Source organism: Macaca thibetana, chromosome 10 (assembly GCF_024542745.1).
Source record: "Macaca thibetana thibetana isolate TM-01 chromosome 10, ASM2454274v1, whole genome shotgun sequence".
NCBI lineage: Eukaryota > Metazoa > Chordata > Mammalia > Primates > Cercopithecidae > Macaca > Macaca thibetana.
Window position 1 is genome coordinate 48,920,217 of NC_065587.1, and position 51,830 is coordinate 48,972,046.

Consider the following 51,830-nt stretch of genomic DNA (forward strand, 5'->3'; position numbering starts at 1 on the left):
TGGAAGCATGAGAAGAATACAGCCTTTTCTCAGGTCTTCACATGCCTGCCTGTTTCTCATTCTTCCTCAACTCAAATGTCACCTCCGTGGTAGGTTTTACCCTGGCCACCTTTTTAAAGAAGCCACTATCCGCTACCAACCCAGTCCCTCCTTACCACATCACCAGGACTGACTTCATTCGTAGCTAAAATTATTGTTTATGTATTTTTTACCTGTTCATCTCCTATTGACCCCAATAGAAAGTAAGCATCCTTCTATTTTTGGTCTCGTCAGATCCTCACTACCACGCTCCAGGACTAGTATCATCGTTCCAAATACCCGCTTTGCAATGTAAAGGAAATGATTTCTTATGGCAGAAAATTGAGAGTATGAAATACGAACCATGAAAATAGCGCGGTTTTTTAGGTCAAAATAACCTGCAATTCCACCACCAAAAGAATAACGTTTATTGATGGGGACGCTTTTAAACTTATAAAACATCACTTGTAAAACAAGAATGCAGTAAAAACCTGCCAGTGAAAGACAATTTTTCACCTATCAGAATGGCAGAATACAAAAAGCTTTATACTTCATTGTCACAAGGGAGTAGAGAAAGAGGTTCTCTCCTGCACAACTGACACAAACTTTTTGGAACAATTTGGCAAACTTGATCCAAACGTAACATGCATATGATCTTTACCCCAGTAATTACATTTCCAGAAAAATTATCCTATAGAAACAAGTGGATATATGTACAAAAATGTTTGTTGCAGCAGTTTACAGTAGAAAAAAGCCTAGAAACCGTTGGGATTCTTTATTTCAGGGCCACAGACTCTCAGAGGATTCATGGATAGAACTGTATTTCCGCACAGCGGTTGGTTTCCCTTGCATTGTTATATATTTTACTTTATGGATTTAAAAACATCTTCCTGCCAGTCACAGTGGCTCACAGCACTTTGGGAGGCTGAGGCGTGAGGATCACTTGAGCCCAGGAGTTTGAGACCAGCCTGGGCAACATAGCGAGATGCTCATCTCTAAAAAATTTAAAAATTAGCCTGCTGTGGTGGTGTGCACCTGTGGTCCCAGCTAACGGGAGGCTGACGTGGGAGGATCAATTGAGCCCAGGAGTTCAAGGCTATGGCGAGCTATGATCCGGTCATTTCACTCCAGCCTGAGCAACAGAGTGAAACTCCATCTTTAAAAGAAAAAAAAATTGTTTTAATACAATAAAATAATAAAAAATAAAAATATCTGTGTCTGGGCGTGGTGGCTCACACCTGTAATCCCAGCACTTTTGGAGGCTGAGGCAGGCAGATCACCTGAGGTCAGGGGTTCAAGACCAGCCTGGCCAATACGGTGGAACCCCATCTCTACTAAAAACACAAAAGTTAGGCAGGCATGGTGGCGGGTGCCTGTAGTCCCAGATACTCGAGAGGCTGAGGCAGGAGAATCGCTTGAACCCAGGAGGCAGAGATTGCAGTGAGCTGAGATTGTGCTCCTGCACTCCAGCCTGGGCGACTGACCAAGACTCCATCTCAAAAAAAACAAAACAAAACAAAACAAAAAACCTTTTCTGAGCAAAGCTCCATAGGTTTCACCAGACTGCCAAAAGGAACTGGCCACAAAACCAGATGAAGAGCCCCTTTATGAAAAGGCACTGGTTAATCTGGTTACGGTGTATGCAGACGGTGGGAGGTTAACTGAGCTGTTAAAAATGAATTTGTTTTATCTACATGTTACTGATCTGGACAATCTCAAAAGTACATTGTTAGCAGTGGCTCATGGCTGTAATCCCAACACTTTGGGAGTCTGAGGCAGGCAGATCACTTGAGGCCAGGAGTTCGAGACCAGCCGGGCCAACATGATGAAACCTTGTCTCTACTAAAAATATTTTTAAAATAAGCTGAGAGTGGTGGCACATGCCTGTAATCCCAGCTACTTGGGAGACTGAGGCACGAGAATTGCTTGAACCTTGGAGGCGAAGGTTGCAGTCTAGCTTGGTTGACAGAGTGAGACCCTGTCTCAAAAAAAAAAAAAAAAAAAAAAAAAAAGAGTACACTGTTAAGGGAAAAAAGCAAGGCGTAGAAGGGTGTGTGGAACAGTGTGCAATGTATGCTCATATTCGTATTGAAGAGAGGGATATTTGCATATTTCTGCTTGTGTAGGCACACACCATCTCAGAAAGGAGACGCAGGACTCTAGTAACCATGGCTGCTCTGGGGAAGCAAGCTGGGGGTCTAGGAGTTGGAGCAGGAGGGATACTTACTTTTTATTTGTTTGTTTCTCACCTTACCTTATGGTACTGAGATACTTACTTTTTACTTGTGTTTGGATTTTTTTAACATGTACAAACATTTCTTTAAAGTTCAACTTGGCATGTCTCGAAAAACCAAAAAATAGAAAGAATAAAGTTCAACTTGGAAAGTTTAAATAAATCTGAAGTGTAATCCTTGAAGCCACAACATTTAGTAGACTCTCATTACATTTGTTAAAGAAAAAATAAATGCATGACAAATAAAGTGACTACATAATTGCTTTTTAAAAAAAAGTTATACTAGGTCAAGTTCAGAGTCCCCCCTGCTCAGAATTCCCTCCAAGGTAGACAGAGCACTGCCAGTCTCTGCGCTGTCCTGTGGACATCCACTGTGGATTCCACGACACACGCCTTCTTCCTGTCAGCCTTGAACCTTTCTGTTGCACTATCTAAATAGCTGGACCTCTACTAAGAAAAAATGTAACCCTGTCTACTTTTTTTTAAAAAAAGTTAGCCTGATGTGGTGCACACCTATAATCCCAGCTACTCGAGCCTGGCTGGCGTGGGAAGATCACTTAAGCCCAGGAGTTTGAAGCTGCAGTGAGCTATAATCAGGTCACTGCACTCCAGCCTGGGCAACAGGCTGTCTCTAAAAAAAAAAAACGTGGCAGGGAGTATTTGCCAGGCACAATGGCTCACACCTGTAATCCCAGCACTTTGGGAGGCCAAGGCAGGCGGATCACTTGAGGTCAGGAGTTCAAGACCAGCCTGGCCAACATGGTGAAAACCTATCTCTACTAAAAATACAAAAATTAGCCAGGCATCGGCCGCCACACTGTCTGGGAAGTGAGGAGTGCTTCTGCCCGGCTGCCCCGCTGTCTGGGAAATAAGGAGCGCCTCTGCCCTGCCCCCACCTCCCACCCAACTATTTGGGAAGTAAGGAGTGCCTCTGCCCGGCTGTGCAACCCTCCAAGTGTGAACTGTGTGTGATCTTTGTGCCCTCCTCAAGTTTGCATTTTTTACATTAAAGTTTACTTTTTAATTTTAAAAAAAGTTAGCCGGGAGTGGTGGTGAGCGCCTGTAATCCCAGCTACTTGGGAGGCTGAGGCAAGAGAATCAGTTGAACTCGGGAGGCAGAGGTTGCAGTGAGCCGAGATTGCACCATTGCACTCCAGCCTGGGCAACAAGAGTGAAACTCCATTGAAAAAAAAAAAAGTTTTTATCTATGGTTTAAAAAAATGACCAAAAAATTTACCATCTTAACCATTCTTAAGTGTTCAGTTCAGTAGTGTTCATATACTCACACTGCTCTGCCATCCATCTCCAGGACTCTTCTTCTTGTGTAACTGAAACTCCGTATCCATTAAACGCTAACTCCCTCCTCTTCCCCTAATCCCTGCAACCACCATTGCACTTTCTATCTCTGTGAATTTGACTGCTCTAGGTGCCTTATGTAAGTGGAATCATTCAGTGTTTGTCCTTCTGTGACTGGATTATTTCACTTAGCATAATGTCCTCGGGGTTCATCCATGTTGTAGCCTGTGTCAGAATTTCCTTTAAGGCTGAACAATATTCCATTATGCATATATTATACATTTTGTTTATCTATTCATCTGTCAATGGATACCCAGGTTGTTCCACTTTTTGGAAATTGCAAGTAATACTTCTATAAACATGAGTGTGCAAATATCTCTCCATAATCCTATTTTCAGTGATTTTGATATATACCCAGAAGTGGACTTGCTGGATCATATGGCAATTTTATTTTGAATTTGCTGGGGAACCGCCATGCTGTTTTCCATAGCAGCTACACATTTTACATTCCCACCAGCAACGCAGCCACGCATTTTACATTCCCACCAGCAACGCAGCCACGCATTTTACGTTCCCACCAGCAACGCAGCCGCGCATTTTACGTTCCCACCAGCAACGCAGCCGCGCATTTTACGTTCCCACCAGCAATGCAGCCGCGCATTTTACGTTCCCATCAGTAATTGCAGCCACGCATTTTACATTCCCACCAGCAGTGTACATGGGTTCCAGTTCCTCCACATCCTCACCTGTTATTTTCTGTTGCTTTGATAGTATCTGTCCTCATGAGTGTATAATCCTGTCTACTTTTGATAGATGGGGGCATCTGAAATCTCCAAGCCTGTGGCAGCCAAATTTCGAGAAAGCATCAATAATTCAGGCTCCTCTATGAGAAAAAGAGAAGTGAATCCCTTGTGAGGATAACTCAAAAAATAATAATATCAAAGCTGGGAGAGAACTTGCAGGTCTTCCAATTCAAGCCCTTCATTTTACAGATGGGAAAACTAAGGCCAGAGAGAAGGGGTGTTTAGCTCTGAGCACAATTTGAGCTAGAAACAAAGTGACAGCTTTCATTCCACCTCACCACACTGTGGCGCCGGTCCAAAATAAATTTGCCTCAGTATTTGACAAGAAGGTTGTTCTTTCTGTCTGAAGGCAGAGTGCCCATGCGACTAGAGACAGTATTTACAGTTGTCAGGGCAGCAGCAAAGATGCAGCTGACGCCTCCAGGGCTGGGTGGGGCTCCATGGTTACAGTCAGGGTGGGGCTCTTGCTCACCCTGGTCTCTGGCTGGGGCAACACTGGGGTGGGGATGGGTGGGGGTCTCTGCCTGAAAGTTGCTGGCACATTCAGAGCCCTGAGCAAGGACTGGTTCCAGATCCCACCTCCCTGGTGTCTGTGCACTCTGTATAGAGATCCACCTTCTTCCCCCAGACCCGATGCCCCTCTGCAGAGAGAGGGCTACCAGGTCTTACTTATCTAAGAATCCCCGGCCCCTTGCCCTAGTCCCAGCCCCAGCTCCAGGCTCTAGACATGACAGCACCTAAGAGCTGCCAGGCACCTGATAAGCCTCAGCATACAGCTGAGCTTAGAAAAGGCTGACTGCACACACCTGGGAACCACAAGCCCCTCTGCTCTTCAATCCCTAGAGAGGCAACAGAGCCGAACCCTGATTCCAGAGCCTGGGTTCCAATCCCACCTCTGACACCTGCCACAGCAGGGACCCAGGGCAAGCCCAGTAACCTCTGCCTTAGTTTCTTCATCTGTAAAGCAGGGATAATAATAGTACTCGCCTCATAAGCTGATCTTGTGAGTTAAATGAGTTAATATTTATGCAGCTGTTAGAACTGGCTCACAGTTCACAACAATTGCTACGGTTGTGGTAGTTGGGATGTATTTATTTTAATGTCCATTAAGGGAAAAACTAAACCAGCACAGAAAATCTAAGATTTCATAGACAGTATTGCTATAAAACAAAAGAGATTAAAGTTTTTTAACAACAACAAGAAAATGGATTTAAAGAACGTGTCTTTTTAAAGCATAAGTGTGTGCAGAATGACAAATGTTTTAAAGTGATCTAGCGCCCCCTCCTGGTAACAGAACGCAGCTGTCCTGCCAATCCTCCCATTCTGAAGCTGCTGAGGTCAGCACTGTCACTCACTTCCCTCTGGGGACTGACTTAGGAGAAGAGTTGGTCCCATGGGAAGACAGGATGCTCCACATGGCCAGACCTGAGAAACGCATCCCTGCAGTGCTGAAGGAGCTCACCGGTGAGCCCACCCACCTCGCCGCTGCTGTTCAATAGTTAAGGAAGTGCTCAAAGCTGGAAGGCGACTCAAACTTGGTTGGCCCCCACTGTGCCCACCCTGTGATCCCTCTCCGATTTCCCAGCCCTGCACAGTCCTGCCACAGGCTGGTTTTCTCCTAGGAACGTCTGCAGGCTTCAGGAAGCCACAGGGGAAACCCCTCCAAGGAGGCCCTCCTGCTCCGGCAGGGGTGTCCTGCTGAGCCCTGCTGGCCCAGTCGCAACAGAAGGAAGGAGTCTCCTTGACTGGACCCCTGGGCTTTACACACCACGCCACCCAGTCCTCGGGAAGTCCGCAGAACACAGCCCACACTTCTCACAGTGGCCTGGCCCTGCGTCCTCTAACCCTGACTTTAGCCTGTCCCCTCTCTCTCCCTCCCTGACTCCAGCCACACTCGCCTTGCCTCTTCCTCAAACACACAGAGCTCTGTCCCACCTCAGAGCCTTTGCCTTCGCCGGTGCCTCCACCTGGGCTGTCTCCACCCAGACCGCTCAGGACTTGCTCCCACCCGCAGGTCTGCACCTGCTCCCATCTCCCTCGAGGGTCCTGCTGGTGTCAGCCCCCACCTCCCCATGCCACTGTCCTGTCTCATTTCCTTCACGCCAGTCCCAACAGTGCAGTTGCTGTCTCTTTCCCCAAGTCTCGTCTATTGCTCCCACCAGCTGTGAGCTCCCAGGAAACAGGTGCCACTCCTGCCCGGCTCGCTCCACATCGCCAGCCCACATTGTTCCGCAAACGTGTGTTGGAGAGATGAACACTAGCCTCACTTTGCACACAAGGGAACTCAGAAAAGTGGAGTGACTTGCTTAAGGACAGACAGAAGTGTCTCCAAAGGTCACGCCCTTGACCTGTGCCACACAGCCCAAGTTCAGCATGGCCTCTGAGTAGGGTAGGTCATCCCCCAATGAATTAAATTTTCCTATTTGAGGGGGTCGTCGCTGGCCTATGAACCCTCCCACATCACTGACTCTGGTGACGTCACACAGGCGAGATTTAGTCATCGGGTCAGCTGCATATGGTGCAATCCCTGAGCCTGTGATTCATTCATTCCGACTGACATTTGCAAAGAATGTGTAGACACAATATAAGTGGAACGTTTCACTCACAGGGAAGAGGAACGGGTTACTCATTCCTTTAGCCACTAAATTGGCAAGTGAATTTTTACTGCCTCTGAGAGCTGGAGACAAAGGAGGGGCCTATTCTAGATGTGCTTCTAGGCATACTCAAAGACTCAGACACATCACACAGGGTTTTTTTTAAAAGAGTCATCGAATATTCCAAACTCTATTCAGACCATAAGATGGTTGCCAGAGTGATTCAATCAATCATTCCACAAATAAACAAGGAAAGCATATAGTAAGTCAGATGGTGATGAAGCCATGGAGAGAAACAAAGCGGGGAAGCCCGAGAGGAGATGCAATTGTAATTGGCATGTTTTGATTTTAAATTATTTAAGTTGGCCTGGCACAGTGGCTCACGCCTGTAATCCTAGCACTGTGGGAGGCCAAGGCGAGAGAATTGCTTGAGGCCAGTTCAAGACCAACTTGGCCCACACAGTGAGCCCCGTCTCAAATTTAATAATAATAAAAAATAAAATAAATAAATATGTGATTTAAGTAATGAAGGAAGGTCTCCCTGAGAAAGCGACATTTGGGCAAAGTGGAAGGAACAGCCCATGCAAAGGCCCTGAGGACCACGCCTGATGCGTTGGAGGCACAGACATAAGGCAGCGTGATGGGGGCAGGGCAAGCAGGGTGGTGAGGCTGGAGAGGAAGAAGGCAGATTGGAGTCCTCTGGGCAACGTGACTTTTACCCTGAGTGAGATGACAGCCAGCGTAGGCTGGTTTCCTGTTTGATTTTTTTCTAGAGACAAGGTCTTGCTCTGTTTTTCAGGGAGAGTACAGTGACATGCTCAGAGATCAAGGCAGCCTCCAACTCCCGGGCTCAAGCAATCCTCTGGTGTCAGCCTCCTGAGTGACTGAGGCCACAGGCGTGCACCACCTTGCCTAGGTAATCGTGTGTGTGTGTGTGTCTGTGTGTGTGTGTATGTGTATGTGTGTAGAGATGGGGTCTTGCTATGTTGCTCAGGCTGGTCTCAAATTCCTGGCCTCAAGCGGGAGTCACAGGCATGCGCCACTGCAGCAGGCCAGAAGGGGGGTGTTTTGAGCACAGGTGTAAAAAGACACCCCTGAGGTGTTAACACATTCCTTCTGGGAACGAGAGACCAGAGAGGAGGTGACTTTAACAGTTCAGCTGAGAGGGGATGGTATGTGGACCTGGTGGGTGATGAGAAGCGGGAAGATTCTGCATGTTTTGAAGGTAGAGCGCATAGGGTGTTGATGACAAATGGAATGTGGGAATAAGAAAAAGAGAGGGGCCAGGAGCAGTGTCTTGTGCCTGTAATCCCAGCACTTTGGGAGGCTGAGGTGGGCGGATCACCTGAGGTCAGAAGTTCAAGACCAGCCTGGCCAACATGGTGAAACCCTGTCTCTACCAAAAATATAAAAAATTAGCCAGCTGTGGTGGTGGGTGCCTGTAATCCCAGCTACTCAGGAGGCTGAGACAGGAGAATTGCTTGAACCTGTGAGACAGAGGTTGCAGTGAGCCGAGATCACACTACTGCACACCAGCCTGGGCAACAGACCAAGAGTCTAGAAGAAGGAAGAAGGAAGAAGGAAGAAGGAAGAAGAAGAAGAAGAAGAAGGAAGAAGAAGAAGAAGAAGAAGAAGAAGAAGAAGAAGAAGAAGAAGAAGAAGAAGAAGAAGAAGAAGAAGGAGGAGGAGGAGAGGAGGAGGAGGAGGAGGAGGAGGGAGGAGGAGGAGGAGGAGGAGGAGGAGGAGGAGGAGGAGGGAGGAGGAGGAGGAGGAGGAGGAAAAGAAGGAGGAGGAGGAGAGGAAAAGGGGAAGGAGGAAGAGGAGGAGGAGGAAAAGGAAGAGGAGGGGAGAAAGAGGAGAAGGAGGAAGAGGAGAAGGAGGAGGAAAAAGAAAAGAAAAGAAGAAAGAAAAAGAGGGGTCAAGAACAATTCCAAGATTTGTGGCCTCAGCACCTGAGAGGATGGAGGTGCCACTTTCAGAGCAGGGGATGGCCGTAGGAAGAGCGGGTTTGGGAAGGTGGGCTCAGGGGAAGTTTAATGTATCAAACCAAAATTCTTTGGACTCCTAAAGATCAAGATGATCCCAAAATGATTATTCACAGAAACCCAAACATCAGCCCAGCACCAGGGGAAACTGCTCAAGTGGGCCGGGCGCGGTGGCTCAAGCCTGTAATCCCAGCACTTTGGGAGGCCGAGACGGGCGGATCACGAGGTCAGGAGATCAAGACCATCCTGGCTAACACGGTGAAACCCCGTCTCTACTAAAAAAAAAAAAAAAAATACAAAAAACTAGCCAGGCGAGGTGGCGGGCGCCTGTAGTCCCAACTACTCCAGAGGCTGAGGCAGGAGAATGGCGTGAACCCGGAAGGCGGAGCTTGCAGTGAGCTGAGATCCGGCCACTGCACTCCAGCCTGGGCGACAGAGCGAGACTCCGTCTCAAAAAAAAAAAAAAAAAAGAAAGAAAGAAAGAAAGAAAGAAAGAAACTGCTCAAGTGGTCTGCAAGCAGAAAGGGCAAAATTTTAAATGGGTGTGCAGAAACTCATGCCGGAATGAAAGAAGAGATAAAAAGCAAAGCTGCTAGAGAAGAGAAAAGAATGTGCCCCAAGGACAAGAGTATTGCTGGAGGAAGGTAGCGCAGGGAGCCCTCCCCGCACAGAGTCCGGGACGAGCACAAAACCTCCTTGCTTAATCAGCTCCCACTTCTGGTGCCATTAAACCACAAAACCAGAAAGGAGGCGTCTTCTACTCCGCAGCTTCTAATGAATGCCCTTGGGAAGGATCCCAATCAATAAGGAGTTGGGAACAAAAAGGGCAAAGTCCCTTAAACAGCCCAGAGTGTCTCAAAGCCTGACAGTCTCCTCTCGGCAGAAACAGTCTCAATGGCAGCTGCCTTGAACGGATGTCTGTCACATCGCACAGCGCCCGCCCTCAGAGGTGACTAACGGTCCCCTTAAAGCCTGAAGACAAGCATCTTACATTGTTCAGATTAGCCCCCGCTCCTAGCGACAGCAGGAACAGTTTCTGGACAGTTTTAAATAAAAACAAGAGGGCCTGGTGCCAGGGGAAGTGAGAACTGCAATCCCTGTCAACTGTCACTTTTCCCGACAGTGATGTGGAATGAATGGGTGGCAGCAGATGCGGCTCCTCAGACCCACTGACCTGGGGCAGAGAAGCCCAGAGGGGAGCTGGACATATCGTCAGAGGTTCCAAGATGGGACTGACCAGGAGGTGTGTGGGTGCCACAAATCCCAGGGACAAAGAAAGATGGTCCTTCTGGGAGTGTGAGGATAAATATGGGCAAAGTTAGCAGAGTCCTCCCTTGGGGCCAGAAGCCTCTAGAACTGCATTTCTGTATGGGGACATCTTTTGTTTCCAGCTGCGCACAGTCTGCCTTGACTTCTTCTGCACATACAACCTGGACTTTAGTGTGGAGAACTATGTTAATCATGTCTTTTTATTATGTATTTTTGCTGCTTTGACATCTTAGGACCTTGTTGACCCAGAAAGGACATTTCCTCCCATGATTAGCCAGTTCCTAGAGATAGTACACAATTGGACTGTGAGCATGTATTTCAAATACAAACCAACCAATCCAGAGTCCGCACCTGAAGCACCTCCTCTACTGGGCTGTCACACTCCTAGCACTGTCTGCCTGCCCTAAGGTCACTAACACCCTGAGCCACTGGACAACAAGGGACCAACCCAACACCCCCAGAGCTCACTGAAATTATTCAGATGAGCTGATCCTAAGCCTGCCTACCCTGCGTCATCTATTCCTTCCCACAACCACAGCAGGAAGCTTTCTGCCCCTGTTTTTCCCTGGAAACCTCTGCCTCCTGACCAACCATGATACTTCCAGGTGTGACTTCTCCATGGTGTATCATGCCCCATCCCCTTGGGATCTGTGTATACAACACTCTTTTCTTTCTTTCTTTCTTTCTTTTTTTTTTGAAGACAGGGCCTCACTTTGTTGCCCAGGCTGGAGTGCAGTGCAGTGGTGCAATCACAGCTCACTGCAGCCTCAACCTCCCAGGCTTAAGTGATCCTCCTACCTCGGCCTCCCGAGTATCTCGGATTCCAGGTGTGCACCACCACGCTTGGCTGATTTTTTTTTTTTTCAAGAGGCAGGGTCTTGCTATATTGTCCAGGCTGCTCTCAAACTCCTGGTTTCAAGCAATCTTCCCACCTTGGCCACAATATTTTCAGTAACAGGCATCTCCTGATCTGTTGGTCTCCTAATTTCTAAATAATAATAAAACCTACATTTTAAAACAAGAACCCCCTCTCCCCAACTTGCAGTCCATAGGACTGGATCGTGCTGACCCCATTTACCCAACCCCCAGTCCAGATCCAGGGGTGGGCATGTGGCTGAGGCCTGGCCAATCAGAATACCCCAGCCCCGCTGGCTAGTTTGCCCAGTGAGAACCCATCCTGGGCCCATAGTTAGACCAGCTGGGAAAGGGTGGCTGCCAGGATGGGCTCCACTCTGCCCCGCTCTCAGCTTCATTCTCAAGCAGGCGCTCCCGGGGGGGCAGCCCACAGGCCCACTTGACTGAACAGCAACATAGTCAACTGTTGTTGTTTCTCCTGCTGTGCTGAGCTGCTCAGGTGCAGGAATAGACTGGGAAGTTGGGTTTCATCAAGTCTGGGGTTTTACCAAGAAGCAAGGGCACAGAGTGAGCAAGGAAGGGATCCCAGCGGTGGGTGATGAAATCTCAGCTGGAATAGAGGAAAGTGAAAGCATGAGCAGGGTGCGGTGTGCAGGAAGTGGGATCAGGGATTGTAATTGGAATGGGCAGGGTGCAGTGTGCGGGAGGTGGGATTGGGGATTGTAATGGGCAGGGTGCAGTGTGCAGGTGGTGGGATTGGGGATTGTAATGGGAACGGGCAGGGTGCAGTGTGCAGGTGGTGGGATGGAGGATTGTAATGGGCAGGGCGCAGTGTGCAGGAGGTGGGATGGGGGATTGTAATGGGCAGGGTGCAGTGTGCAGGAGGTGGGATGGGGGATTGTAATGGCAATGGGCAGGGTGCAGTGTGCAGGAGGTGGGATTGGGGATTGTAATGGGCAGGGTGCAGTGTGCGGGAGGTGGGATTGGGGATTGTAATGGGCAGGGTGCAGTGTGCAGGTGGTGGGATTGGGGACTGTAATGGGAATGGGCAGGGTGCAGTGTGCGGGAGGTGGGATCGGGGATTGTAATGGGAATGGGCAGGGTGCAGTGTGCGGGAGGTGGGATGGGGGATTGTAATGGGCAGGGTGCAGTGTGCGGGAGGTGGGATTGGGGATTGTAATGGGAATGGGAATGGGCAGGGTGCAGGTGGTGCAATGGGGGATTGTAATGGACAGGGTGCAGTGTGCAGGAGGTGGGATTGGGGATTGTAATGGGAATGGGCAGGGTGCAGTGTGCGGGAGGTGGGATGGGGGATTGTAATGGGCAGGGTGCAGTGTGCGGGAGGTGGGATTGGGGATTGTAATGGGCAGGGTGCAGTGTGCAGGTGGTGGGATTGGGGACTGTAATGGGAATGGGCAGGGTGCAGTGTGCGGGAGGTGGGATCGGGGATTGTAATGGGAATGGGCAGGGTGCAGTGTGCAGGAGGTGGGATGGGGGATTGTAATGGGCAGGGTGCAGTGTGCAGGAGGTGGGATTGGAGATTGTAATGGGAATGGGCAGGGTGCAGTGTGCAGGAGGTGGGATGGGGGATTGTAATGGGAATGGGCAGGGTGCAGTGTGCAGGAGGTGGGATGGGGGATTGTAATGGGAATGGGCAGGGTGCAGTGTGCAGGAGGTGGGATGGGGGATTGTAATGGGAATGGGCAGGGTGCAGTGTGCAGGAGGTGGGATGGGGGATTGTAATGGGAATGGGCAGGGTGCAGTGTGCAGGAGGTGGGATGGGGGATTGTAATGGGAATGGGCAGGGTGCAGTGTGCAGGAGGTGGGATGGGGGATTGTAATGGGAATGGGCAGGGTGCAGTGTGCAGGAGGTGGGATGGGGGATTGTAATGGGAATGGGCAGGGTGCAGTGTGCAGGAGGTGGGATCGGGGATTGTATTGGGCAGGGTGCAGTGTGCAGGAGGTGGGATCGGGGATTGTAATGGGCAGGGTGCAGTGTGCAGGAGGTGGGATCGGGGATTGTAATGGGCAGGGTGCAGTGTGCAGGCAGTAGGGTGGGGGATTGTAATGGGCAGGTGGTGGGATCAGGGATTGTAATGGGCAGGGAATTACAATGGGAAGGGAAAGTCTAGTGTGCAGGTGGTGGGATCGGGGATTGTAATGGGAATGGGCAGGGTGCAGTGTGCAGGCGGTGGGATCAGGGATTGTAATGGGCAGGGTGCAGTGTGCAGGCAGTGGGATTGGGGCAGCAACGTCTTAGGTCAAGACGTTGCTGGAATGAACGCTATGGAGGGAATTCATTGAAAGGCTACGGGGTGGGCACAGTGGCTCACACCTGTAATCCCAGCACTTTGGGAAACCAAGGTGGGTGGACCACCTGAAGCCAGACATTCAAGACCAGCCTGACCACCACGGTGAAACCCTGTCTCTACTAAAAATACACAAATTAGCCAGACACGGTGGCGGGCACTTGTAATCCCAGCTACTCGGGAGGCTGAGGCAGAAGAATCACTTGAACCCAGGAGGCGGGGGTTGCAGTGAGGAGAGATTGGGCTATTGCACTCCAGCCTGGGAGACAAGAGCAAAACTCTAGTTCAAATAAAAAGAAAAAAAAAAAAGGCTAGAGACGGGTAGATCCAGGCTTGAGGACCCTGAAGCTTAATACTGCAAAGACCCCCTCTGGGAAAAAGATTACAAAATTATGAATATAAGATTGAGGGAGGCTAAGGCAGGAAGATCATTTGAGCCAGGAGTTAGAGGCTCCAGCCTGGATGACAGAGCAAGATCCTGTCTTAAGAAAAAAAAACTCAGTTCTGAATGTGATCCTGCTGCTAGATCTAATTACCAGTTTATAGGAAATACAGAGGACAGAAGAACATGTTAAGCTACACAATGGAGCTGCAAAATCCAGACTATGGGAAACGCTACAGGACAAACAGCCACATTTCTTCAATAAACATACTGTCAAGGGAAAAGAAAAAATAGAAGGGAAAGTCTAGAGATTAAAAGATACATAAAAGACAAAAAAAGTTTAAAAAATAAAGATATACAGAAGATGTATCAATCAATTGGAATGTGTGGACTTTAAATACTCATTCAAACAAACAAGGGTTTTTTGGGTTTTTTTAATCTTAATATGGAGTCAATTGGAAATTTGAGCACTGACAGGATATTTAATGTCATTAAAAAATTATTGTAGGCCAGGCTCAGTGGCTCACACCTGTAATTCCAGCACTTTGGGAGGCCAAAATGGGAGGACTACTTTAGCCCAGGAGTCTGAGACCAGCCTGGGGAACATGGCAAGACCCCTTCTCTATGAGAAATACAAAAATTAGCCAGGCATGATGGCATTTACCAGCTACTTAGCAGGCTGAGGCAGGAGGATCTCTTGAGCTGGAGAGGTTGGCTGGAGAGGTTGAGGTTGCAGTGAGCCGTGTTCACACCACTGCACTCCAGAGTGAGAAACAGAAGGAGAAGCTGTCTCAAAAAATAATAAGTATTATTCTTCATTTTTAAGGTAGGTGCAGGAATTGTATTGTGATAGTTGCTTTTTTTTTTTTTTTTTTTTTTTTAACAGAGTCTTGCTCTGTAGCCCAGTGTGGAATGCAGTGGTGTGATCATGGCTCACTGCAGCCTTGGCATCCTGGACTCAAGCAATTCTCCTGCCTCAGCCTCCAAAGTAACTGGGACCACAGGTGTGCACCACCATGCTCAGTTAATTTTTAAAATTTTTTGTAGGGGGAGGATCTTGCTGTGTTGCCCACGCTGGTCTCCAACTCCTGGGCTCAAGCAGTCCTCCCACCTCAGCTTCCTAATGTGCTGGGATTATAGATGTAAGCCATGGCACCCATAGATAGTTGCTTTTAAAAAAAAAAAAAAATCCTGGCCAGGTGCAGTGGCTCATCCCTGTAATCCCAGCACTTTGGGAGGCCAAGGTGAGCAAATCACCTCAGTTCAGGAGTTCAAGACCAGCCTGGCCAACATGGTGAAACTTCGTCTCTACTAAAAATACAAAAAATTAGCCTGGCGTGGTGCCAGACGCCTGTAATCCCAGTTACTCGGGAGGCTGAAGCAGGAGAATCACCTGAACCTGGGAGGCGGAGGTTGCAGTGAGTTGAGACTGCGCCACTGCACTCCAACCTGGGCAAAAAGAGCGAAACTGCATCTCAAAAGAACAAAAAATCCTTATGTTTTAGAAATATTTATGGGTAAAATTATGTGGCAGTCAGAATTTTAAGATGATTTACAATTGCCCGTGCCCTTGTGTGGGTGAGAATAAATAAATAAATAAATAAATAAATAAAAGCAGGGCAGTAGAAAGGCTCATTAAGCCAAAGATGAATTAAGATCTTTCCCTAGGAAAAATATCAGCATCTTAGAAGATAGCTGGACCAATATGAAGAGGCAAATAAGCCAAAAGACCAAAATCTTAAAGGACAACAGACTACACCCAGGTCTCTTGGCTCCTACAGAGTTATCTGAAAAATGGAGAACACCTGACTGCTACTGGGACCCAGGGAAATCTACCAGAGGAGAAAAGGTCAGATCTTGACAGACTGGAGCAGCCTCTGAAGATGGAGGCGAGATATGGAAAACTCTAAAAGCTGCAGAGAGAGCTCAGATAAAGAGCCAGAAGAGAGCTGTACCCTGGAGCTAGCTCGGTTCTGATTGGGGAGGAGAATATCACAGTAAAATATCAAAATTATTATTGGATGATTTCCAAGTGACGATTTTTCAGATGAGGACACAGGACTTGCCTGTGTCCAAAGAGAACAGGCTTGAAAACCTTATGCAATCCCAGCTCTAATAATAGGTTCGGTAAAGATAAGACAAATCAAAGAGGAACCACAGACTGAGTCGAAGCGTAGTTCAGAAGCGGGTCTGATGGGCCAGGCACAGTGGCTCGTGTCTGTAATCCCAGCACTTTAGGAGGTCAAGGCGAACAGACCACTTGAGCTCAAGAGTTCAAGACAAGTCTGAGCAACATGGCAAAAGCCCATCTCTACAAAAACTACAAAAATTAGTCGAGTGTGTTGACACAAGCCTGTGGTCCCAGCTACTCAGGAGACTGAGGCAGGAGGTTAAGGCAGGAGATTGAGCCTGGGAGGTTGAGGCTGCAGCGAGCTGTGATTATGCCATTGCACTGCAACCTGCAAGACAGAATGAGACCTTGTCTCTAAAGACATTTATTTATTTATTTATTTATTTTTCAGACGGAGTCTCACTCTGTTGCCCAGACTGCAGTGCAGTGGCATGATCTCGGCTCACTGCAAGCTCTGCCTTCTGGGTTCACACCATTCTCCTGCCTCAGCCTCCAGAGCAGCTGAGACTACAGGCACCCGCCACCACACCCGGCTAATTTTTTGCATTTTTAGTAGAGACAGGGTTTCACCATGTTAGCCAGGATGGTCTTGATCTCCTGACCTCGTGATCCGCCCACCTCAGCCTCCCAAAGTGCTGGGATTACAGGCGTGAGCCACTGTGCCCAGCCAAGAAATTACAAAAATTTAAAAAGTAACCTGTTCGTGGGAGATTTCTCCCAATTCAGGGGTCAGGCAATTACAGGCCCCCACCCATTTTTTAAAATAAAGTTTTATTGGAACACAGCCATGCCCATTTGTCTAAGTATTGTCTATGGCCATTTTCACAGTGTAGCCGTTGAGTTGTGTCGTTGCAGCAGAGATCATATGGCTCACAAAGTTGAAAATATTTTTTTTCTGGCCCTTTACAGAACAAGCACCCTGACCCCTGTTCCAACTGGATTTACATTCATGGATTGTGGATGTGTGGACACGCAACACAGGCTGCCTTGCATCCTGATGAAGCTGGAACCAGTATTATTTTCTGCTTTTATCTTTAGCAATCATAACATGGGCCTGGATTATACCAGGAGGTGGGTTGTGGGTGTATCATTTTGCCTGTGTTTGGGGAACAGGGTCTGCTTAGGGCTGAAACTGGCTTATTTAGAAAAAGCCGTGGGTACTGGGCTGGGGCTGCTATTTCCTCCTTGCATGATCTCTCTTTCAACCTTTAAGAAGGCTCCTGGAAACTCATTCGGCCTTTGAGATCCTAAAGGAATCACACCTGTTTAGGGTAAACAGATCAGGTTGCTGCTACTGATGGATCCTCTACCTGGCATCATAATGAGACTCCACATGGCTAAGACTGAACAGACAAGAAATTAGGGAAGATGAATTTGGACTCTAATTGTATTGGTCTTACAGCTCATAAGGGTAAGGGGGGCCGGGTATGGTGGCTCACGCCTGTAATCCCAGCACTTCGGGAGGCCAAGGCGTGCAGATCACGTGAGGTCAGGAGTTCGAGACCAGCCTCCCACCATGGTGAAACCCCGTGTCTACCAAAAATACAAAAAAAAAATAAGCCAGTCGTGGTGGCACATGCCTGTAATCCCAACACTTGGGAGGCTGAGGTAGGAGAATCGCTTGAACCCAGGGGGCAGAGGTTGCAGTGAGCTGAAATCACGCCATTGCACTCCAGCCTGGGCAAGAAGAGCAGAACTCTGTCTCAAAAAAAAGAGAGGGGGGCAAGGGGATTTTAGTTCAGCCTTTAACTCCTTTGGAGTACCTTCAGTTACAAGGAATCTGGATATTAATTTGTCCCAGGGAATATAATGAAGACTTTATATTCAAATATGAAATATACTGTTGGTTTTTATTATGAGAGTATATTTAATCTCATTACTAAACCTCTGATGAGTCACACTGGAAAACAAAGCTGCACATAATTTGAGATGAGAAAGAAATAGGGAATTAATTGTCAGTGAAGAGCAGCCTTCGGGTTGAATGAATAAGCATGCCTTTCCAAGCCCACGGCTGGGCCACTCCATCTAGGAGCTTCTGCAAGGAGCACTGACTGGTATTGGAGTTCAAGAAGGCAAGGCCAGGAATGGCTTCAGAGACCACTATTACCCCATGGAGGCAACCCACCCTTGGGTGTCCATAGGCCTAATAGCTATACCTAATGGGTCAAGAGAACCAAAGCTGGAAGGGAGAGTGTGGAAGGAGGACACCTATTTCCCATTCTTCCTGTTTCCTTGGAGAGGCACTTCCATTAAAACAGCAGCACTCAACTCCAATATGGCTGCACGCTGGGCTCATCTGGAATCATGGGGCCACCTGATTTAGCAGCAATAAATATAAGACACCCAGTAAAATGTGCATTTCAGGTAAACAGCAAATAAATTTTTAATATAAGTATCTCCCATGCAAGTTTTGGGACATACTTGCATCGAGGGAAAAAAAAAGGTGTTGTTTATCTGAAATGCACATTTAACTGGGCATTCTACAGTTTATCTCACAACCTTGGGAGGGGGGACTCTTTAGAAAAAAAAATACCAATGTGGCCAGGTACAGTGGCTCATACCTGTTATCCCACTACTTTGGGAGGCCAAGGCAGGAGGGTGGCTTGAGCCTAGGAGTTCGAGACCAGCTTGGGCAGTATAGTGAGACCTCATCTCTACAAAAAACAATTTTTTTAAATTAGCTGAGCATGGTAGGAGGTGCCTGTAGTCTCAGGTACTCAGGAGGCTGCTGTGGGAGAACTGCTTGAACCCAGGAGGTCGAGGCTGCAATGAGCTATGATTGTGCCACTGCACTCTAGCATGGGCAACCAAGGGAGACAGTGTCTCAAAGAATAAAAAATAAATAAATAAATTTTTAAATACCAATGTTTGACCCCTGAGATTCTGGCTTCATTGGGCTGGAATGCTGCCTGAGCAACAGGACTATTCAAAGCGCCCCCAAGTGGCGGGGCGCGGTGGCTCATGCCTGTAATCCCAGCAGGCTGAGGTGGGTGGATCACCAGAGGTCAGGAGTTTGAGACCAGCCTGGCCAACATGGTGAAGCCCCGTCTCTACTAAAAAGACAAAAATTAGCCGAGGATGGTGGCACAGGCCTGTAATCCCAGCTACTTGGGGGGCTGAGGCAGGAGAATTGCTTGAACCCGGGAGGTGGAGGTTACAGTCAGCCCAGATAGCATTACTGCACTCCAGCCTGGGCGACAAAAGTGAAACTCTATCTCAAAACAAAACAAACAAACAAAAAAAAAAGCGCCCCAAGCCATTTTGCTCTGCAGCTGAGGTGGAGTGGAGAGCGCTGCCCCAGAGTAAGTCCTGGCGTCTCTCTGCTTTGCTCCACCTTCCCACGCCCATCCAGGAAGAACGACTATGTGGCCAGCTGGTGAGTTTGAAGGAACTGGGCATGTGTGCTCTGCCTTGCCTCTTTCCTCTTTTTAAGATTGGCCTGGGGGTGGGGGGTTGTCTGCTGAGCAGCCGGGCAGCTCTGTCCCTCTGGTGGTCCTGCAGGCTGGGACAGTATGTGTGTGGGAAAGGGTGGGACAGCATGTTAGCAAGACTGGCCATACCTAAGCATAGTCCCCAAATATTAGGTTGGTGCCAAAGTAATCGTGGTTCTTTCCATTACTTGTTTTTTTGTTTTGTTTTGTTTTGTTTTTGACAGAGTCTCATTCTGTCACCTAGGCCAGAATGCAGTGGTGCCATCTCAGCTCACTGCAACCTCCGCCTCCTGGGTTGAAGAGATTCTCGTGCTTCAGCCTCCTGAGTATCTGAGATTATAGGCGCCTACCACTACGCCCCAGCTAATTTTTGTATTTTTAGTAGAGACAGGGTTTCACCATGTTGGCTAGGCAGGTCTTGAACTCCTGGCCTCAAGTGATCCACCCGCCTTGGCCTCCCAAAGTGCTGGGATTACAGGCATGTGCTACCACACCTGGCCCATGTTTTTGCCATTACTTTTAATGACAAAACCACAATTACTTTTGCACCAACCTAATAGCTTTCTTACTCATAAAGGTAGAATTTTCATCATTGTCTTCCTAACTCAAGCATCTTTCTCACTTGGTTCTGAACCCTCAGTATGAAAGAAACGGATGCGAAGCAGTGGCCCTCGAAAACCCCAACTTCTGCTACCTCCTTTCCCTTTTTGTGGCTTGGCTAATTCGCTCACATTCTTCACGTCTCAGCTCAAAGGTCCCTTTCTCCAAGAGGCCTTCCCCAGACAAAGAAAGTCCCCTGGCAGTACGTACGCTTTCATAAAACCCTCAGAATTTTTTTTTTCTTTCTGGCCTACATTGAAACTGTCATTGACAAAAGAAGAATATCTCAACCTCAACACAATTGACGTTGGGGGTCCAGATAATTCCTTGTGGTGGGGGCTGTCCTGGACATTGTAGGATGTTTAGCAGCATCCCTGGCCTCTCCCTGCTGGATGCCAGTAGCACCTCCCCTCCCCCACCCCAGTTGTGACAATCAAAATGTCTCCAGACATGGCGGAGTGCCCCACACTATATTATTGTGTTCAAGGTCAGCTGCATGAGTGCATGGCGTGTGCAGTCACAGGGCCCCGTGCTCAGAGGGCCTTGTGCTTGGTTGAATGCTCTGCTGTTGTTGTGATATTCTTTTTGTTTGGTTGTTTTTGGTGCAAATCTAATTTTAGTAAAGCAGCCTCGATGACACCTTGATTTTAGGACTTCCGACTTCCAGAACCGTGAGACAATAAATGAGTGTTGTGGCATATCATTTTCAATTGCGTGACACTTTATTAGCTGGCAATGAAATTATTAATAGTTTTTGAACAGGGAACCTACAAATTATCTTGCTAGTTCTCACTGTATACCTCATTTTTTTAACGCTACTCTCCTCATTTCAAAGCAACGATGGCGGCTTTGGAAGAGCAAAGAATGTGTCTACCTTATTCACAGTGCTGTCTTCCAGGTGCTGGCGAAGGGAGGGTGCTCAAAAATATTTGAGGAAGGCAGGGAGTGATGGAGAAATTCAATTTAGGCCCTGCAGCTACCCCTGGCTGAGAAACAGAAGGAAAGAATCACCTCGGTCCACTGGCGTAAGCTGCTCTATTCATCAGCTAAGGCTGCAGGAACATTCTTCCAAACTCCTCAAGCGTGTCAAATGGTAAGTGTCCCCTGTGTGGTCTGTGGGTCTCTCCTTCAGCTCTCCATATGCCATGTCAGCTGGGCCGAGCAGAAATCCCCAGATGTAATAAGATAAGACCGGGTGAGAGCCTTAACACTGAATTTCTGAGCTTGGCTCATTCAAGGCAGCCTTTCACTTTGCATTAATTCTGGCCAATTTAGCTTGTCCTCTCATCTGAAAATCAGTCTACCAAGATGCAATTCTCATAGCCAGGGGAGCTAAGGTCAGCTAGGCAAGTATCTCTAACAGCAGGAAAATGCCATTTATAGTAAAGCCATTTACAGTGGGGACCCAAATTTCAAACTAAATAATGAAGGGGAAAAAAATGTTTGATTGGGGCTGCATCTTGAAAACTGACACTAAAATTTCTAAGAACAAGCTTATTTCCTTTCACGGCTTTCTTCTGTAGGTTCACAGTTTGTAGGGCTTCCCGGGGGAAGGGGTGGGGGATGGGAAAGAGCATGAGGAAGGCTCTGAGTTCCCCTATCATTATGTTTCTTGGTCTGGGAGGGCGATGGTGACAAAAGTGTGTTCAAGTTATGAAAATTTATCAAGCAGTACATTTAGAATTTGTGCATTTTTCTTTTTTAAAAATAGAGGCAGGGTCTCAGTATGTTGCTCAGGCTAGTCTCCAACTCCTGGGCTCAAGTGATCCCCTCATCTTGGCCTCCCAAAGTGCTGGGATTACAGGTGTGAGTCACCACAGCCAGCCAGGATTTGTGCATTTTTCTATATATAATTTCTTCAATTAAAGATTTTTTATAATGGTTCCAAATTTCAGGAACCTTGAATTACTCGCTTAATTCAAGAAGAAAGAAAAAGAAGAAGAAGAAGAGGGAGACAGGAGAATGACAGAGTTTGTGACGGAGAGTTGGACTGACGGCATCACGAGGGAGTTAGGGGTTGAAATTGACATACCATTGGCTTCGATAATGGAGGAAGGGTCGAGAGCCGATGAAGGCAGGCAGCCTCTAGAAGCTGGAAAAGGCCAGGAACGAATCCTCTCCCAGAGCCTCCAGAAAAAAAGCAGCCCTGATCACACCTTGATTTTGGGACTTCTGACTTCCAGGACGGTAACAGGATAAACCTGGGTCAAGCCACTTCGTTTGTGGTAACTTGTTACGGCAGCAATACGAAACTGACATACTTAGGTGCCATCACTTTTCATCTGTGCCTAACTGATCCCCTGCCTTTGTCCTTGCCCCATAATCTCCCTTTTTCACAGAGGGGCTGTAAGAATCTTGGTAATATAGAAACAGGGTCCCAGCACATTCTCCTCTTTTTTTGTTATTTTTATTTTTTTTGAGATGGAGTTTCGATCTTTTGACCAGGCTGGAGTGAAGTGGTGCAATCTTGGCTCACTGCAACCCCTGCTCCCCGGGTTCAAGCAATTCTCCTGCCTCAGCCTCTTGAGTAGCTGGGATTACAGGCGTGCACCACTACTGCCCGGCTAATTTTTGTACTTTTAGTAGAGATGGAGTTTCACCATGTTGGCCAGGCTGGTCCCAAACTCTTGACCGCAGGTGATCCACCCACCTCGGCCTCCCAAAGTACTAGGATTACAGGTGTGAGCCATCGTGCCTAGCCACATCCTTCTTCTTAAAACCTCCCATGGGTTTCCATGATCCTTAGAATAAGATCCAGACTCCTCAACATAGCCCACGATGCTTTGCACCATCTGGCCCCGGCCTCCCTCTTCCCATTCATTGTGCTCTGGCCTTAGCTGGCTTCTATGTGTCTTCCAACTCGAGATGCTCTTTCCAGCCTCAGAACCTTGCACTTGCTGTTCCCCTTGCCTGAATGCTCTTCCCAGCTCATCTCGTGGCTCCTGCCATCTCCTTCAAGCTTCTTGGCTGAAATGGCCCCTTGCCAGCGGTCTTCTCTGGCTACCATCCCAGCCCCCAGCCATTATTCCTTCTTGCAAATCACAATGTGTGATTGTATAACTGGTTATCTGTCCTCTTTCTCTTCTACTAGGATGTAAGGTTGTGTGGACAGATTCCCAGTCTGTCTTGTTCATGGTTGTGTCCCTCTGTGGCAGGCATCGGTACCTGACCATTTGTAATAAGCACTAAATATTTCTTAAATGAACCCGTTGTGTTTCCTTGGCATGACCGAAATGACTTCCCCATTGCATGTCCTCTACTTATAATAAGCACTCAGGTTCTAGTTCTGATAGAACAGAAGCAAATAAATGGGAAACTTGGGCCTCTGTGCAAGGTCAGGGTTGTCAAGCCGACAGACATGGGCAGACATTTCTCTAAAGAGCAACGGGCATGAGGATAAAATAAATAGCAGCTGTTGATTAATTAAATAGTCCTAAGCTGAGGCTGCAGTGAGCCAAGATCACACCAATGCACTCCAGCCTGGGAGAGAGAGAGAGAGAGAGACTCTGTCACCAAAAAAAAAAGCAGCAGAAACACAACACCTAGATAACTCACAACTTGCTGTTTTTTAAATTGTGAATAATTGAACTAAAGATTGGAAACCAGAGTCAGTGTCAATCTACAGTACTTCATAATAAACTATCCTATTTTTCACCCAAATTCTGGGCTTGCTTTTTGTTTGCTTGTTTGAGACGGAATTTCACTCTTGTTGCCCAGGCTGGAGGGCAATGGCACAATCTCAGCTCACTGCAACCTCCGCCTCCTAGGTTCAAATGATTCTCCTGTGTCAGCTTCCTGGGTAGCTGGGATTACAGGCGTGCACCACCACACTCGGCTAATTTTCTATTTTTAGTAGAAATGTGGTTTCTCCATGTTGGCCAGGCTGGTCTCGAACTCCTGACCTCAGGTGATCCACCCACCTCGGAACACTGCCTGTGTAATACACCAGTGTCACACAGAGGATTCCCCAAGATTTCACTCTGGAGTTCCACACCTAGAAAGAAGGAGGAATACCAAATGTCTCAGAGTACATTTCTATTGTATCTGGAATACACTTCTGCGATTGTCAGAACATAGATTGCTTTCTATGCCCTGACAGGGCATGAACACATATGAAGCAATTACAAAGTTTTGCTTAGAGTCAGTAAAGGATGACACTTAGGGAATGGGCTCTTCAACCAGAGCATCTGGATTCGAATCCCAAATAACACAGTACATGCTCAAAATATTAGCTATTATTGTATTTAGAATAAAAACCAAACTATTATGGTCTACAATGTTTATGATGTTCCCTGCTTCTCAAACCTCACCCTGTCCCACTCTCCCTAATTGTTCGCAACCCAACTTGCCTCTGCAGTTTCTTGAATGGAACACTCCAAGTTTATTTGCCTTGGGGTCTTTACAGTTATTTTTCTCCCAGTATAGAATCGTTTCTTCAGATCTTTTGTAACTGGCTCTCTCTCACCTTTCAGGTTTTGGGTTTAATGTCATCTCTGAGGCCTTCCATAATTAAGCTATTCAAAACAGATCCCCTCCCCCACCCTAACGTGTCACTGTTTCATTTCTTTTATGGCACTTATCAGTAATTTACTTGATTTATCTCTATTTAAATATAAACTCCTCTACAACAGGAAACCTTTTGCTCATTTTTATTCCAGAACCTAGAATAACAAGTACACTGAAGGCATCTGATGTTTGTTATGAAAAAGAAAAAAAAAATCAAGTTCAGGCTGGGCATAGTGCCTCACACCCGTAATCCCAAACACTTTGGGAGGCTGAGGCAGGAGGGCTGCTCGAGCCCAGGAGTTTGAGATCTGCCTCGGCAACATACTGAGACCCCCATTGCTACAAAATTTTTTTTTTTTTTTTTGAGACGGAGTCTCGCTCTGTCACCCAGGCTGGAGTGCAGTGGCCGGATCTCAGCTCACTGCAAGCTCCGCCTCCCGGGTTTATGCCATTCTCCTTCCTCAGCCTCCGGAGTAGCTGGGACTACAGGCGCCCGCCACCTCGCCCGGCTAGTTTTTTTGTATTTTTTAGTAGAGACGGGGTTTCACCGTATTAGCCAGGATAGTCTCGATCTCCTGACCTCGTGATCCGCCCGTCTCGGCCTCCCAAAGTGCTGGGATTACAGGCTTGAGCCACCGTGCCCCGCAGCTACAAAAAATTTTAAATTAAGAAATGGCTAGGCATGGTGGCACACACCTGTAATCCAAGCTACTTGAGAGGCAGAGGTGGGAGGATCACTTGAACCCAGGAGGTTGAGGCTGCAGTGAGCCGTGATCACGACACTACACTCCAGCTTGGGCGACGAAGCAAGACTTTGTCTCAAAAAAAATTGCGTTCAAATCCTATCTCACCATAAAAACCTAGCTACAATCCCCAGAGAAAACCAAATTTCAAATACTAACATATGCCAGGCGCAGTGACTCACGACTGTAATCCTAGCACTTTGGGAGGCTAAGGTGCACAGATCACCTGAGGTCAGGAGTTCAAGACCAGCCAGGCCAACATGGCGAAACCCCATCTCTACTAAAAATAGAAAAATTAGCTGGGTGTGGTGGCAGGTGCCTGTAATCCCAGCTACTCAGGAGGCTGAGGCATGAGAATCGCTTGAACACGGGAGGTGGAGGCTTCAGCAAGCCGAGATTGTGACACTGCACTCCGGCCTGGGGGATAGAGCAAGACTCTGTCTCAAAAAAAAAAAAAAAAAAAAAAAAAAAACCCTGAAATATGTCTGGGTTGTGTACTGGGTAGTTGTTATATTCTTAACAGCCCATCTTTTGAAAAATATTTCACTATTTGGGAAAATCCCACATCAGGAGTTCTATCTTCCTATTGTAGATATCAAAACACAAATTCCCAGCCTCTCTTGCAGCTAAGATGTAGGCATGTAATTAGATTCTGCCTACCAGACACCGTCATAAGGTTTCACTCAGAAAATAATATAGTGACTCTGCTTCTTGACACATGGACTGTGGCTGAAGTGTTGGGCTTTCTGGGACAGCAGGGGGGCCACGTCAAGTGAAACTGGTGAGACTGTAGTGGCAGTTTCCTCTGGTACTTGATAGAGTAGTACAACATAGACACTATTCTCCTAAGGCCAGTTTTGTGCATGATTTCGGGCATCATTCCTAGAAGTATAGGCTTGAATCTATCCCCAAAATTCTCAAAGCACCTCCTATCACTTTAGTAAATCCTTTTCCCACTTAGTCAATCAGCTCTTGCCTGTCCCCAGTAACAACCAGGTTTATAGGAACTACAACTGTCTATAACTTTAGGACATCAGTCTTTAGAATATGAAATCATTTCTGTGTCTCGCTATTTGTTTCCTGATATGTATCAGAATCAGTTGTCCCTGGAAGGAAATGAAAAACACAGGCCAGCCATCTTCGTTCTCCACTCCAGGTCTCAGTCATTTACTTCCATAAGTTGTTGGGAGGAACAGTCATAAGAGACCTGCTTCATCTTTATAAAAGAAGGGCATACCATACTTTAGGTATACCTGTTCAAAGAATTAGTTACAATGTTTCACAGTTAAAAAGTGATCACTAATTTTGAATTTGTTAAATACCACCCTCTTAAAACAAGATTCTATATCACAAATTGCAAACTGGTAAGTAAATCTGGTCCGCAGAGGGTTTTTCTGGCCTATGATGCATTTAAGCTTTAAAAAAAAAAAAAAAAAGGTTAACAGAGATACAAAGATTTTGTAGTTATATCTGTGATTTCTGCCATTCTTTAAAAACAACAACAGCAGCAACTGATTATGAGCCTGCACGCAGCAAGCAGTGAAGGAACAGGCCCCCTTTTGACAGGCCATCAGTTCAACCGGCCACTGATAGGCACTCACAAATCAAATTTTTACTTATAATGTTGTTGTCTATATTGGAAGTTGGGGAGACTACCTACTATTTTATGAAAATGTTAAGTAAACAAACACAAAAACACATTTTACATTAGTATAAAATGGTGGATAAAAAAAGATTAAATCAAAAGAGAAAAGGCAAATTAAAGGGGGAGAGGCAAAGGGTTGGGACTTCGACTTGAAGATTCCAAAGCAAGTCAAACCATAGTATGCAATTTACACAATGTTATATGTGTGCAACATAAGGTGGACCGTGAAACCAACTTTAAGAAAACAGTAGCAATTTATAAGAGGCACTGACAGACTACAAAGGTGGTTTCCTTTATTTTGGTAAACTTTAAAGATCTATGGTGGGCGTGGTGCTTCACGCCTGTAATCCCAGCACTTTGGGAGGCCAAGGCAGGCGGATCACAAGATCAGGGGTTCGAGACCAGCCTGACAAACTTGGTGAAACCCCTCTGTACTAAAAATACAAAAATTAGCCAGGCGTGGTGGCGTGCGCCTGTAATCACAGCTACTCAGGAGGCTGAGGCAGGAGAATCGCTTGAACCTGGGAGGCAGAGGTTGCAGTGAGCCGAGATCGCACCACTGCACTCCAGCCTGGGCAATAGAGCAAGACTCTGTCTCAAAAAAAAAAAAAAAAAAAAAAAATCTCATTTTGATACTAATTCAAAATGTCAAATAAAAGGACCCCCTTTCTGAATAATTAAAACAATTTACATTTTAAACATGTATTTCTGTAGGATGTATTCTATCATCTGAAATATTAATAAGATCTAAGAATTTCTTAACAGTAAGCAGATCCTAAGTATATAATCTGTGAAAATGATTTAGAAAGCACTTTGATGGGGGAGGTGGAAAATAAGGACAGGTAAATGATCTGCAGTTTAAAATACAAATTCCTGTCACGTCACATCTCACATGTCCAAGACACCCTCCGTGTGCTGGAAAAAAAAATGATGGTTCTCAGAAACAGTATAAACCATTAATAAGTCATACAATACAAAACAATTTTTAAAACTCCTTATAAAAAAGGAGTCCATGTATTCACAGATACTGTAGAATCCCCAGCTCCTATGCATATTACTGAAAAATTCAAATAAATGTATCTTTGAGGCATTACAGCAATCCACATCTTTCCCATCAGACTATACCGGTCACCTTAGTACTGCGGAAATGTTCCATCGATTTTGGCAGCCCAGGCCATGAGGCCCCCCACCACATCCCGAACTGTTAAAGAGTCTAACTCTTGAGCTGCTGCTAAGGACTGGAGGACCTTCACGGCTTTCTGTGAGTCATTTCCCAGTTTGCAAATCACATAAATGGGGACAGCAGCCTCTTCTTGTGTGCCCTGCTTCCCTTCCCAGATTGCTTCTTTTAAGAGTTTCAGGCTCTCCCCATCCCTGCGTTCCAAATGTTTCAGAGGGATGTGTAGGGCATGAGGCAAACGACAAATGTCCACCTCCACCTGAGGCCTGACGTCCAGCAACAGGTGGGATGCCCCAGAATCCAGAACTCGCTTATAGTCGGTGACAGAAATACGCTCCTCTGGGCTCAGTAACTGCAGGGAGCGGCATTTATCAGTGGCTGAGGAGCCACAGAAGGCTTCATAGTCCAGCAGATCAGTCACAGTGGGCCGTTCCCCGCAAACTGCACAGTCGAGCCTGCGGCTCCGCAGCCGAATACAGCGGAAATGCCCTCGCAGGGCATCAAAGAGCAACAGACTGCCACTGTAAGAGGGGCCCAGACCCGCAGCGATTTTCAGCACTTCCAAGGCCTGCAGGCAGCCCAGGATCCCAGTTACGACACCAAACACCCCGCCGTCCGCGCAGTTGGTCACTGTCTCCGCTGGGGGTGGTTGGGGGAATATGCAGCGATAGCAAGGCCCACCGTCATAATGGTAGACTGTGATTTGGCCCTCGAAGCGCAAGGCACTGGCAGACACGAGGGGCCGACCCGCCAGCACACATGCGTCATTAATCAGGTAGCGAGTGGGCACGTTGTCCGAACAGTCGGCCACCACATCATATCGGCGGACCAGGTCTAGGGCAGTGGCTGGCGTAAGGGCCTGAGTGTACGGCACGCATTCCACTGCCGAATTGAGGCGGCGCAGCGAGGCGGCGGCCGACAAGGCCTTGGCCTGGCCAGCCAGTGCCTCTCCATGCAGCACTTGGCGGGCGAGGTTGCTCATCTCTACCACGTCATAGTCCACAAGGCCAAGGCGACCCACGCCGGCCGCTGCCAAGTACTGCGCCAGTGGACAGCCAAGCCCACCGCAGCCCACGACTAGCACGGACGCGGTCGCCAGGCGCAGCTGTCCGTGCACGCCCAGCTCCGGCAGCACTAGCTGCCGGCTATAGCGCAGAATCTCATCTGGGGAAAGAGTGGCCTTCGGCGGCAGCGGCGACACAGGAACCAGCCGTTCTGGCCGCGGTTCCTGCTCCGCCAAAAGGGCCGACGCCAGTTTCTGCTTCAGGGAATTCAATTCCTCCTCACGTTGCGAAACTTCAGCCTGTAACGCGAGTACCTCCTCCCGGGAAGCCATGGCGACCTCTTCCGGAAGTTGTCGTAAAAGGCATTTCCGCTTCCGGCTTCTGTTTCCTAGCGACTGGGATAAACTAAAAAACTTTATGGAGCTTGGGAAAAGATGATAATAGATATTTACTTCCTGAAGAAATCTTCAGATTAAGCTTTAAAGATGCATAAATCCTGCATATTTGTAATTGAACCACACAATAGCTCTAGAAGAACTAGCGCTCAATCACACAGATCATCCCCCGCTTCCGAATTTGGTACGGTCCGACCCGTCCTTTTCCGCGCCGCATTTACGTAATTCCGCTTCCGGCGTCTGGCTCAGTTCCGCCATGGCCTCCTTGGAAGTCAGACGTAGTCCTCCCATGTCTCGGCGGCAGCTGGAAGTGCGCAGTCCACGACGGGACAAATATTCGGTGCTTTTACCCACCTACAACGAGCGCGAGAACCTGCCACTCATCGTGTGGTTGCTGGTGAAAAGCTTCTCCGAGAGGTAGCGCACCAGGTCTCCCTCCCCGAGGAATGAGATGAGCTGGCTTCCCCGGCCCGGGTGTCTGCAGCTGGCTGCGCGAGGCGGCCCTGTCCAACCTTCCTTGCCTCACGCAGGAAGGCCCAGGGATAGGGCCACCCTGTGAGGGAAGCAGAGACAGATGCTTCTTGGGTTTTCTTCGTGTCCTGGGTTCTCATTCCTGCCCTTGGGTTTTGTGAGACACTCATTTATTATGAAGTACTCGCGTCCCCCGCCTTTTCGTAGAAAGGTTGGCCACCCTTTTACTTGGAAGCGGGGCTGAAAGCGTGACCCCACTCCTCCCTCTAGGCGGTCAGGATCTGCGGCAAGAGCCAGGAGTCCAAGCGAGAGCGTTCACTCTCCACTCCGGTGCCGAGTGCTTATATAAGCATGAGGTTTGGTGTGTGTGGGTTAGGGAGCTATTGCTGGGCACAATAACCTTTCTGGAAAGGAGAGAGCAGAAGGGCATCTTCGCTGATCACTGGTGGATGTTTGGTGTGACTGTTAGAACCGGGATGGGGGGTGGGTGGAGTTCGAATTTGGAAGTGTGTTAATGCAGTGTTTTTAAAAACTGCAAAAAATCCTGGAGTCAGTACGGAGTAACTTGTTTTACGATTGCACAAATGGGATCATGCTGTGAAATCTTTGAATACTTTTTTTCATATTAATATATCGAAACATAGCAAATTACTTTGGAAGTTAGGTAACATTCCATATGGCTGTGTTATTTAACCAGGTCATGGCAATGAGCTGGATTATTTCCAGCAGCTTTAGGTTGTTTTTGTTTTTTGACTTTTGCTTTGCAAATAAGAACAAGGACTTTGTTCACACCATATTTTCCAGCTAAATTTAGAAAAGTGCTTGACACATAGCGGTGCTCCTTTATTGCATCAATGTTGGCAGCAGACACACTCATACTTTTACTTGTGTACTGGGGATAAATGATTCGAGGTAGGATTGCTAGGTAGACAGAAATGTGCTTAAAATGGACAGTTATTGCCAAATTGCTCTAAAGAAAAAAAGGGTTGTACAAGTTAGGACTCTCCATTCTTCACAATTGCTCTAAAGAAAAAAAAAGATTGTACAAGTTAGGATTCTCCATTCTTCAGAGTGCCTGTTTTCCCATCAGCCAGCCAGCCTGAGCATTATTAAACTTGACATTGCTGGAAGTACCCATTTGTGAAAACCATTGCTGTTTTGATTGTATTTCCTTGCATAACTGCCTGCACATGCCTTGCCCCTCAAAGTTTTAAAGTTTTTGTTTTTCCTGTTTACTATTTTAATTTTTATTTTTATAAGCTGTAAATTAAAGAAATTAACTGTCATACAACCGATCTCGTTCAGGGCTTGTATTCTAATTTTGCAAATTTTTTTGTTGCCTTAATTTTTTTATGTAGTACAGTTTATCTTTACTTTTAATGGTTTGTGAATGAATCTTTTAAGATCAAAATGAAGTTTGATAAAGGAAACAAAACTTTTCTTGTCAGATGCAATCAAATTACCTGAAGTTAGCCCAGCTTGGTATCTTTAAGCTGCCTCACCCTCAGGTGGTGTAGCTGCTTTGAAGTGGTAGGGGACAGTAATTTGCTTTTAACGACCCCATTTTGTTTATGGAATTTCTCTTTCAGCACGTCTATTAAAATCACCTTACATATTTTGGCATGTAAAGGCACCAGCGCCCAAATTTAAGGCACAGTGGGAAGCCAAAGTCATTGTGTCTACTCTTGGAGAATAGATAACACAGGGTTTTGCTTTCTTGTCTTAAAAGTTTGCTGGGGCTGACTTGTTAAAGCCTTTTAACAGTGGAATATGTTTTCTGGTTGATTTTCTTGCATATGTTTCTTAGAGCAGGACCAAGAGAAAACGGAATGTTATGTCATAGGTATTGGGCTGTGTCTCTTCTTCTTTCTCCTTAACTTTTCCTTATAAAATTAATTTTTAAAATGTCTTTGAAAAGGGAAGGAGTAGGGGTGACCGCATGTACAGCCATGTAGTATTTATCCACCAAGTATTGTGTTGGTTTGTTTTTAGACTAGAAACGTACCACCTGAGGTTAATGGGAAGTAACGTGTTAATTCTGAAGCGCAGTGGAATCTTTTGTAATGCTACTTTGCTTTTGTTTTTTTAATTTGATAATGTGAAGTAATAGGCACAACTATTTGAAATTGTGGTTTAAGATTGTGTCACCATTCTAAAATAGGTTTTTTTAAAAGGTGAAATTAAATCAGATTTATATTTGATTATTCTATTTGGATCAAATTAACAAGAATAATCACTCAGAGTTACTCAGTTTGGTTTGAGTTAACGTGTAAAGTACTTTTGAAATATTTTATGTAACTAAGATTTGCTATTAAGGTTCAGAATTCTATTTCCGAAGTAGGTAATAAAATTTCATATAGCTAGGCACGGAGGCTCATGTCTGTAATCCTAGTACTTTGGAAGGCTGAGGCGGGCAGATCACGAGATCAGGAGATCGAGATCATCCTGGCTAACACGGTGAAACCCCGTCTCTACTAAAAATACAAAAACTTAGCCTGGCATGGTGGCGGGTGCCTGTAGTCCCAGCTACTTGGGAGGCTGAGGCAGGAGAATCGCTTGAGGCCAGGAGACAGAGGTAAGCCGAGATTGTGCCACTGCACTCCAGTCTGGCGACAGAGCAAGGCTCCATCTCAAAAAAAAATTTGAGACTCCATCTCAAAAAAAAATTTCATGTGATACATGGGTCATTAACTGATTTTCTTTTGAACTAAAATGTATGTTCTCTGGGTAAGAATTCTTTAATATCTCAGGACATTAGCATGTTTCAGCAACATACTGGGTTTGCAGGTAAAGTACTAAATGTTTGACATTTATTTCATTTGATAATTGAAGTTTTCCTCAATGATCAATATAGCAATCTCCACTTATACGTTTAAGGAATTAGTAATTTTTAAATTACTTTTAAATTTGAGAACACTGTCATCAATTATTAATACAAATTTAATTTTTTTTAGTGGAATCAACTATGAAATTATAATCATAGATGATGGAAGCCCAGATGGAACAAGGGATGTTGCTGAACAGTTGGAGAAGATCTATGGGTCAGACAGAATTGTAAGCTATACAAACATTTTTCTGTCATATGAATTGTGATTATGTAGGGGAAAGATGAGACATGAACAATGCTTAAATTCAACTTATTTGTTTAGAAACTGAAAAGATAAAGAGCAACTTAACACAGTTGGGATTTAAATGCATTTTCATTGTCCGTAAAATTTTACGTATCTTTGGTATGTTGGGTCAATGGTCATTTTACAGCAAAGAGTGTGCTTTTGGATAAACTCTGTTTATGACTAATTCTGCAGGTAAATATTCTTGAAGGGCAAAAATTAAAGTATGATACTGAATTGACAAGGAATATTATAGAATTGGGTTGTAATTGGTAGTGTGTGTTTTTTAATCTTTCTTGTTCCCTTTCGGTAAGTATTCTCATATTTTCATTAGAGAATACTGCCTGAAATTAAGAGCTTGTAGGTAGAAAAAGTTATTGTTTTCTTGTGAAACATTAATGACTTCTCAGAGTACTTGGCATTTTTAGTCTATAGAATAGTCTTGTGGAAGTAGATTGACTTTCTTAGTTCTAAACTTTAGATTTTCCCACTGCACCTTGAAACTTGTTATTCTAATATAGAAATTACTTAGGCAAATACAGAGTTTATTTTATAATGGCTTCATGAATTTTATTTTTGGTCACTGGTTTGGATTTATAAGTGTTTATGTATGCTTGTGAGTGCTTTTATAATTTATATTCATAAATAATTGCAGACCAGAGTTCTTCAGTCTTGGCACTATTGACGTGTGGACAGATTAATTCTTTGCTGTGGGGGTTGTCCTGTGCATTGTAGGATGTTCAGCACCATATCTGGACTCTCCTCACTAGATGCCATTAGAAACCCTCCTCCCCACTTGGCAACCGCAAATGTTTGGATATTGTCAGATATTTCCTTAGGTGAAAAATTATCCTTTGCCTCCAGTACAGAACCATTGGTATAGAGAAAGAAGTCCCTTTGAGAACCTTTATTGTTATTTACAATTCAAGAAATGGTAAATTAATCATCATTTTTAAAAAACAGTCATCTGGTCTTGATAAATCTCAGTAATAGAAATACTTTCTACTTAGAGGTCAGTGTCAGTTGTATGAGGTCTTAGTGGCAAAAGTTCTAAAGGAACTGTGTTACTCACTACATGGTAAATCTATACTAGAAAATCTTTCAGTCTGTCTCACAGATGAGTAACTCAGGTCTGTCACACCTCAAGTCTCCTCTGAAAATCTTCTAATGGATAGGAATACAGAAGGAGGTAAAAAGTTGACAAATTTTCAGGCTTCTAGCAGAGACTTTCGGTAATGCTAGGTTCGAATTTCTGGCCAGTAGCTCCCCAGGTTTTCTTTTAGAAGCCCAGGGTGAAGGCCACTGATTCACAACATTCTGAGTTATGTGCTGCCATTTAATCTGGGACCATCAACCAGACAACATTTTGAATACTTTTGTCATAAAACCTCAGTCTTAGGATGTGATTGATTGATTTTAGGGAATGGTTACTAAACCTTTCAAATTTTGAAACAAGGTTGTCTTCAAAGACATTTTTCCTATCAACCCGATAAAATTCAAAATGAGAAAAGAATTTGCAATCACTGTTGTGATTTCCCTCTACTACCAGATAAAATTCCGTATTCATTCATTGTTTTATGACACTTAAATAAGTTAAGAAGAAAGTGACTTTAAAAAAAGAAAAACAGTATTAATCCATGCTAGGGATGACACTTGCTTTCAGTGACATACGTATGTTTAGTTGGGAAGATGAGGGATTATGGAAACCATGTTAGAATACCTCAGATAAAGTATTCACCACAGATGCTTTGTCAGCCTTTCAAACTGGCTGAAATGAATCTTTCAGAAAAGAAGCCAAAGAAGATATTTTTTAAAATTCTGTAAGTGACACAACTGAAGCAAGAGGTTAGGTCATTTTTAATGACCTAACTAGGTAGGACCATAGAGAAATTTGGGGCACTTACTCTGAACTATTCACAATGCTTACAAGGCAGAGATCTGAAATTGTGAAGGACTTCAACTGCCCTATGTTGAGTGCTTCTATTATGTTTGGTTTATGTAGTTTGTTTCATCCCCCAACTTGAGATCAGATAAAGTCATTGATATTTTGTCATATTTTCTTCCAGCTTTATTGAGGTAAAATTGACAAAGTTACATATATTTAAAGTATATAATGCGATGGTTTGATACACGTATACATTCTGAAATGAATACCACATTTGGAGAATGAATCTGTCCATCACCTCACTTAGTTACCCTTGGGGGCGAGTTGACAGTGATGAGGACGGTTAAGATCTGCTCTCTGTAAATTTCAAGTATATAATATGATACTATTAACTATAGTCACCAACCTCCGAACAACCTATGCCAAGACTACACCAGCCAAAGCGCAACACACAATTGACCCAATAACTTGACCAACGGAACAAGTTACCCTAGGGATAACAGCGCAATCCTAGAGTCCATGTCAACAATAGGGTTTTATGACTTAAAAATTTTTAAATATGAGGACAGTGCAGTAAGTGTAGAGGATTTTTTTTTTTAGCAGTTAGAGTTAGATTGTTATCAGCTTAAAATAGCCTGTTATCACTATAAGATGGGTTTTGTAAGTCTCTTGGTAATCATAAAGGAAAAGCCTAAAGTAGATTCACAAAAGATAAAAAGTAAGGAATCAAAGCATGATAGTACAGAAAATAATCATAAAGGAAAGGAGAAAGGGACAGAAGCAAAAGATCTACAAAACAACTAGAAGCAATTAACAAAATGGCAGTAGGAAGTTCTTACATGTTAGTAATTACCTTGGATATAAAGAGATTAAATTCTCCAAAGACCTGCAGTGACTGAATGGATTTTTTTAAAAAGAGCCAACTATATGCTTCCCACAAAAGACTTGAGTTGTGAGGACACACATAGACTCAAAGTGAAGGGATGGAAAAAAACATTCCATGCAAATAAAAACCTCCAGCAGATTGCATGTAGTGAAAAAAAAAAATTCATCCTGCTTTAATTGAAAATGCTTTGTTGAGAGATTTGCAGTCAGAGGCAACCTGCTTATATACTGGCAAGTGTAGAAGGGGACAAGATAGACAAGACATGCTCACTAATGAGTCTACCTGAACCCCATACCTCAGAAACATAGGGCACAGTGAGAACTTTGGCATTCGACTTTTTAAGTGTCCAGCCAAAAGGAAAAACTAAACAAACAAAGTCAGGCTCCAATTATTAAGCAAAAATATTAAGAAGGACTAAATGACAAATAAAAAGAGAAAGAATTTAATTAGGAATATGACATGTCCTTGGACCAGTAGAGGAGATGAGGTCATCCAAGCATAAGGTCAAGATAAGTTAATAGAGGAAGAGTGATATTAGTATTCAAAACCCAAAGGGAATTGAGAGAACAAACATCAGATTTCCCAAGAAGGTGTGAAATAATGAGGTAAGTCCTACATTTTTCTAGGAAGGAATCAATAGGTTTAAAAGGAAATTGAAGTATAGATGTAAGGACATGTTATTTAAAATAGAGTGAGTGACAACAGAAAAAAAAAATTTTAATTTTGATTGTAGGGTCGGGGTTAAAGAATGTTGCTTTGCCTCAGAAGCTATGTTAAACTATTTGGTTTGTTACCAAATGCTTTTTTTTTTCCTTTTGGCAAAAAAACATTAACCATACTCTGCTTTAAGTTCTAACAAGTGCAACTATATTTCTATTAAAATGAGTATGCACTTTTGAATAAAATAAAATTTAACATGATAACATTTCTGTTTCTTTGTGTAAAATGCTGTTTCTTATTTTACAGCTTCTAAAACCACGGGAGAAAAAGTTGGGACTAGGTAAGTCGCGGAACCTCTAACCCCTCATGCCTGCTACTTGCCTGGTGACATGATCCAGTGTGTATTTGCCCAGTTTGGAATAGGGCCAAAATACAGTAACTTACTGTGATGGTTTTTAATGATCTTAATGACATTTAAATGGTATAACTTGGGTTGCCTGTATAAGTCAAGGCCCACTCAGGACGATAGAAACCACTGTGAGTCTTTCGGTGTAGGGAATTTAATACTGAGTCGCTGGTTACACTGGTGAAGGAGTTCCTGAGAAACCAAATGGAGCAGTGAGGCTACTAAGATTAGTAACAGCTGGAGGTCACTGCCACCCCTAGGGATGGAGCAACAGCAGGAAGAGATGTTTTAAGAGCCTAAGAACCTGGGCTGCCCAGAGGGAGCTAGAATGATGGGGTGGGGGCTGCCTGGCAGGAGCTAGAACTGTGGGAAATTCCCAGTCAGAGGTGAGGGTTTCTCCATGTTGGTCAGGCTGGTCTTAAACTCCCGACCTGAGGTGATCCACCTGCCTCAGCCTCCTAAAGTGCTGGGATTACACACGTGAGCCACCGCACCTGGCCAATTTTTTGTATTTTTAGTAGAGATGAGGTTTCACCATGTTGGTTAGGCTGGTCTTGAACTCCCTGACCTCAAGTGACCACCCATCTCAGCCTCCCAAAGTGGTAGGATTACAGGCATGAGCCACCACACCCAGCTGATACTCACTTCTTAACAAAATAAGTTAGAAGAGTTCAGCCTTGCTTATAAAACACCTGTGAGGTGTCTGGACTAGAGAATGCAGGAATCCCCAAGTCCTGCTCCTGACCAGTTACCCTAGCCTGCCAAGTCCCTGTGGGACTTTGAGGCATGGAGCTGGCTAAGTAATTGTCAGCAAGGCCTTTGGCCTCAAATACCAGAGCAGGGGTCTAGCGTACCAGGCGTACGGTGTAAAAGACAGTGTGTGGCTTTTGTGGAAGTGGACTTAGAGCTAGGAAGAGCAGAAGCAGGGAGGCTTGTTAGGTAGTCATCTAAGCATCAGAAGGTAGCACCTGGAACTAAGTGACGATCGACAAGAAAAAGGGAATTGAAATGTTTTGGGTGGTGAATCAATAGGACTTAATTATAGTTTAGAAGTTATGGTTAAAAGTAGGAAATCAAGAGTCATCTCTAGACCTGTGGATGGAGCAATTGGATAGTTGGTGCCATTTCCTGGAGAGGTGGCCTGTAAGAGAGAGGTAGAGAATTGGAAGATGATTTTGCGATGTTATCTTTGAGATTTCTGAAATACCCACAAGGAGATGTTAAGTAGGAAGCTGATTTGTAAATGTGGAGCTCTAAGGAAGGGTCTGACTTCATCAGTCTCTTAGGGGGATGCTAAGGAAACACCAGATGGGTTTTTAAAGCATGAGAATGTGATAATTGCTACATAATCTCAGACTTTTGAACTTATAAACTATTTGCTCAACTGAAATAGAGGTATGATCTCTTCTATTAAATTGACATCTGAATGGGGGTGTGTGGCCAGCTACCTTCTTGATTATATATGTAATATACATGAACCTGTGTACTTAAGGTGAAAAATACCGATTTATTAATACCACTTTTAGAGGACTAATGTATGCTCTTCAGGTGCTAAACAGTTTCCTCCATGTTCAAATGTATATGTTAAGATTTCTGTTGACTTTCTTGAATGGATATACTTTCATTTTTAGGAACTGCATATATTCATGGAATGAAACATGCCACAGGAAACTACATAATTATTATGGATGCTGATCTCTCACACCATGTAAGTGGTATGTTTCTTTATTAGCTATTTATGATAATCTTAGCCTATTTTACTGACTTTACTGTTTATTCTTTCCAAATTTCAGCCAAAATTTATTCCTGAATTTATTAGGTAGGTACTATTTCTAATATTTGAAAGAAATATGACTGGAACCGTTTATCTTACTGGTTTTGGGCTTATTTTCATTTTTTATTAATCAAAAATATACGTACTTTTTTTTTTCTATCAAAAATATAAACAAAGCTTGGGAGGTCAAGGCAAGAGGGTTGCTTGAAGTCAGGAGTTTGAGACCAGCCTGGGCAACAAAACAAGTCCTTATCTCTACAAAAAAAATAACAAAAATTAGCCAGGCACAATGGCATGCGCCTGTAGTCCAGCTACTCAGGAGGCTCAGGTGGGAGGATCACATGAGCCCAGGACTTGAAGGCTGCAGTGAGCTATCATCATGCCTCTGCATTCTAGTCTTGGTGACCCTGAGACAGAGTGAGACCTTGTCTCTAAAATATTTATCTGTATAGATAGTAGACACACACACATACAACACACATTTGAGACTAAATGATGTACTTTAGGAGTCCTGAGGAGCAAATCAATAGGTAGTTCCTTTGTTAATCTGAATTCTTTCAGACCACAGAAAAAGGTGGAAGACGGCTTCTTTGATAAATGGAATTAAGCCTTGAGTTATTAGAGTAAAACACCATGAACAAAAGAGTTTATTCCAGGAATGCCAGAATGGCTCGTTATTGGTAATCACTCATAATTCATTCATGAGTAGTGTGGTTAACTCTGTAGATGCTAAAAGAGATATTATTTACTACCATTTTCTAGTTAAAACTTTAAGAATAGAAGGAAACCTCTTAAGCATAATAAAAATAACCCAGTCCTAATACAAATATCACACCAAATAGTGAAATGCTGAATCATTTCCAGTAAATTCATTAAGATAGGCATGCTAGCTATCATTAAACATGGAAATGTTAATACAGTAACGCAAGAATTTAGTTAAATATTAGTAAAGTATACATAATTTATTTGTAGGCAATATAATTATATTCTTAGCCCAAAGATCACAAAACCTCTGTGAATAAGATTTTGGAAGCTGTTCTGAGTTTAAGCTAGATACACAAAAACAATCAGATTATTGGCCCTCCAGTTTAGAATAGTTCAGGGAGTTCCCGCTAACATCTAGGGAAAAATTCAAGCTCATTCCCTTGTCCCTCAAGCCCCTATGTGTTTGTTGGCCTCTGCCTCCCTTTCTGACCTCTGTCTTGTGCTCCTTCCTCTGTCTTGTGCTCCTTCCTTTCCTTTCCATGCCATAAGCATGCTTCTCTGCCTGAAATGCTGTTTCCATGCTCCTTGATGACTGTCTGCTGCTCATCCTTCGATCTCTGCATAAAGTCACCTTATACCTTTTTTGCTTATATCTCCAGTGCGCAAAAGCCTCTTTAACCTGTAGAGTAGAAAATGGGCAAAAAGATACAAACAGACCATCTATAGGAGAAATCCAAATGGCTAATAAAAGAAGACGTTCTTCCTGGGATGTAGTCAAGGAAATAAACACAAAATAACTGCGTGTTACCATTTTATTATCCATTAGTTTAACAAAGTTAAAAACTTTCAGAGCAGTAATATCCAGTACCAATAAGATGGTAAAAAATGGACACACAAATATAAGTTGCTATAACCCTTTTGGAAAATATGTGTTCGAATTTGGGAAAACACGTGTTAGAATTAAAAATACTCAGGCTTCATTTGGGCAATTCCAGTATATTCCATTTTGGGGAGTCTAAGCAGTTTATAAAAATGTTTATTGTGGCCAGGCACAGTGGCTCATGCCTGTAATCCCACACTTTGGGAGGCCGAGGCAGGTGGATCATGAGGTCAAGAGATAGAGATCATCCTGGCCAAGATGGTGAAACCCCATCTCTACTAGAAAAACAAAAAATTAGCCAGGCATGGTGGCACTTGCCTGTAGTCCCAGCTACTTGGGATGCTGAGGCAGGAGAATCACTTGAACCCGGGAGGTGGAGGTTGCAGTGAGCCAAGATCTCGCCATTGCACTCTAACCTGGCAACAGAGTGAGACTCCATCTCAAAGAAAAAAAAGAAAGGTTTATTGTAGCACTGTTTATTGTGGTTGAGAGGGTGGGGCACCATGAAGACAACCACAGAGGTGTGTGAGTTGAATATTCTATGAAGTAGTTTTGCAACTATTAAAAAGAATGGGAAAGAGCTCTCTTGACCTATAGGGATGTCTATGATTCCATGATTTGCATTGTTTTTGTTTTATGATGGAAGCTCGATCTGTCATCCAGGCTGGAGTGCAGTGGCACAATCTCAGTCACTGCAACCTCCACCTCCCAGGTTTAAGCAGTTCTCCTGCCTCAGCCTTCTGAGGAGCTGGGAATACAGGCATGTGCCACTAAGCCTGGCTAATTTTTGTATTTTTAGTAGATATAGTTTCACTATGTTGGCCAGGCTAGTCTCGAACTCCTGACCTCAAGTGATCCACCCACCTCCCAAAGTGCTGGGATTACAGGCGTGAGCCACCACATCTGACTCCATGATTTGTATCGTTAACTGACAAAGGCCAGGTCACAAAATGTACTTTTTTTGCATTCCAATTTTGTAAATGCAGACAAAAATCCTAGGGGTATATGTGTGTCTTTATCTTTCTGTAGGCAAAGAAAAGTGTGGCAGGACATCAGGCTGTTTTTTAGTATTATTTGCTTCAGAGAAGGCAAGAACAGAATGGAAGGGTATTGGGGAAATTGAGAGACAAGGTCTTCCATTGTCACCCAGGCTGGAGTACAGTGGCACAATCACAGATCGCTGCAGCCTCAACTTCCCTGGCTCAAGCGATCCTCCCGTTGCAGCCTCCCAAATAGCTGAGACTAAAGGCATGTGCCACTGTGCCCGACTTTTTTTTTTTTTTTTTTAAATGGAGTCGCCCAGGCTGGAGTGCAGTGGTATGATCTCGGCTCACTGCAGCCTGCCTCCTGGGTTCAAGCGATTCTCTGCCTCAGCCTTCTGAGTAGCTGGGATTACAGGCGCCCGCCACCACGCCAGGCTAATTTTTATATTTTTAGTAGAGATGGGGTTTCACCATCTTGGCCAAGCTGGCCTTGAACTCCTGACCTTGTGACCCACCCGCCCCGGCCTCCCAAAGTGCCGGGATTACAGGTGTGAGCTACTGCACCCAGCCTGTGTTGGCTTCTCTTAAAAGTTTTGTGTAGCTCATGAAAATGATGTTGAAATGGCTTTTTCTAATTGACAGCTAATTTATTCTACAGGAAGCAAAAGGAGGGCAATTTTGATATTGTCTCTGGAACTCGCTACAAAGGAAATGGAGGTGTATATGGCTGGGATTTGAAAAGAAAAATAATCAGGTAGGTACATGTGTTACAACTTCTTTATTAGTATAACTACTGGAAGTGTATTCATAGCAAGTATTTGGATTAGCTATCATGCTGCCTGGGATTTGTGGGATCAGGTTATAATTTCCGGTAAATATTCCCAGATAGTTCCTTACAGTTTTTCCTGTGATTAGAGCCTGGATGTTTTTTATTAAGGAAAAATCAGTATAAACCTTTGGACCTTTGGTAGAAATGGCCTCATTCAGCAAAAGTTACTATACTGGACCTCCAGTTTTAATTTATGTGACCTGTCCCATACTTGTAGACTAAATATGTAGGATTTCTCTCCATAATTATAGTGTTATTTTAATTAAGATCGATTTCAGACAGACCTGGGTTAAAGTCTCAGCTCACTGCAACCTCTGCCTCCCGGGCTCAAGCGATTCTCCTTTCTCAGCCTCCTGAGTACCTGGGACTGTGGACACGCGCCAGCATGCCCGGCTAATTTTTGTTTTTGTAGAGATGGGGTTTCACCATGTTGCTCAGGTTGCCCTCTAACTCCTGAGCTCCGGTGATCCGCCTGCCTCAGCTTCCCATTAGCTGGGACTACAGGCACGCACCACCATGCCCAGCTAATTTATGTATATATATTTATGTTTTTATATATATGTATTTATGTTTATATATGTATTTTTATATATATATTTATGTATACGTTTTTTTTTTTTTTTTTTGGTAGTGATGGGGTTTTGCTATGTTGTCCAGGCTGGTCACTCCTGGGCTCAAGTGATCCACCCATCTTGGCCTCCTGGGATTACAGGTGTGAGCCACCGCACCTAGCCAGGTCTCCTTTCATTGACCAAAAATTTCTCTTTTGTTCTAGATAAATAACATTTTTATGAAATTAATGTTACATTTATGAAATTAGTATAGCATTTTAACACTGTTCTTCAATGTGTTTCTCTTGTTTATAAATTGTATTTTGTAAAGAAAATCTGATTGTTTTATTTGGCAGCCGTGGGGCCAATTTTTTAACTCAGATATTGCTGAGACCAGGAGCATCTGATTTAACAGGAAGTTTCAGGTACAGTGAAAATTTCCACTATTTTTATATAACTTCTTGGCTGACTTTCTTTACAATGGATATTTTAAAGAAACACTTTACATTTCCACCTTGTATGCATACTGGGATACTAAAAAGGCAGACTAAAATTCCTAAAAGTTGCTAATGAAACCTAAACATATCGGGAGACATATTGTGCTTTTCCTTGAAAAAGTTGAAGGCAGTTAGTTTTGTGTGCTTTTTAACATTAGTATTAAGGCTCAACTGCTCTTTGGAACATTGCTATTACTGATAATCTGTTCCAAAGAACAGCACATACTTCAGTAATTTTCTGCATTTCATATGAATACTAACAGCATTGTCCACAGAAAAGGTTAAACTTTTTAATATTTATATAGAGCTCTCTCACTTACCTTGTTCTCCATGTTTAAGGAAATTTTTGTTGTTGTTTAATTTGGTCAAAGCTTCGGTCCCTCTGAGTTCTGTGTGTCTGTTTCTGGGTGTATGGGGTGGTGGTCTAGATTTGCTGTAGTAGATGTGAGCTGCTTTGTGTGACTGACCATGGCAAATGACAAAACTTGCCAGATGTTTTTTTTAATCTCTGAAACTATAAAATGCCCGTGCATCTACTTTAGTGGCCCCAAGCCCCCCGTACATTACTTAATAATTTATATTCGTTGATACTTTTTTCCACTAAATAATATTGATTGTTCGGTCCTTTGCTTGATGCAGGAAAATTTAAGTCCTTAAATGTGAGGATTGACACGCACACACACAAATTAGGACCTGGCTGTTGACAGTCAAAAAGAAAAATGAAGCCTCTCTGGAACGAAAAAGCAAATAGACTGGAGAGCTGAACTTGGGGATGAAAGAGAGGGGAGGCTATACCCTAAGGCTAAAGAGTCATTTGTGATATGATGAAGATCTCTGATTGCGGATGGGCGGTGGCTGGTGGATGGGCAGTGGCTTGCGCCTATGATCCCAGAACTTTGGGAGGCCGAGGCATGTGGATCACTTGAGGTCAGGAATTTAAGACCAGCCTGGGCAACATGGGGAAACCCTGTCTTTACTAAAAATACAAAAATTAGCCGGGTGTGGTAGCGTGTGCTTGTAATCCCAGCTACCCAGGAGGCTGAGGCAAGAGAATCGCTTGAGACCCAGAGGCAGAGGTTGCAGTGAGCTGAGATTGCGCCACTGCACTCCAGCCTGGTGACAGAGGAGGACTGTCAAAAAAAAAAAAAAAAAAAAAAAAAGCTGGGCATGGTGGCTTATGCCTGTAATCTCAGCACTTTGGGAGGCTGAGGCGGGTGGATCACGAGGTCGGGAGATCGAGGTCATCCTGGCTAACAGTGAAACCCTGTCTCTACTAAAACTACAAAAAATCAGCCGGACATGGTGGTGTACCTGTAGTCCAAGCTACTCGGGAGGTGGAGGTTGCAGTGAGCTGAGATCGCGCCACTGTACTCCAGCCTGGGCAACAGAGCAGGACTCCGTCTCAAAAAATATATATATCTCTCTCTCTCTGATTGCCACGTGGCAACAATGCAAAGAATAGTGGCACTCACAAAATCTCTCTACAGAGGGAAGGGCCAGTGTGGATTTCACAGGCCACAGTTTTGATGGTTTTGAATAAAAACTCAGGGTAACTGGTTGTGGAGATAGAGGTTGTGAAGAAAAACCCACACGGAGAGGAATGGGGTGAGGGTGCTTTGCTGCATCAGAACCTTACAAGGATTAGTGGAGGGGATGGGGTTGAAGGATGGCCTGGGAGTTCTGGATTTTCATATATTGAGAGCAGTGATTAACTGTGTTCTGTATAAATGACAGAGCAGCCAAACAGACAAAAATGAACCTGTTAATTGCAGAATTTTTTTTTTTTTTTTTCTTCTGAGACAGGGTTTTGCTCTTGTTGCCCAGGCTAGAGTGCAATGGCACAATCTTGGCTCATCACAACCTCTGCCTCCTGGGTTCAAGAGATTCTCCTGCCTCAGCCTCCCGAGTAGCTGGGATTACAGGCATGTGCCACCATGCCCAGCTAATTTTGTATTTTTAGTAGAGATGGGGTTTCTCCATGTTGGTCAGCCTGGTCTTGAACTCCTGACCTCAGGTGATCCTCCCACTTCGGCCTCCCCAAGTGCTGGGATTACAGGCATGAGCCACCGCACCTGGCCCAAAAAACTTTTTAAATAGTTAAATCTCATTGTCTTCTCATTTGAGTGGTGGTTTCTTAAATACATGCATTAAAGTTCACTTGTCGGTAGACAAAGTTCATTTTTGTCAAAATCCCTAGATTTAGGAAGCAGGTGCTTTTTACTAAATAAGAAAAGGAATCCTGGAAAGGCTGCAGTCTAATATAAAGCCATTTAATAGCATAGATCACCTGGATCCTAATCCTATTTATGGGATTATATGGCTTCATGTAACATTTTACTTTACTGGCCGCAGTGTTAAATATATCATGTGGATGGGGAGGAGGGAGGTGGCAGTGAAAAGAAATCTTAGAAAATGATTCTTAAGGGGAATAAAGCAACTCTTAAAGTCAGGAAATACTTCATAGCCTAATCCCAATTTTAAAGTAATGCTGGCTGGATGTGGTGGCTCACACCTATAATCCCAGCACTTTTGAGAGGCCAGTGATGGGAGTATATCTTGAGCCCAGGAGTTCAAGACCCCAGCTCTGGCAACATAGTGAGTCTCCATCTCTACAAAACCTAAAAAAAAAAAAAAAAAAAAAAAAAAAAAAAATTCTAAATTATTCTAAATTATTTAGCAAATATTTAGTGACCTTTCTTGCTTAGGATAAATATTTAATGGCCTTTCTTGCTTAGCACGGCACGGTGGCACGTGCCTGTAGTCTCAGCTATGTGGGAGGCTAAGGTAGGAGGATCTTTTGAGCCTGGAAAGTTGAGGCTGCAGTTAGCCATGGTTGTGCCACTGTACTCTGGGCAACAGAGTGAGACCCTGTCTCCAAAAATACAAATATATAAATAAAGGTAATGCGGAAACATTGTCCTGTCGGTATCATAGTTCTTCGCAGCCCACCATCCCAGTGCTCACTCCCCTAACAGCATCTGACATATTATATATCTTTATTGAGTTTTTAAGTTCACTCCTTAACCCCAAAACATAAAATAGTACCTGCTATTCAGTACATTGGTCAATAAATATTTGTTATTGAATAAATACTGCTACCATCAGATTCTCCTCTCTCCATATTTATTCCAAATTTATTCCTTTGAATCCTTAAGGAAACTATGTGGATAAAGGAATGCACACACTAAGCTGTCATGTTTTTCTAAGGGCTGTATTGTCCTATACCCACTTCATAGTCAAAAGATAAGGTCGCGTTAGAAGTCTGAGGGAAAAAAATGTGGATTCAGAGTGAAACCCTGAGGCATAGTAGGTCCAGATAGCCTTAACTTTGAAGAGAACAAAATTACACCAAACTGCCTCTTCCTGCTTTCTCCCCTCTCCCCACAAAAAAAGGTAGAAATCGCTGCCTCCCTACCAACTGAAACACTGATCTTTAAAAAAAAAAAAAAAAAAAAAGTAAAGTGTCTGTGACTCTGAAAATAGGGAGCTCCCTGCTATTTAGTTACTGAAGAAAGTGCTTGGGTTTACCCCTGGACTGCCCAACTCCGCTATCTTTGTAAATCTGGTGTTTGGCCTGCAGTCCATCTAAAGTTAGGCTGCACATTCACCCGCTGTTAAGTGTCTATCTGTGACCTCAATTGGTGATAGGTGAATCCACCAGGATTGTTTCTATCCTGTGATGCCTCGTTCCTGTTTTAACCAAGCTTCCCAAGCTCATCTAGAGCAACTTAGTTTATCCTAGGGAATTTATAAAGGAAATCATGAGAAATTGAAACTCATCATAAACATTTATTGGGAAATGACTGTTAATATGAGATTCTTTCTTGTCATCTAATACATATTGTTGCTTCATCATCATCTGTCCACCCAGTTGTTTCAATATTTGGAACAGTTTCTTTCAACTTTAAATTTTAGGAAAATCTTAAATAATGATGGTTCTGCATCACATGATTCATTTTACTGTATTTCACTAATTTCTGATAGTATGGGAAAATAATTCTATAAAAGATATTGATAATTCATTTTCAAAATTATTCTAAGTTATTTAGCAAATATTTAATGACCTTTCATGCTTAGGAGAAATGTATCATAATCATCAAGTGTGCAAGCTTTTCTGTTTACCAATGGCCAGTGAAAGTTTTAGGCTTTATACATACCAGTGAACTCTTTGAAAGGTCAGGATACATGTAGGCACGTGTATTTATCCAGATGTTGATATATATTTTTGATTTCTTACAGATTATACCGAAAAGAAGTTCTAGAGAAATTAATAGAAAAATGTGTTTCTAAAGGCTACGTCTTCCAGATGGAGATGATTGTTCGGGCAAGACAGCTGAATTATACTATTGGCGAGGTATGCAACTGATGCTAAATAGTATGTCATGTTCCTGGTAAAGGAGCAGTAAGGTTTAGAATTTTGGTAATAAAAAGTTTAACTTCCATAACTGCTAAATTGTAGAGGTCTTCTAGTTGTTTAGAATATTCAGGCACAAAGGGTAAAAATTTACATTTGAACAGTAAGATTTAAAACATTAACAGTCAGCATTCTCTTTTAAATAATTAAAAGTTCCTGGTACTTTCTCAATCCTAGCCCTTTCTTCTAACCAGTCAGCATTATGGACTGAGTCTCTTTGCTTCTCTTCTTTTTGTCACAGCCAATGGCCACCATACTTTAAAATGAATGATGAGTTCTGTATGTCCATTTCCTGTTAGTCAGTGAAGATCAGGAATTACAGAGCAAAGGGAGTGGTGATCTGTACTATTTAGGGCTAGTGAGTGAGCTCTTAGGGTAGGGGAGACTCTCCTCATTTAATAGTAAAACTCTTACTCAGAGCAAGAAAATACCTAACCTGGAATGTCACTTTTCTTGTAGAAGTTACAAGCTATTTTACTTAATGCTAAACCATTATAGCTAAATTTGACAACTGAAAAATCTGAGCAAAAGGCCATTTTACTTTTGGAGTATAACTTTTCCTTGAAATGCCAACTGAAACTTGAGTAAACCAAGATAATACCTAGAATCAGTGCTTTTTAAAGTTGTAGATTTGGTTCATATGACCTATCTTTAGATAATGCATGTTTAATTTTAAAGACTTGGAGATACACACAGTTGCTTTAAGAATCCCCTAATTTTATACTTACTTTAAGGACCTCTGTTGTAGTACTAATCCTATTTCTGTTGTGTTGGTAATGTGGTATACCTGCTAAACTGCCTAATTTTTTTTTAAAGACTAACGTTAATTTTATTTTTTTTTTAACTAGGTTCCAATATCATTTGTGGATCGTGTTTATGGTGAATCCAAGTTGGGAGGAAATGAAATAGTATCTTTCTTGAAAGGATTATTGACTCTTTTTGCTACTACATAAAAGAAAGATACTCATTTATACTTATGTTCATTTCAGTTTATACATGAAAGAAGCCTGGTTACTGATTTTTATAAAATGTACTCTTAAAGTATAAAACATAAGGTAAGGTAAATTTCATGCATCTTTTTATGAAGACCACCTATTTTATATTTCAAATTAAATGATTTTAAAGTTGCTGGCCTAATGAGCAATGTTCTTAATTTTCGTTTACATTTTGCTGTATTGAGACCTATAAATAAATATATATGGTTTTTTTTTTTTTTTTGCATAAAGTATTGCTGCCTTCATTAGAGTATGTGAATGTAGAATTTTTTACATGGGGAATAATTTGAAATAGTCTTTATTAAAAACTGGAATCATAGACCTTTATACCTAATAGGTATCAGAAGTAAGATAATGTTATCTGATGAAATGTTTGTGGCTGTGTCTGTAGGAATTGAAAAAGAAATACATACCTCTGCCCTTTCCTTAAAAATGTATCTCAAATTTCTTAAACTAGAAAATGCATTTAGAGCAGGCATTTACAGTTGGGTTCTTTTCAGCTGTTGAATTGATGAACCATTTCATCTACCAAAGCAGGTCTATTTAAAATGCATATTGTGAATTGGGAAACAATTTGGCAGCAGTTGATTACATAGCCGTTTTTTTCTCTTTTGCGCAATAACTTCTATCAGTAAGGAAAAATATTAATGACACTGAGGCAGAAACTTTAGCTGCTACAGTCATTATTAAACATCTTACTGAATTATATAACAATTTTTTTCTCAAAAGACTTGTTTTCATATTAAAGACCCTCAGCAAAGCTCACATCCCCACTAATTTGAAAAATCTCTGCCTTAAGCTCTTCTCTCCATTTAGAAAAGTGTTCTGCCAGTTAAAATTCAGGCTAAGCTATCCAGTAAAGCCAGGGCAAATATTACGTTTACCCACTTTCTCTAAAGTAGGTGTTTCAGAAGAGATCAGTTAATTTCTAACTGTAGCATAGGTTATGGTCATGTAGTATCTTTTAAAATTTGAGTAAGGGCGTGCTTTGAGCAAGTAAGTTTAAGTTGACTTTCTTCTGGAAATAAAAGTAAGAGGTGTCTCTAAATTATTTATTGAACAATATTCGTAATTACTAGATTTTCCTGGCTTAATTTGGCTGCTGAAGAAATTGAGGCCAGGCACAGTGGTCCATGTCTGTAATCCCAGCACTTTGGGAGGCCAAGGCAAGAGGATGGCTTGAGCACAGGCGTTTGAGACCAGCCTAGGGAACATAGGGAGATCCTGTCTCTACAAAAATATAAAAAAATAAGCTGGGTGTGGTGGCACTCACCTGTGGTCCCAGCTACTTGGGAGGCTGAGGTGGGAGGCTCACTTGAGTCTGGGAGGTCAAGGCTGCAGTGAGCTATGATCATGCCTGGACAACAGAGTGAGACCCTGTCTTTTTTAAAAGAAAAAAAAAAAAATTGAAAGTCTAATTTTTCATTTGCATTTCTGACAGATTCTACCAGAAATTAATCCCAGACTATAAAACCTCTGGTGTCGTTCTAAATATTAAAACCACCCCTTCCCCACTTTGGGAGGCCGAGACGGGCGGATCACGAGGCCAGGAGATCGAGAGACGATCCCGGCTAAAACGGTGAAACCCCGTCTCTACTAAAAAATACAAAAAAAACTAGCCGGGCGAGGTGGCGGGCGCCTGTAGTCCCAGCTAGTCGGGAGGCTGAGGCAGGAGAACGGCGTAAACCCGGGAGGCGGAGCTTGCAGTGAGCTGAGATCCGGCCACTGCACTCCAGCCTGGGTGACAGAGCAAGACTCCGTCTCAAAAAAAAAAAAAAAAAAAACCACCCCTTCCCACACTTCTATAGTTGAACCCATAGTACACATTCCAATAAGGACCACTCTTGTTCTGTTTCCCTTATGTCCAGAACTGTCCAGCTGGCCAGTGAGGGACCTGCCTTCCTTGGGGAAGAGACTTCTCTCATTCATAACAAGAAAATTCATCAGTGCTTGATGTGAAATTAGTTTCAAGCTAAGATAATAGAAATGTAATATTCTCAGGTTTTTTGGAGTGGTTAGAATTCATTTTTTCTTAACCTAAACTCAAAGTTGAGTTCTCAGTGTCAAGTATGTGGAGCAGAAATTAAGTAACAGCCTTAGAGAACCTACTATAGAGATAGTACTGCCTTCTCAGATACTCACTAAGTAGATAATGTTTGCCCTTTAAATCTTTTCAGTTATTCCCACAATCATTATCACAACACTGTCACTCTTGGAATTTACCATAGAGAGTATTTGAGCAGTGAAGACTCAAAGCATTTGGAAGTCATTTAGAAAAGAATCTGGAATATTTAGATGCATTTTTGTAGTAAATCTGGTGCTTAAACACTGTAAAATTAAATATTTACATCTGAATTCAGCATCCCATTTTGCTTTGTAAATGAGGCCAAAGATGAAATCCAGATGTTTTCCCTTTGTATTTGTATTATCACTATATGGAAATCTACGTATATCCAAGGAAAACTAAACTTAAACTTACTTTATTTCATTAGTTTTTGTCTGTCTTCTGCAGTGTGTAATTAGATTCTTTATCTTAGTTCTCTGAATCAAATGCTTTGCCCCAACCCCTTTTTCCACGACTTTTTTCAGCTGTTTTCCCTTGAAGTACTGACTTGGTTTTTAAAGATACATTTTATCACAGTTGCAGAAATGCGTTGTATAAAAGTTTGTTAAACAGGGCTAACTGAAGTCTTAGGCGTTGAACAGCTATGTGTAACCACAATTTATACTACTTGCAGCGAACTCAGATTATTTTCGGATGTTAAGTATGGCCTGAAACTGTGTTAACTTGAAATGTAAAGAAACAGCAAAGGACAGGTGTATTTACGTAAAAATCAACATATTAAGGAAATAGGCTTGGTTAATTCTTCAGTATTGACATCTATTACTTGTCAATACATTTAACCAAGCAGTGATACTTTAAATCATAATGATACTTTAACCAACCTTTTAAGGTTGGTTCAAACGTGTTGAGGAGATAATGTATTGGTTGGGATTGACCTAAATATACAAGGCAACCATGTGCTGTTTTATGCTACCCAGATTGCGGGAGGACCAAACGCTATGTCCCTGGGACTACAAAGTGTGTTGTTTTAAAGATCGTGCAGAGAGCCAATGCGCCTGTTGGCAACATCACTTCTCATCCTGAAGTTTCACCAGTTGGGTGGCCTCAAGGCACTAGGATTCCTTTTTTTTTTTTTTAATTCAGGTCAAAGAGAAGAGTCCATCCTGTGACTGGGAAGAATGTCAAGTCACAGGGTAACGGCGGACCTTAATAAAATCTCGGCCCCTCTGCACCGAATACCCCACTAGGAAGGGCTAAAGCATCCATGGGGTTGTGTCTCATCTCCAGTCGCTGTGTGAAGCACGAGGCCCTCACACCTCATTTAAGGAAGGAGGCGTCAG

General features: G+C 43.8%; 2 protein-coding genes across 2 annotated transcripts; one reads left to right on the forward strand and one right to left on the reverse strand.

The window, feature by feature from the left end:
- Positions 1 to 23,926: 23,926 nt before the first annotated feature.
- MOCS3 (molybdenum cofactor synthesis 3) lies at positions 23,927 to 29,497 on the reverse strand. Its single transcript, XM_050807473.1, has one exon. The coding sequence runs from the start codon at positions 29,314 to 29,316 to the stop codon at positions 27,934 to 27,936; it is 1,383 nt and encodes a 460-aa protein (XP_050663430.1). The 5' UTR covers positions 29,317 to 29,497; the 3' UTR covers positions 23,927 to 27,933.
- Positions 29,498 to 29,635: 138 nt separating this feature from the next.
- On the forward strand, positions 29,636 to 48,655 carry DPM1 (dolichyl-phosphate mannosyltransferase subunit 1, catalytic). The gene is made up of 9 exons (XM_050807484.1): positions 29,636 to 29,796; positions 32,805 to 32,904; positions 36,698 to 36,731; positions 38,429 to 38,505; positions 38,591 to 38,616; positions 41,798 to 41,893; positions 42,876 to 42,944; positions 47,256 to 47,370; positions 48,279 to 48,655. Exons 1-9 carry the CDS (start codon positions 29,636 to 29,638, stop codon positions 48,381 to 48,383), a joined length of 783 nt encoding a protein of 260 aa, XP_050663441.1. The 3' UTR covers positions 48,384 to 48,655.
- The last annotated feature ends 3,175 nt before the right edge of the window (positions 48,656 to 51,830 follow it).

Excerpts from the sequence above, each read along its gene's own strand:
- MOCS3 (XM_050807473.1), bottom strand. The coding sequence starts at position 29,316 with ATGGCTTCCCGGGAGGAGGTACTCGCGTTACAGGCTGAAGTTTCGCAA.
- DPM1 (XM_050807484.1), top strand. The coding sequence starts at position 29,636 with ATGGCCTCCTTGGAAGTCAGACGTAGTCCTCCCATGTCTCGGCGGCAG. Across the intron at positions 38,506-38,590 it reads ATGCTGATCTCTCACACCAT|CCAAAATTTATTCCTGAATT; the intron begins GTAAGTGGTATG and ends TCCAAATTTCAG. Across the intron at positions 42,945-47,255 it reads GATTTAACAGGAAGTTTCAG|ATTATACCGAAAAGAAGTTC; the intron begins GTACAGTGAAAA and ends GATTTCTTACAG.